The sequence below is a fragment of the Miscanthus floridulus genome, chromosome 6 (assembly GCF_019320115.1).
Source record: "Miscanthus floridulus cultivar M001 chromosome 6, ASM1932011v1, whole genome shotgun sequence".
NCBI lineage: Eukaryota > Viridiplantae > Streptophyta > Magnoliopsida > Poales > Poaceae > Miscanthus > Miscanthus floridulus.
In genome coordinates, this window is record NC_089585.1 from 132,230,699 (window position 1) to 132,302,544 (window position 71,846).

A 71,846-nucleotide genomic window follows, 5' to 3' on the forward strand; every position below is an offset into this window, starting at 1 on the left:
AAGCATGCAATTCTAGATCTGATCAAAGTCAAACTATCTTATAAGTTTAAATAAGTTTATGGAAGGTATTATCGATATGTATGACTCTGAATAGGTATATTATAAAAATTATATTTCTGATGAATCTAACGAGATTTATTTAGTCTGATAAATATTAGCATATTTTTTATATAAATTTGGTAAAACTAACAATTGTTTAACTTAGTACATTTTAAAACTGTATTCTATTTTCTGACAGAGAGAATGTGCATGGTAACGTAGGTAGTACGGAGAAGCTTTATTCAGGTCACAAGCTTATTGTCGTAATCCGTACAGAAGCTGAGTGCGTGCACGCCAGCCAAGTACGATGACCCTGCACAATCTTATACGCACATACATACATAAGGCACGCACGCACGGACGGACGGGCGTGCATGGTACGGTGGTGCGGCCGGCGGCTCAGTTAGCCCTGGCGACGAAGCTCTCCTTGCGCTCGTGGAACTCGCCGGTGCAGGTGTTGAAGTCCTCCTCGACCCTGGTCTCGCGCACCACGACGCCGTGGCCGCCGTGGTGACCGTGGTGGTGGTGGTGGCCGCCGGTGCGTGACACCGTGTCGACCTCCTCGAACTTCTCCTTGACGACGTGTTGCTGGACGCCGCAGCCGGTGCGTGACACCGTGTCGACCTCCTCGAACTTCTCCTTGACGACGTGCTGCTGGCCGCCGCCGCCGTAGCGGCCGAAGCCGCCGGCCGGGGCCACCGACCTCACCTCCTCCGAGCTGTAGTCCACTTCCTGGAAGTAAGCCATTGACGATGCTTGGTGTTTGTGTGTGTAGTGCGCTGTGCGTTGAAGTGCTTGTGTGTGGATTGTTGGTGCGATGGATGCATGGTAGCGTTCGTCGGGTGCGCTTTTATAACGTGGAAGCACACAAGTGGAATGAGGAATAATAATTTGTTCATCCTCAACTTGATGAGGGAGAAAGATACCTGTAGTGTGTGCTTGCTTACTCCGCTTTTTAGCATTGATCTAGATGTATTTGGACTATGAACTTGTAACGGCGACCGATTATTACACATAGTTGGGTGGCTAGAGCCCTTTTTAACAGCATTTTTTATCAAGTTGAGATGATGTTTAAATTGTGCTCTAATCACGATGTACTTTCAGAGTTTGAGGATAAAATAGAATAGATAATTTAGATGAGCACGGAGCTGTGAAAAATAAGAAGAAAAAAGTAGATGTCACGATCAATATATTGAAGCTTTTGTATGCTCCATAGCTGCTTTGGTTGTAAAGCGGTGAGTTCAGTTCCAGTGGGAAAAATAGAGGGAAACGAATACCATGCCCGAGTAATAAATTACTCATCTGAGTGGCAATTTGTTCGTTTCTCCTCTCTTGGTACAAAGCCACCTCTCACCGGTCAGGTAAGAAGAATATACTTATCACTAAGGCACTTAGCCAGTGGAATGGAGAATAGATACTTGCGTCTCTGGACTCTCGGCCTGCACCGCATTTCATCTCTTCATTGGCTACTAGGCAGCGTGTCCGTGCGTTGCTACGGGATAACTAACAATTTATATTAAAAATATACGGATCGTACGATAATATAACAATATTGTTAAATTAAATACCAATGTTAAAGTGATATTTAATTCAAAAAGCAAAGTTTATGAATTTAACATAGTCACGGAGTACGCGGCGGCGCAGGCTCACAAACTCTAAAGCTTCTAGAGGTTGGGTCGAATCCAACCTAGAGCTTCGGAACCCTGCAACTTTTCCTGGACGGGCTTCACTTCGGATGTGCCAGTAGCAATATCAACGATCTCTAATCGATAGACCAAGTCGTATGGATACCCATACAATGGCTCAGACATGTAGATTTTGTTCTCCTTATACTTGGATACACTTGTTCCACTGAAGCTTTCATTGAAATGTTTAGACACGAGCAGTGTATGATCACCGATGTTCCTCACCCTAAACCACTTCGGCGTACGGTCGTGGAGGTTTCACTTGTAGATCGCGCTGCTGTAGGTGAAGCTCTGTCTCGTAGAACGTGCTCATCATGGCACACACAATGTGCAGCTCACCATTTGATTCCAGGTAGCTGTGGTGGTAGAGCCCCGCAGGAGTACCATTAACATAATCAACAAAATGAATCAAGCTAAATTAAAAAAATAAAAAGAAACAAAATCATGACTTAAAGATTATACGCACGTCACTCACGGTCACCTAGATTGAGAACGCCTGATGCCTTCATCTCAAGCTACATCTTTTCCTGTCTCCATGCGAAACTAAAACAATCAATATTTTTTCCATCCCTGCCTGCATGCAAATAAAAAAGAGAGATATGTTAGGTACCTAGCCAAATTATGTGTCTTGTGCAAAGATAGTGAGTAGGACTTTAGCGAAGAAAACACTTTGTAGCTTGGTGTTGAGGATCTATCGACCACAACGGTTATCAAGTACGGTATTTGTTAAACTAAACATCAGCTCAACCATTCAAGTGAACATGAGAACAAGATCCTTTTTTATTTCTTTTGAGCAAACCTATGATAGACAAATGTACACTCATTAATTGAAAAAAAATAATAACCTATGATAGACAAATGTACACTCATTAACTGAATAAATAATTAGACAAAGGCATAATCAGTGCCAAAAAGCAAAGTTCATTTCATGAGAGCAGAAGCAAGTCTAGATAGACAACCACATACATCTAAATTAGTACGATGTTTGTTGGATATACATATGTTTGTTACTTTTTTGTGGAGCAATTTTTGCATAAATATATAGCCATGAATCTGGCTAAAGCTTGAGAAGATAGTGATTGTTGTACATAAACCGGATGACCAACCTTGATAAACGTTCCAAAAAATACGGGATATATAGTGTGCCCGTGCGTTGTTACGGGACAACTAAATTTTTATATTAAAAATACACAGATCATATAATAAGATAACAATACTATAAAATTAAATACGCACATTAAAATGACATCAATCCAAAAAGCAAAGTTCATAAAATTAACACGGTCACGAAAAGCACGGCGTTGCAAGCTCACCGACTCTACTATATAGACCTTTTCAAATTTTTGTTGACTCAGATAATTAATAAATAAGCAATGCCCCACCACATTTTTGTTGACTATTCACTGTGTTTTTTTTAAGAAAACATGTGATGGAGAGATATTGTTGGTTTTTAACTTTTTTTTACATCATCACTAATCCAATTGAAGAGAGGACCATAATTTTTTTTAAGAAAACAATGTCTATGAATTGTCACATTCTCATAAAACTGAACTGGTTGTCATCTTCCTATTTTTATCAGTAAAATTATCTGAGCTTTATATGTATAACCTAAAAACTGAACTGCTTGTCATCTTTCTATTTTTGCCAGTAAAATTATCTGAGCTTCATATTTATAACTTGGACTCAACATGGTCATGCCAAGACATAAAAAGTTACCTTAGTTACAATATCATTATATTAAGCTCAATAACATGAAAGCTGATTGTGCTCTGCATCCAGCATCAGTGTATCAGTGCCAACCATTGACTCATCCTCTAGAGTTTACAAATGTAAGCCATGGCAATAAATTACAACAATTCAGGGCAAGTTCAGTGAAAAATCCCTCTTTTTCAAGGTTTAACTTCAGTGAAAAATCATCATTCTTTTTCTTGCCTGCCTACATCAGATTGTTCAAAAATAAACAAAGATCAATCCACAGACATTTTGCAGTGCAGAGATAACTTTATGACCTGGCTTGGTGTTGCTGTTACGGGAACACCAATTCAACGAGCGAGGTCTAGAGGTGCAAAGGCCTGATGCCAAACATCTGAATGCCATCCAGTGTAATAAAAAATTAGCAAGCCAAAAATTCAGTGGCCATAAAAAAGTTGACAAGAGAAAAGTATCTAATATATTTTACTAGTAAAGTATCTAACATTGATACACCAAGCTCATGAATTGAGACTATCAGTAAATAAATAAGGCTCGAGCTACTTGAAACGAGATTGGTACAGACAAAGGGCTAACTATGCTAAAAAACAATGGCATCCAATGTGCAGGCACACAATATCGCAAAAATAGATGATTAGCTATATAACAAGAACGTCTGCAGCATCATGAACTATGGTTGTGTAACATCATGAACGGCGGGCGATGGAGGACGGGCGACGCCAATCGGTCTACATATGCGAAGACGACGGCTTGGGTGCATGACTCAGGTGGCGTCGAGGTAGCGGCGCGGTAGCCAAGGACGACGGCTCGGGTGCATGGCGTGGGAGAACGGCGAGGACTACGGCGCGGATTTCGTGGAGGCGGCGGTGTTTCCAGGTGCACGATGCGGGCGAACGGCGAGGACGACGGCGTGACGTCGTGGAGGCGGCAGTGTACATGGCGCACGGGGAGGATGACGGCGCGGGCGCACAGACCAGACGATGGAGCAAGTCGTGGAGGGGAGATCGCATGGGGAAGGGAGATCGCACGAGGAGGTGATCTTGCGGCGACCATGCGGCGATCAATGATATAGCCACAGGTGCACCCAATGGTAGGCAGACGATGGATGATCCATTGTTGTTGCTTCTCCACTACACGACGAGAAAGAAGTAGGGGCGGCTCGATCGTGCAGGGGCTTGAGGAATGGGGCGCGCGACGATCGTCTCCATGCAGCGACCAGTGACGCGTTTGAGTCCTACCAAGAAGACACGTTCGATCGTGCAGCGACGAGCGACGATGGTCTTCCATGTTTGTAGCGCATGCAAATCAGGGTAAGAATTTCATATTTGTGGCACGAGGGCGGTATGATCGAGCGTGAGACGTGGGTGATCGCTTTCCTTGTTTGAGGCAATTAGGGTCAAGACTTTCCGTGTTTATAGCGCATGCAAATCAGGGTCAAGACTTTCCATATTTGTAGCGCATGCAAATCAGGATCAAGACTTTTAGTGTTTTCTTCGCACCAAAGAAAGTAGCATGCAGAATGTCGTTGGATCATAGACGTGGGCAGACGGACGAACCAAAACAAATGTCGTACAAAAAAAAAATATCCGCACTTTTTTTTTTTTTGCACAGGAGATAGGGAATTGAGATGGAGACGGACGCCGCCTCACCGACGGACAGAAGAACCTGTATAATAAGATTCAAAGAAGAGAGATGCTCAGATGCAAAGCAGCGGCCTGCTCCGGTGCTCGGTGCTCCCGTCTCCTTTCGGGGTTCGGGCAGTCATCCCTGACGAACCCGCCGCTGGTTTCGTCAGGAATCTGCTGAAGGGTTTGCAGTGCATGCAACCATCGAGGTTAAAATTCTGCCGTGGCATTTTTTTTTTTTTTTTGAAACAATAATTCTGCCGTAGCATCCACAAGCTTGCAAAACACAAACAAAAAGCAGAGACTCGGGGAAACAATTTGTAACCATAAATCGATCATCTGGGATACTCTACGATGAACAAAATTTGCTACACCTACCACGTTCAAGCCATATAATTCATACTGTTCCATTAGCTCAGGCTCAGTCGCTCCGATCAAGTTCTATGTTTCAGAAATAATAATCTTCCATTTTGAGGAACCAAAAGCCTTTTCTCTCCTGGTATTTTCTCCAGCTTCAACTTTCCGTGTGGCTTGCTTGAACCGTCTTCTAGGCTTTATCAGTATGTTGAAGTATTACAACAGTGTGGGTCAAGGCTAATGCCTCTTCCTCTTCTTGCTGCTCTTCAGGTGCTTCTTTCGGTTTCCACTCTTGCCATGCAACTTGCTTGAACCGCCATCATCTTCCTTGTCTCCGCCAATTAGCATGTTCATTCCAAGGTCGAAACCATCTGTTAAGCCTCCTAGCCTGTTGCCAGAATCAGATATCAGTTGGGAGCGTAAGTTGGATATTAAGACAAGCTGAAAATCCCAAAGGGCAAACCAAGTGCCGAATAATACTCGTAGCTGACCAAAGTCAATTGTGTATTTACACAGACAATAAGCAGCAGCAAAAGATAAACTATCTGAACATACCCATGAAGTTGTCTCCTTATGCGCTTCTCGATCTGCTTATCACGTTTGGTTACAGGAGCCCGAGTGAACAACTCCTCTTCCTGCTTCTCTTGCTCCTCTCTCTGTCGCATGTACCTCCCAAATTCCCTGCTTTCATCGCCCACTGTTTCCTTCCACTGTAAATTCCAGAAAGATTGTTTAACATGACAATAAACAGCACATAGCTTACTCTGCATCCAAGACAGCCTGCTAATAAATTCAGAGCAAAAGTTAAGCAAACCTCTTCAGGTCTGTCCGCAGCATCATCAATTATTTCTTTAATATAAGGATTTTCTACTGCCACTCGGGCTAGTGCTTTATCTCTCCTTGAATCTTTTTTATGACGCTTCTCTTCATCATCTATGCTAGTAGGCATAAATTTCGGAGGATGGTAAACACCATCAGCATCCTGAAATAAAGTGGTTACACATCAGAACAGCAGAAGGTATAGACTGATAAGCCACATGAACTGAGAAATAAACCTCACTGCTCCAGGAAATGATGAGTTTGAATGACAGGTATTAATGACAATTTTTGCATTTAGCACTTACACAGAATATGCAAAAATCTTAAAGGAACAAAAACAACATTTTAAATGGGACAAATACACAACACAAAAACAATGCTAAAAGTGGATTCCTAAAGGGACAGGAAGAATTCATGTCAGTATCAAATTCAGGACTATAGGGATGCCAACTAAAATTCTTGAGATGAGAAGGGATGTTGATTCATTATTGCCAGTGACAATTATATTACGAAGGACATGCTGTAGTAGCAGGAAAGATGGGAAAAATTATTCATGTGAATGGCATTGCACTTATTGATATTTGGGCAAAGATGGGAAAAATTATTCATGTGAATGGCATTGCACTTATTGATATTTGGGCTAAAACAAACTGATATGTTCCAATATTGTAAGTGCAGACAAGTTATTAATTAATATAGTCCTTTCACAAAGGAATGTTCATGTAGGACGTTCGAGCATGCACAAAAGGAAGCATCTGCGATGTAACAAGTGTATAGAAACAGTAAGGAAGTGAAAAGCATCACCTGCCCATCAGGACCAGCCTTTGTGTCCATCATATCTGGGTTTGGCCTATACTTCAGGGGGTCTTCCTCATCCGAATGCTCGTCCTTCCCCTTTGCCACAGCATTTCCTGTCTTCTCTCGAGCAGTTGCATTGTCAGCAGCGTTGGTGAGCTTCTGGATTTGGTACTCGGCCTTCTTGTCAATCGGACGAATCTACCGCACCAAATTCAAAAGGAAGCCATCACTTAGTTAACCAACTACATCAAGGCTGGAAAATGAACAATCCGAAGGCACAGGCAAACCTTCTCCAGAAACAGCCTGATCTCGACAAGGCTCCGTACGACGGGGTGGCCATCCACCGAGAGCCCCTTGGCCTTGCGGAGCAGGTAGTAGACGATGTCCTGGCAGTAGCCAAGGAGCAGGTGGTTCTTCGCCTCTAGGTACCCGATCCCGTTGGCCGTCGGCAACTGGTTCTCCTTGACCTATCGACACGCGAGGACAGCGAAACCGAATTCATTCTCCCATAGTACCAAATTCGCGGTTTAAGAAATTGGGAGAGGGAACGGAGGCTTGGAAGGGGAAGACATGAGTAGATTACCTTCCGGGTGATGGCCTCGACCTTGCCCCTGACGAGGTCCAATCCATCCTTCATCTCCTTGAGAGCGGCTAGCAGCCCCGGCGCGTCGTCGCTGCAAGCAACAAACGCTCAAGTCAAAATTTGTCTTAGGCGCTAAATCTGGGGAGAGGCATCTAGAGGTTGAGCGTACCGTACGAGGAATTCGTCTTTGCTCTCGCCGTTGGCTTCGGCGGCGGAGGAGGATGCTACCGCCATGGTGGCGAGCTTGTCCGAGAAATAGGCGGCGCCTAGCAACGCGGCTGCGTCACGGGAAGAGCGAGCGTAACGGTGTTTCGCGTGGCGGGGACTGAAGCAAGCTGCCGACGGAGCGGTGACTCGTCCCGAATCGCGGTGGCGGTGGCGGAGGCGGCGCTGGGGTTTAGGGGCATCGAAATCCTCTAACCCGACTCGCCCGCAGCGACGTATGCCTGCAGTCGCGCAGATCAGACCGTCCGTTCCCATCCAACGGTGGGACGCTCCACCCCTCCCAACTAGCAGGCCACACGGCTGCAAAGTCCATTAGCCCATCGAAGCCCACCACCAGACCACACGCATATCTCCATGGTCGACGACTCTGCCGGCGACTCGTCCAGTCGTCCTTTTCCTCCGCCGTCGCCTTCCTCGTCGATCGACCCTTAGGTGCCAGGTGCCGCTATTCGTAAGGTCGTGCGTCCACCTTCCTCGTCTCCCTTTTACCTCGGCACTCAGGTGGCTGGCGGCGGCGGCCCAGGTGCTGCCGCTGCCCAGGGAGTTTACCACATTGCTCGCCACCAGCGCGGCCTCCCGCGCCGTGCTCGGGCATCATCGCTTTGCCTACGCGTACCTAAACCACTATCCAGGTGGAGCCCCTGATTTGCGAGCTTCAGCTGTCTAACCACTTTCAGCAGGCTGCAGGCAGAGCAATTTAGCACAAGTGCTTGAACTGGAAACATCAAGGTGCCGTGCATGAGGTGTTCGCACTTGGATTAGAAGACTTCTGTGTTTTGTAATTGTGCTTGCATTGTGTAGCAATTGTGCAGGACATTAGATAGGAAGCACAAGTCATAGCAATTTGTGCAAATTGTAATTGTGTTGGAACGTTATGATAACTAGGTGAATTCCCCGTGCGTTCCTGGGAAAAAGTAGCACCTGATGGACATACGCAACATAATATAGAGAGATTCATTTTTTTCAGAAACAATATTAGCCTTTATTAACTGAGAACATGGGATAACAAGGAAAACAAAAAGGAAGAGCTGAGAGACTTATCAAATAAAACATGCTTTCACATCCAAATCAATTGAGCCTCTATTATCTCTGTAATTTTTTTTCTGCTAGAAAAGTTACCTAGCATTGACAAATCAAGGAAAAATATAAGTTTATATGAACTCATGTATTCATCAGATAGCAAAGGACGGAGGTAGTTATTGATGAATACCTTCTGATTGTTGGCTGTCGAATATATTTTAGTCAAACATTACAGAAATATACAAGGCATATCATCCGAAGTACAATGCTACGACCAATAATCAGCTAAAAACCTAATGACTAATCAGTTAGAGCGCTAGACACGTAATGATAGAACAAATATGCAGCAGAAATGAAAATAAAAGAACCACGAGGGATGACAAAATAGAGTAGTGACAGTGCCAACAACAAATAAACGCGTAAACTCATAGAGGACAACGTGGTAATTGATGCCTGCGTAGTAATGGATTGCCTCCTTGCAGAAGAGACAGAGGCCTCCTTCCTGTAGAAAAAGCAGAGCAAGCTGAGAACACTGGCAATGGGTGAGAGGGTGGGCGGAGCCGCGGAGGACAGACGTGTCTTGCAGGTAGCGAGACCAAACTGCCGAAATGGTTTCTCCAAACCTTACTGAGTCTGTGAACAATCAAACACCTGCATATGGTGATTTATATGAACAATTAGATTAGGGAACCGTCAGACAATGAATTGATTAGATGGAAACTGAACTTGAAGGAAGGTGTGGGAACAATGTAGAGTAGATTGAGGAGTCGTTTCAGATGCATGAACATTAAGCAATTCTTATATTGTGGGGGAGGGGACTGGACATGCGTGTGGAATTGAATGCTTGCCGGTTTGCCTCCTTGGCAATGTGGAGGTACTGCATGTCTGCACTCTTTGCATGGATGAAAATCAATGGAAAAAATTTATTGCATGGGTGGTTTTAGATGGGCTTCACACAATGCTGTGGACGTAGGTGACTCTTGGCCTGGGCTCAGCGGTGCTGACGGGAAATGCATTAGGGCCTGTTTGGTAGGGCTCTGGCTCCTCTGAAAATGGCTCCGATTCTGGCTTCTCTGAAGGAGCAGCTCCTCTGGAGGAGTTGAAGCCGTTCTGAAAAACGTTTGGCAAAATAGCTCCTTCTGTTTTTGTAGAATGGATGGAAGAGGGTGAATGTCCATAATGCCCTTGCTTTAACTTGGTTTTACATTTTATTTATATTTTGTGATTTATTACATATTTTACAAGTACCTGGCGATTTTGAACATATAATGAGAAGCTAATAGTTGCTTTTTCTATTATTCTTGCTACAGGGTCCTCCTCTTCTTTACGTAAGGCAAAGCATGCGTACGCAAGGAAACCAGTTGGCCTGGCTGCTACGCGGTCAAGCAGAAGGGCCACCGCGTCCTTTCACGCCCCGAGGAAGGAGGAGCCTGGTTTTGTGGCTCCGTCTGCGCAATAGAAAAAGGGCTCCGGCTCTGGCAGGCTTCGGCAGCGGAGCCGTTGTTCCCGTCACCCGTTTGGCAGGGCTTCGGCAGGAGTCGGAGCCGGAGCCGTTCGCGGAGCCCTGCCAAACACGGGTCCTATCCTGCATGCAGCCATGCTAAGGAATCGTTATTGAAAACTGAATGGAGGGAGTAATAAGCGGTGACGTGGTTGGCAGAGAAGACAGGAAAATCTGCTTATGGAGTTTGCTTTATAAGAGTATAAGAGCAACTCCAAGAGAGTTGTTATTCCGAATCAGATTTAGATATTTTGTGCTACAAAATAGACTCCAACAGATGTTGTATCTGGAGTTGTAAAATACCCAATCGTCTATTCCGTGAATCTCGGTGGCCAAAGAAAGCTAGTGAGCGCCGCTTGCTATCTCGCTTTCCCGTGTGGCTTCGCACACACATGGCCTGTTGCCACGCTGTCCTGGCCGATCCCCGTCGCGAGTCACCGACTCGCCGGCTGCCCTTTCCAGAGCGTGTTCCTCTCCACGCTGCTCCGCCCCTTCGAGCTCCTCAAAAAATCATGCCGTGGCACTACGCAAGCTTGTCGCATCCGCCATCTGCAGGAGCTCTGCCCTGCGTTGTACGTACTCGTTCCCCATCCTTGCTAGTCAGACGGCGCCAATCCCTTTTCCAACCAGCTACATTCAATTTTGATAGATTGGGCGACCTTCGAGTGCTAGCCAAGGCCGGCTGCAGCTTGCCATGGCCTGATGCACGGGCGTCAATACGTGGCAGGGTTGCTGCTGTAGCTTGGGTGCAATTAGCCAATGAGCCGAGCTACCACCGTGATGGTTGTGTCTAGGTGGCCGCTGGCCGGTCATGGAGGAAGCAAAGGCCCGGTGACATTCCGGCGGCGGACTACTGCGCCATGGTGCTTCTAAAAAGATGATGTGGCGAGCTATTTAGAAAGGCTGTTGCAGTTCGTTGTTTTTTTAAGAGGTTTTCTATTTTACATAATGGCTAAATCAAATGATTTGACATCTATGTTTAGCACCTCTCTTGGAGATGCTCTAAGATAAGATAGGAAACTGCAAAATTGGCAAGGCTGGTGCCTGGCAGGGCAGAGGGGTGGGTTGGCAGGCTGCCCTGCGATGTTGGGCTGTTCTCAGAGGTGAGGTTTCATTGACATATCATTTTCTTATGGTTTTTTTACAAAGAAATTCGACTGCACTTCTTTCTGAAACTATCGCCGCTTGCAAACTGACGATAGATCAGCCGGTTAGGCTCCGTGCAGTGGAACCTGTCCACCTGGGTTCAAGTTCTCGATTTGGCACGGGTGCTCGTATTTTCCTAAATTTATTCCATGATTTAACGTCACTATGCTTTCAGTGGTATGTGACGTCCCCGTCGACAGCGAGGCGTCTGTGATGATTTCGTGAATTTCAAGATCTGTCGGCGCAGTCCTTTGGAGGTGCTTATAGGGGTAGGATATGCGTACATGTGTTCATAGGGATGAATGTGCATACGTGTTGTGGGCGTCTACGTTGTACTGTATAATTCTCAAAAAAAAAACTATCACCACTTTGATTTTACCCTTCGAATTTCAAAACCAGATATCTTATTTTCATCCCCTGAACTCTCAAAACCATGCATATTTCCTCTTTGACCTGGTTTGGAATGGTTTTGAAGGTCGTTTTATCATCTTTTTAGTTAAAAATCAATTAATACTTGATAAGATTTTTAAACCATAGAACATGTTTCCAAGCTTTTAAAAATCTAGAGATAAAATAAGATGTGGTTTTAAAACGTTATCAAGTATTTATGGTTTTTTATTAACTAAATAATAACTAAACCGCCTTCAAAACCACTCTAAATCTAGACAGGAAGATAATTTGAACATTTTTAGAATTTAACGGGTAAAGTGTCTGGTTATAGGGTCTGAGGAGAAAAAATAGACTAACGGCAATAGTTCAAGGAGGTAGATGGACTTGATTCTTCTCTCCTCTTTTTGGGTTTTCTCAAGAATATGGAGGCTTTTTTCAAGAATGTGGAGGCCGAACTTCCACGTCCAGTTTCTGTATGGTTTTCGTTTTTATTTTGAGAGGCTATTCAATTATTATTACTAGGAAAATCATGTTCATTTAATTGAAGCCGGACCAGATCCTTTAGTGAAGAGCCGTGCGCCTGCCTGTGCATTTATCTAAACATGAAAAACACCGTTTACAAAATTCGCCATGAACTTACAGTCCAAGATGGCGTTAACCTCCCACAAGATCAGAATCGTAAAGAGAAGACCAAGAAATCCATTTTGTTCAATGACACCGCACACCAACCGAGGGCAACCAAAAATCCATTTGCTCAGTAACACCACAAGTTCGGTACAAGGCCACGTTTAGTTCATCCAAATTCCAGAATTTGACACTATGCAAAAAGAAGATTCCCCGTCACATCAAACTTGCGGTACATGTATAGAGTACTAAATGTTGACGAAATCAAAAACTAATTGCACAGTTTAGTTGTACTTTGCGAGACGAACGTTTTGAGCCTAATTAGTCAACGATTGGACAATTATTACCAAATAAAAACAAAACGCTACAGTGCCGTGAATTTGGGCGGCGCCAAATCTGGGGCCGAACTAAACGCGGCCCAAGTATACAGCCGACTTTAAACGCGACCACAGGGACTAAACAAGACAAAGGGTCCTTCCAAAAGAAATATCTGAATTGAATGCATATGCTGTTGCTAGGTAGTTGATAAATTTTGATCTTTCATGTGAGAAGCTTCATAGCTCCAGGTACTGTAGCGAAAATTGACTTTGTTGTCAATCCTAGTAGGGGGAATTTCTCCGAAATTTCCCAAAGAACGCACTTAATGCCTAGTATAGTATACAAATAGAAGTCCCATAGTTCTTTTGCACCCATCAATATGGCCTTCTTCCACCTAAAGGAAAGGTATTTGATCCAGACATATGACCCCGGTTACCAAACCCACCTCTGCCTCTATGCCGGAAATTGCCTGGAAACAAAACCCACACATAAGTTAATAATACAGGTGAAGCCAGATATGAGCCCGGAACATGCAATACTGTTCTCGATGAATAAATAAACTGTAAAGTTCATAATTACCTCCTCCCCCTGAGTTTGATGACTTGGACATGGATTCGAGTGCAGGATTCACAACTTGGCCAGCTTCCCGCAGAATCTTCACTAGATTCCTTGAGAACTTAGCATTTGCATGTGTGAAAAAAGTAAATGCAGTTCCGCTAGCACCAGCACGGCCAGTTCGACCTATCCTGTGAATATAATCTTCAAGAGTTGTTGGAAAATCATAATTTATCACACACTTTATGTCCTTCACATCTGCAAAATCAACAAATATCATTAGTACTTAATCAAAGTTGATGTGTTGTCCTGAATACCATGCTGGACCACACTGGAACATCAACATTGTCGATCTCCATAGAAGGCAGTATATGGTTCAGACAAGCACCAAAAAAATCCACAGTGCTGACTTTCGAATTCTAAAACACAAGTCGAAGGAGCTGAAAAACTGAACCGGGCATCAATCACTGCTGGATGTGGAATTGATGGTGATTAACCTCTCAGCCTTTATCAGAAAATGTTGAAGACTGCAACTGGCATACCTGGGTAACCACTTATATCCAATAATGTAACAGCATCCAATATCCATAACCCAACCAAAATTCTGTAAAACATGCCAGTCCAACATAGGCTGTAATGATTAAGGTGCTGCATCAGAGGTCACTATCGTGAATCCACTGAAAAGAACGCTGATTACAACCATCTTTTGCCCAGTTCGCACTTGGCAGTGATACCAATGATGAGGCACTTGATTGAGAAAGTAGAACGAGCTTCTAAAGGTTCATGTAAAGCTAGGGGAAAGTAAAGGAGATCCGTACATACGTGCTACTTGTGAAGGATGTGCATTGTGCAAAAAAAATATTTGAAATTAGTATTGCCATTTTTATACACAGGTTTTTATGCCTAAAATTTTGCAATACATCTGCAAAGAAAAAAAGCATTGCTCTCATCAATTCTAAACGAATTAAATGTGTATTTATAAAGAAATGTAGAGAGGTAAGCCAAAAAATACTTGCAAGAAAAGCAGACTATTGGATTGGAACGAATTCAATTGCAAGGGCAAAGAAACAATGAAGAGGGCATCAACACAATACCTAAATGTTCCTAAATGGTCAGATATGCATGGATTAAGGAATTCAAATCAAGTTAAGAAATCAGATATAAAGTACCAAATGCATATTCATTTGGCTGCTACCTTTTCAGGATATCCATTTTATCCAAACGTAGGGCTCCCTAAAAGGGCTAACTAGGAAAGTGAACGTTACCATGATAGCTCAAAGTTGAAGTGCCTGGTAACACTGCCAATGCTCCCGCTCAAATGAGGCAAACCACAGGGAAAAATGATCTACCTTTGACATGATGGCACCTTGGTATACACCACCAATCCACAAGTTCAGTTCACTCAACCAAACGCAGCTGAACAGCCCTCCGACTTATCATCCTTGAGCACTTGGAACTACTACCTAATCCTAATATTCAAATAAATCATCATACCAAGACCACGTGCTGCCACATCTGTGGCAGCCATTATGGGACTCTTGCCGCTCTTAAACCCTGCAAGAACATAGTCCCGTTCAGCTTGAGCTTTATCACCATGTATAGATAATGCTGGCCACCCATCCATTCTAAGTTGCCGTGTGATCTTATCGCAGTCCTTTTTTGTTTGGAAGAATATCAAGATACGGCTCCCATCCATTAGATCAGACAAGAGCTTACTGAGTCTGTGGGAAAGAGGTGAAAATCAACTCACACCATGTCCATTTGTAATCAATAGTAGTATAGTGAGGTGAACATAAGAGTTTTTAGTCACAAGAGTGTCAACCATACATACCTTGGATACTTCTCATGATCTGAAATAACTTCAACAATTTGCTGTATGGAATGATTAGCTTTAAGTTCAGGTGATCCTATTATTACCTGCATTACAATATAATGCCAACAGTTAAGAAAAGGGCTGTCAAAATCAATTCAATACAACACTGTCAAAGAACCAGAAAATAACAATAACAGCACCAATCATGCACCTTGTAAGGATTTTGCAGAAACTGTCTTGCTAAGGCTTCAACTTCTTTAGGCCAAGTGGCACTCCAGTACAAGGTTTGCCTATCTGGGCGGATCTATGGATAGCAGAAGTGTTGGACAAGCATTAGAGCCAGGCAAGACGATAGATATTAATAAGTATTCTGCATTTCTAAACCAAACTGTACCTGTGCAACTATTTTTCGAATTTGGGGCTCAAATCCCATATCTAGCATCCGGTCTGCCTCGTCCAGCACAAGGTATGTCACTCTACGTAGGTTTGTGTGGCCGGCTTCCAGCATATCAATCAACCGACCAGGAGTTGCAATGACAATTTCAACTCCTAAAAGTGCAGATGATAGAATGCATTGAGTTTAAAAAGGCATTCATCTAAAAAGAATTGAACTGGACAGAAGTGTGCAGGTACCTCTTCTAAGGTCACGTATTTGTGGACCCTTAGGTGCACCACCATAGACACATGTGCTTCTAGTTCTTGAATATGATCCAAATTTTGTAGATTCTTCCTGTATTTGAACAGCCAGTTCTCTTGTGGGGGCGAGGATTAATACAATTGGGCCATCGCCTTGTTCTACATGCATTACAATCACGAATTATGAGAAGGGGAATGGAGACAGTCAGAAAACACATACAGAAAGCTCATAGCAAGTTTATAGGAAACAAACCTAGCCGAGGCTGGGCACCAACATGAACCGACCCAGGTAGCAGATAAGATAATGTTTTCCCTGAGCCTGTTTGAGCGATACCAATCAGGTCCCTACCCTTCAAAGCCATAGGCCAACCTTGAGATTGAATAGGAGTTGGCTCCACAAATCCAGATTTGGCAATGGCTTGCATGCAGTAATCTGTCAAAGGAATCGTGAAACAGTAGTATAAGGTTAGTATTGCGTTACTAATCAACGGACACACGGACAGGAAACACTGGAACTAGAGTAAACCTGGGAAGTTGGCTTCCTGGAAGTATCGGACCGGCTTGGGCACATCCCGGCCCTCTACGGTGATTATCCCGGAGGCGGCGGTACTGCACCACATCCGCCTCCGACATAGCCTGGACGGAGGGACACTCCACGTAGAAGTTCTTCTCGAACGGTATCAGGCTCCGGAAGTCCGGCTTAGGGAGGGCGAGCGAGTCAAGCACGTCCCTCCCGCGACCTCCTCCTCTGCCGCCACCTCCATACCCACCACCGCCACCTCCATACCCACCGCCACCTCCATAGCCGCCTCCACCTCCTCTGCCGCCTCCACCACGGCCTCTGCCGCCCTGCCCGTAGCGCTGGTAGTCGCCGCCCGCGGGGGCCGCGGGCACGGGCACGGGCGGGTAGGCGGTGGCGTAAGGGTTCGGGTTCACCGCAGCCACGGGAGCCGGCGGAGCGAACGTAGGAGCCACGGCCAGGTCGCTGCACGGGAAATCAAATCGATCGAGTCAAGTTCGAATTCAAATCAGATCCGAAGAGCTAGAATTAGGGTTGGCGTACCTGCGCCTGTCGTGGTAGGATGAGGGGTCGGCGAAGCGGAGGTCGGAGGGGTTCATGGCGCCGGGTAGGAGGAGCTTGGCCGGAAGAGAGAGCAGGGCGAGGGCGCCGCCGTGCTCGAGGGTAAAGGCCAGGGAGGGGATGGATCTGCTGGTGGCGGCGGGCGGAGACGCGGTGGTCTGCTTTTTGTTGCGTGTGTCTTGGTGGCGTGCCGGAACGGAGAGGGTCGGTTCGCGTGACCCACGTGGCTCGGGCCTTGGAGGATGCTGAGCTTCGGCCTTGTTTAGTTACGCCTCAATTTTCAAAAAAGTTGCTACAGTACTTATCACGTTGAATGTTTACGGTTTATGCATGGAGCATTAAATATAGATAAAAAGAAAAACTAATTACACAATTTGGTAGGAAATTACGAGACGAACGTTTTGAGCCTAATTAATCCATGTTTGAACACTATTTACTAAATAAAAACGAACATGCTACGATAGCTCAAAATCCAAATTCCTAAAACTAAACAGGGCGAGTCGTAGCCTGCTTACAAGGAAAGAGGCCCGGCCACCTTCACACTAGTCGGCAAAGGTGACGGGCCAGCTGAGAATTGACCGCGCGGCGCGGAGCTCCTGTTTGTAACGGCCAAGGTCACAAAGGTACAGTTCCACTTCATTTTACAAAAAATTTTAAAATTTTTCATCACATCGAATCTTTAAACGTATACATGAAGCATTAAATATAAATAAAAAATAAAACTAATTATACAGTTTAGACGAAATTCACAAGACGAATCTTTTAAGCCTAATTAGACTATGATTGGACACTAATTGTCAAATAATAACGAAAGTGCTACAGTACCATTTCGCCAAAAAATTTACAAACTAAACAAGCCCAAAGCCTTTTTTGCCTAGCTACTCACCGGAGCGTTAGAGCATCTCCAATAGTTTAAAAAGATTGTTGTAAAAAAAAAGTTCCAAAAGACAATTGATAAACCTAAATTAATGATTTTTTCAAGTGGATAAAAAAATCAAAAGCACGTTTGTTAGATTTCTTCAACCGTTTTCAAAATCTCGCTCCATAACTTTTCACTTCAAACTTCAATTTTGATAATCCTATACTCTATCGAAAGCTCGTTAGAGGATTATCCATCACAACTAAAAATAAGCTTCAATACCACTATGTGCAAGTGTTTCTCATAAGTTAGCACTTAGGTTTGGTTAAATTGAGCACTGAGATGTGTCAATGCACTCAATGTTGCATTCTTATAATAGTATAACATTCATATACTCAAGACCAGAGATAGAATCTATTCCAACCTCTTGAGTTTGCACAACTCTTCGTATACCATTTCTTCACAATATGTCTTCACAAGGGTTGCAATGAACTTTATCTCAATCCTTGAGCAAATCATCCCTGAACTTATGATTTGAACTAACTCTACCGCATAAGAGTTCAATACATAGCTTCAAGACACTATAACTTTTGGTCCAATAGTGATTTGATACTTGATGTTGTATAACTTCTCATGGCTTGATTAGGATCAACACAAGTACTTGCTTATTTGGCCTAGCCATGACACCTCGGGTGCCAAGCCATCTTTTGTCCTTCATTCTCGCTTAGTTCAAACTATTTCCTTTCTACCTTTGCCTTATTTAGCATTCCTCAAGTCAAACCTTGCATGTATCAGCAATACGCCTTTGTTTAAAAAAACATCTTCTTTTTTTATCAGTATGAAATTCATTATCAATATTCTTGATCTAATTGGCAAGCCATATAGTTGAGATCAACTCATATGCAACTAATCATGTCTTTTTCTCTCTCTTTCACTTGTACTTTTCATTTTGATCAATAATGCCATTCTAGTTTTGATATCCTGTAATATAAACAAGTCTCAAATGTAAGATCAAATAAGATGCATCGACCCATGCCTTCTTTTATCTAGCATTGTTTGCTATTTCTTCACTTGTGCACTATTGATTTTATTACTTCAACTAACAATCAACTAGCGGTCTCTTCTCATTCATAGAAACAATCCATAACTAAGACTAAACCATATCCATTTCTTTTGTCTCATTTTGTTTTATCAATTTACTTGGCTTTTATTCGCTTGAAATATGACATGAGTTTGATATGATCATTTACAATGAAACATATACAAAACTCATCAATTCTCTATTTTTGTCATTCAACCACCAAAACTAACTAGAAGGCCTAGATGCACTTTTAAGTAGGGCCAACGACCCCCTTGTGGGACAATTTTACCTAGTTTTTTGTGATAATGATCCTGCATATAAACATTAACAAAAACAAGGTGACGCTTCATTAGTTGAAATAAAATTGTACATATAATTTAGCCTTGTCTCTCCATAATCAAATGTTGATGGTCAAAATGTTACAATAGTGGCCATCAACACTCGCTCAGCTCGTGAGCTTTTTGTAGGTAACTAGCTGAAACTCTAGCTTGGCTTATTAAAAAAAAAGACAATGTACTGAGACAAGTTAGACAAACGAGTTGAGTGGTGAAAGTGCATCAAGCCCTTTAGTGGGTTTTGGATAATTGAATGACAACGTGATTAAAGGTCTAACTCGTTTGCTAAGTGTTAGACAGGAAATTGGTTATCCTACATGTATTTAATGAAAGCCAAAATGATGTGTTGTTGTATAAACAATCTAGTTCAAACGCAAGGCAACAATGCAAACGTAATCCATGTAAGGCTTATTCACCATGGGATATCTATGATTCTTGAGAAAGCAAGCACGTTGAGAGTTGGTTAATGAGACATAAAGGATTGCATATGGAATGGTCTCACATTCTAAAGCTTGCTACATTGAAAGACAATTAAACAATTGAACTGGATGGATGATTCAACACAATGTGTGATTTGATGGGTTGAGATAGTGAAGATAACAAGGAAATGCTTCGAGGTACTAAATAAGGGTGAAGGGCAAGCAATAGTTTAGCGACCGAGGAACCTAGCTAGGGTGAAGAAGAAAGTACTTATATTTAGTCGAAGTACTAATCAAACCATGATGTTCATATTGAAGTGGAAGATCCAATCTTGGATGAATTGTTGAAGTGACTTGATACAATTGAAGTCAACTCACATTTGTTGTTTAGAATAAAGTCACATGCTCAAGATGGCTATGCCCAAGGAAAAAATCAAGATTGATATGATTGACACCCTCACTTGATGAAGATCAAAAGCTATGGCATTCGGTTTGAAGGAAATCAACTCAAGCGGTTCAAATTCTGTTTTCATTTGATCTTGAGTTAATAGGTATGTCGTACTATTAAGAGGGATGCATCATGTTGATAGATACTATTCATAAGTGCTCAAGCCAACCTATGTGAAGTTTGAGTGTTTTGAGAGCCGAAAGGGCTAACTTGTTTTTGCTGAGTCTGGTAAGCCACAACAATCTTCTTGGTGTTCTCGCTTTGGTTCATCGGGAGTTTCGACAAACGTTAGGAGTTTCGAGAGTCGGAAGTTCCGACAATCGTCGAGAGTTCTGACACCTCACACTCGCCACTGTTTTAGTGACCGTTGGTAGTGTGCAGGCAATGTCTGTCCGGTATTCCCCAACGTCTAGTTAACGGCTAGTCTTTCAAAGGGGCTATAAATACCCCTTAGCCTCCACCTTTGGTGGCTGCTGATTCTGCTGACTTCTATACATGTTTTTTAGCCTTGAGAACACTCTCCAACCCTCTCTTAGTGAGTGATTTATCCAAACTTGCAAAATCCATCTTGTGGGTTGAGTGAGATTCAAATTGAGAGCAAGCCACCCTTGAGCACTTGTGCATATTTGTCGATCTCATGATTTACATTTGTTACTCTTAGACTCTTCGGCCCTAGATAGCTAGGCGTCACCGGAGAGCACCCAAGTGCTTGTGGTATGCCTTGGGAAGTTTGTAACGGTTCGATTCCACTGTCGTAAGGGAAGGAATCAACTAGTGAAAGGAGAAAAAGTAGTTGAAAAATACTCCGGCTAGAGTGGCCTTTGTGGTCCTCTAGAGCTGACCTTCGCTGGGTCTCTTGCAGCCCCCTCAATGGAGAGTAGGACTCGACGGAGTTCAAACTTTGGTAAAAGAAATATTGTGTCTCGATCTCTCTTTATATTTGGTATTTGTGATCTTTGTGTGTTGCTTGAGCTTGTCAACAGGTTACCACTAAATGCCAGCAACTTGGTGTGAAAGGAGAAAGTTGGGAGCTGGTCTGCACAACCCGTGTATACTGGACGCGTCTGGTATTGGGGGCCGGTAGCCAGTTTATTTATTACTTGGTCTAATCACTTGTGTTGCAAATTTTTGGCTCATAGTTTTTCTTAGTATAGTTCATAATCTCTGTGGTTGTCTCGTGAGGGGTTTATTTCTCTGACTTAGAATTTCCAAGTCATCAAAAAATTCTATTCTAATCGTTTCCTTATTTTAAAGGGTTGAATTTTTAGAAACGCCTATTCACCCCTCTCTAGGCGGTATCCTCGGTCCTTTCAAGTGAGCTAACGAGCTATGAGATTTTCGTCTAACCATGAAACAACTTAAAAATCTAAATGTTTGCCACAACTTTGACTATAAAAATTTTCTGGGTTGCCTATTTATGCATTTGTTTTTCTTTTCTAAGCCAATGACATTGTCATATTGAATAAAGATACTTACCTCGCTGGTTTTGTTATTTCTTTCAATTTAACACATATATTTAAGTATTTTTTAAATTATATCCAACAATAAATCTTACACATATCTCGGAGCTAAACTTGTGCCAAGTAAGTCGTGGATGAGGTGTTAACCAAGTGTGGCAGAACCGTCCGAAATAACGCAATTACAGAGGCATTTTTCTTCTACTAGACACTAAGCACCCCGAGAGCGAGCTACATCGGACGGATTCCATCGAGCACACCCAAAGAGAGAGCCCGAATAATCCACATTTTTCTCTCAGGATCCAGTAATGAGAACGAGTTTACATGACTTAGTCTATTTCATACATCCAAAGTTCTTTGAAATATATTATTACAGTATCAAATTCAGAGTGCAGAAATTTAACAGTGGAATGAAAAGAAACATCTATCGATAATATACGAAGATCCATCTGTGCCCACCAAAAGAATCTTTCACACAATGGCTACTCCTCAAGCAGTACCTGCAACAGGGGTAAATAAACCCTAAGTACATAATGTACTCGCAAGACTTATCTGACTAGTGGAAATAATTTCCCGACTCTAAGGAATATGATAAGCTTTATGGTTGACTGGGTTTTCTTTTTGCAGAAAGCAATACTAATAGTGCATCTGTGACAGAACCGCCCAATTTATACAAGATCAAGTATGGTTGTCCCCGCTAACACGTTGACACACCCATACTTTCACTCATATAAACCCGGTAGTCCGCCAAGTGTCCCGAAAGACCTCGGTAAATCAACATCACAACCAAGATCGCGTGATTAAGCAAATACACATCACATACATCGGGTTGCAGCGGAAATAATATTACAAAGGGGTTAACAAATAATAGTACAAGTTTGGGTTTCAAAACCGCTTAGTGAAAACAACATAGCTTTCAAATGATTACATTAATATAAGTTCCAAATATATTGCTAGCTTAGTGACATCATCCGACAAAAGCATATAGATGAGAAGTAAGTATAGAATCACCGAGCCCACCGGCGGTTAGCCACCATCATCAACAGGTCGAGAACATCACCTGCAACAAGGTGGGATAAACCCTGAGTACTCGAATGTACTCAGCCAGACTTACCCGTCGGAAACCAAAACAAATGACACCAAGGATCATGTAAGGCTTTCTTTAGTGGGCTAGCTGACTTGTTTGCGAAAAGCATAAGCTATCATGAAGAAACCATTTTAAGTACTTTGCATCATCTTTATTATGGCCTATCCATCTAGGTAAGCACTTGTACTATAGTAATCACTTGATTAACCAATAACATCCAGTTACCAATTTAGATTTAGCATATCCCATACCATCCAGATCACCGAGTCAACTTTCCAGGAATCTCGAGTTTGCTAGGAACCACATTTACCCGGGGGCCGACCGACTGCACTTTGGTCTTATCATCTCGCCCCCGTGTCCTACCACACCTGCTCCGGCACAGTGCGCTGCGGGCAATCTACTTGGCCCGAAAAATCTCCCAGCTTCGCGGTCGGAAGGTACTTTATCCGGCCAGCTAAATGTAAGGCATGCGTTCAACATGACTCGAGGCCCAACAACAGTCGGTCCTTAATCGACACAGATGGAAACTAACAGCACCCCAGAACCATGTCTGGTTGCCTCCAACTTTTTCCGTCCGGTCTCCAATTATCCATCACACATGGTTAATTCCAGGATATCATTCTTTCCATAGCTAAATTCTTCCAGTAACCACCTATAATGTAGGTGACCGGATATCTCCGATCGCTACCGGTCTAAGCAAGGCTAAGCAGTTATTCGATCCTGACCTAACAGGGTAAAAAGGTAATAAGGTAGGCAAGGATAGTAATAAATGCATCAACGGTTTCAATCAACTCCTACAACTTAATGCAACAATATATAACCTGTATATAGAAAGAATTGCTTTTAATAATTAGGAGACTTATAATGCTCCGGGGCTTGCCTGGGATCCGACACAAGTCAGTTCAGTTAGCTGGCACCATCCTGGTGACATCACAGGTCCTAACACTTGCTTAGTCCTTCCATCTTCGGGATAGATCCTGCATACACCGTCTTTGGGTTCGGCTCCAATATCACGTCCTTCACATGGTTCATCTAGCGTACCTAGATGAGATGCAATATGCAAGTGAATAAATATGAAGAATAGTACCATGAGACACATCACAAAATAGCAAGCCAGACAAGCATAGTTTACACTAACACACTTAAATACTTTGCGATGCTTAACTTAAACATCACACAATCTATCATGCTAAGATGGCAAAGAAGACGACAACACCAATTATGACACAAGTTTCCCCAGATCTCAAGTGCTCTAACTCAGTCATCATTCAAGGCATACGTCACACTTAACAATATACAAGCAAGCACTATAATTGGAATCTGCCAATTTCTGGACATGCAAACAGCAGCTCCAAGATTTAGCTATAACTGGAGTTACACAAAAATCAAATGACTTGCAAGAAGACATTATGGAAAGCTTATGAAATTTTCTACAATTCATCTTTAATGATCTTAGCATGATTCTCAAGTTAACTAAGTCAAATATATCCATTTACAAAAACTGGTCCACAATTGACAGAAAACAGCCATTTCTGAAACCCAACTTTAAACAGCTGTAACTCTTAAACTACTTGGACAAATGACACCAAATTTTAATAGAAGCTAGATACATGAATTATCTACAACTTTTGTATAAACAAGTTTCACAACAAAGCACATTATCATGAAGAACTTTGCTAAGTTCCCAGATCTGTCCATAAACCACATCGGCAAGAAAATAATTATTAACTTATGTTGCAAATACATAATTGGGCAAAACCAACTTTACCAACATTTCACACATGACTAAAGAACACCAGAAAACCTAGTGTCCATGACCAAATAAATTCTTTTAATGCATTTCTTAATTTATTTTAGATAACAAGGTGACTTAATGAACATATACCAAAAGTGCACAATAACTTCTACAAAAATTACAGTGGCTCACATATCCTCTCAATAGTCTACTGTACCAATTTCACTCCATTTTGATATGTATAGCAACCTCTATGAAAAAGACAAGTTGCTAAAGCAAGAATTCATGTGAGAGCAAGATAAACCAATAACTCACTCATACTTCATTCAATACTCATAAAATTTTTACCACACATCAACTATCACATGAGTAGCATGCCACAAAAATTTCACTTCATTTGGAGCCCTAGATCTACAGTTATGAAAAATAACAAATTCAACTAGCATTACAACCTTACTGCACAAATCTATTTTTACCGCAAAATATTTAAACTAAAACATGCCATATTATAGATCCACTGCATAGACAATTTCACAAGGATTCCAAAAAGTCCTCATTTACTATTTTACGAATTTTCTACGATTTACTATGAATTTCCAAAGTTCCTACAAAATAATTACAAACCAGTCCTTACGGCACTATTCACATGAGTCTATGACATTGCAGCTAGGCCCTTGACTTTCGTTGAATTATCGCGCAAGGTCCCTGACGCGAATTTGGAGCAGAGGATCGCCGGGGATCGCTGCTCCGGCCGGAGGAGGCCATGCCGTCGGCGGCTGAGGGGCGGGGGAGCACCGGTGGGTCCACGCGCACCCGTAGGTGGCCGCAGCTTGCTCCGAGGAGGCCCGACGCGGCCTGGCCACGCACGCCGATGGCCTGGACGACGGCGGGAGGCGGCAGCTTACCGGCGGCGGTGCTCCGGTGGCCGATGGCTTGGGCGAGCGTGCGCGCGAGGTGCAGCATGACGAGGCAAAGGCGGTGGTGCACGTGGCTGTGGCCATGGGGGCTTGGAGCGGCGAGGACGCTGCGGCGGCCGGAGCTTCCATGGCGGCCATGGTGGACATGCACGGCGTTCGCAAGCTCTAGAGCGAAGGAGGGCGAGCGAGGGCAGTGAGTGAGAGCAGGGAGGAGTGGGGAGCGTCTAGGATAGCTTGACCTCCACTATGAAGCAGTAGGGGCGCGGCAGGGCGGCCATGACACGCGGCGAGGAGGTGGGCGCGTGGTGCTTGCGCCTGGTCGCCACGGAGGCAAAACGTCGAGCACGTGGCGTGCAGCGAAGTGGACAAGGTGGGAGGCCGTTTTGGGCTAGCTCGGGTCCGAATTAGACTTTGGGCCCAAAAGCAAAGTTGTCAATCTCGGCCTACTCTACATTTCATATTAAGAGTGCACAGCCATTAGAGCTACAGATTAGGAAATAATCAAGTGCCAATATGACATTGTCAAAGTATCGGCAACAATTAACAATCTTTCCATATTGATGGGCAAAATGAAGTCCGACAAGTGCCATCTTCTTGCCTGCTCTTCTCCACCACATAAGCTCCAACTTTTGTCTTTGGACCAAGTTGAGTTGCTTAATGAATTTTGGAGAACGTGGAATGCCAACGTCGTTGCTTAGCGAAACTGACTTAGAATAATTCTAAGTGTTGAAATCAGCAGCAGGTTCCAACTTTGAGCCTCTGTTTGACTTATTTCCAAGTTGATCTAGCTCTTGGTCCAAAAACAAAGTTTGTTCTACATGATATGTACTACAACTTTCATTTAAGGTCCAACCTCAAAAATGGTATAGAACCTACTGTTCTACTTTGACCAAAGTAGGATCACGATGAAGCTTAAATTATCCTTTTTGATCCATTGGAGCGTTTTCTTGGCATTTGCTCAACATGAACCTTTCATGACTTTTGTTGTAGAGTTCATCTAGAGTCATTTGGGCATGGTTGCAAGATTTGGTTGACATCTCATGTTCTCATTCACTTAATAGTGCAATTTAAGCACTTAGCAAAGTCAGTCCAATAAGGATATAACTTATTATTTCATGTGACTTTTTGATTCCAAACTTCACGAAACTTTTCCATGGACCAATATAGATGGGTATTGATGTGAGACTCACAAAGATATTCCAATAACACCACCCAAGCATATATCTTGAAAAGGGGTCTATAGGCGAGCAAAGGTGCAATATCCAAGTTTAGGTTGGGGCTCGTTTCTATAGGTTTGACCTTGACATCTTCATCATTACTTAATATGCCATGTTTGAGCTCAAACCCATTGCTTAACTGGTGGCAAACACCTGGGGTATTACAGCCCTTCCCCCTTAAAGGAATCGTGTCCTAAGATTCGATGCGAAAGTCTTTTAAGGGAAGAGAAACATGTCATCCAGTTTCCAACATCAGTGATAGCATTAGGCTACTTAACTTCGGAGCATCAGAGAGGCTAATTTGGTCATGACACTTTCTGATACTTGCTCTTCGTCGTAAGCTGTTGTCTGAAGAATTTCCTTCTTCGGCCTTCATGAAGTATTGTTACTTTGGGAGGAATCCAAGATAGCAATGTCCTACATACTTCGTCCTCGATGTACGAAGAGCGATACAAACGTAGACTAAATACTTGCAGCATCTACTTCCCAAGTGGATATAGCACAGACCATATGGGCTTTGCACTAGACCGTAGTCGGTTGATGGATATTCCTTGCAACGGTGCTATATTTGCTCCCAAGGTTTGAAAAGCAGTTCTCTATTAAAGTGGCTTGAGCACAACTTCTCGTAAAGGATGTGATCATAACGGGTAAACGTCCTTTGAGGGTATGAAAAGCTAGTTAACCAATATCCAAACTGGTTGTAGCGGTGCAATCACTCAAATATCAACTGATGGAAGGCTACATGATGTTCCATGTGCGCAGTGCTCTTTCTTTGATAACAATATTGTATGGTCTGAGTCTGCTGAGTGAGTGGTAAACATAGTAGCTGACTCTATCGGCTCAACGTTCTCGATGATCATTCCTTAGGGAGCCTTCGTATCCAAGTTGCAACAGTGATCTGGGTTGAATCTGATGCAACCTCTTGGGTAAAAACACGTATAAGGTACCAAAGGCATGTCAGCATTGCAGAACCATTGACGCAGAAGGATGTTAGCGAGGCTTGGAGGACAACACAAGTTGCAAGTAATTCACAAAACTAGGGACTAGTTCACTACCAAGCAGGTTGAGTACAATTTGCCTTCGTGGTGCAGTTGCACAGCAAGTTGGGTTGACTTGCATCGTAGCAAAACCAGCTTTCTTGAACTATATTTGACCCCAAGGCTTCCATTCTTAGGCCAATCAATATCTTAAAAACCATAATCTGAAAATCTGCGGTCTGACACCTTTTCAATTGCTTTCGAATTGCAAGGGCACAATTTTGACTTCTAGAACACTTTGACTGCTTACGCATTGCTGATCTAAGAGGGCAAAAGCAAGGCACATAGGGGTGCAATTAGTCTTCTCAAGGGTATGGAGGGTTGTCTAATCAGCAATATACCTACAAGTTGTAATTCCTTGGCATGAATTACAAACACCACCGTCTAATGCAAGTGATGATCGCAGTCACCGCGAAATTGCAGATTATATACCCTTTTGTTTTCTATTCATATCTCACAAACTACTGCTCCAATATGCACAAAATTTGGTGGGCGGGTAGATCCATGGGTCTTCTAACTACTCACCAAAAATCAACTCAACCGGACACCGTTGACCATCCAAACAATTTCATCTACCAAAATTGCTCTGTTCTGAAATGGCAGCAAACCGAGCCTGACAAGATATCTCTCAAATCCGACGTTTTACTCGACCAATACTCAAACCAACTTAAGACATTGAAGGGCCCTAAGCAAGGAATGAGATCACCAAGTTTGGGGTCAATCCAGCTCTGTTTGAGTCACTAACCGCCGGCTTGAAGATAACCGGTTTAGTGCCACAAAATCTAGACAGATTTCGTGTCCTCCCTTTTCTTTGCTCCACACGTTGAGGTGTGTGTTTGGCACTCTCTAACCTTTCTCATAGCAGCAGCAGTCTTTCTCTAGCTGAGGATGGAGGCTAGAGTTTTCCTTACATGCTTCTCTAGTAACACTTCAACCATCGTTCTAGACACCAACTTGACTATGCACAAGCATTGGACTTATGGGCTGTTTTCGCATGGCACAAAACATTATTCCACAGGTAGGGCATTTCTACATTGACAAGGAACCATTCCTATATATCCTTCGGCACTTCATCCAATAGAGTCCGGACACATATGTTAGTGGCACCTTGGGGCATAAAGATGCTGACTAAAGCTAGGGACATGCTTTCGCTAGCTCCTACCTAGCCGACACAACGTCTTGTACTATATACGTGATTGTCCAAGATGGAATTGACTTGATAGCACATTTGGAGAAGAAGTAGCACTTGCATTATGGGGCCAGGTTTGCTATTTCCTTGATCAACATTGTTCTGTGATATCTGGCCTTCATAGTTACCAATTAGTCGTTACCTAACTGAAGACTAACTTTCCTACTAGTAACAAATCAGTTGTCCCTCAACACTAAAAAGGTTCCAAATCTTTACTCTTGACAATAAAAATTTGTAGTCGAAGCCTACAGATGGTCGCCATTGAAGTCAGCAGAAAGGGGTCACACCAAAGAAGGTCGGCTCGTCTACGTGATCCTTATGCACCTAAAGATTGAGAACTTGGATAGGAACTCATATATATCAGGTGACCTATCACAGCACATAATATCCTAGTCCATTTACCTTTCGACTGATAACTTGTTCAACCTTAAGTGTGGTGCACCTTTCTGATCCAATGAAAATGACATAAGTTGCTCACTAGATGATCGACGTCATTACAGGGACAGTCACGTCGAGTAGAGTTACTTGTCTACCCTCTTGCAGTCTGTTTATGTTCCTGTTAGTGACCTATTCTTCAAAGGTTAACCGTTGGACGACTTCACAAGGGAGTCCTATTGCATCTAGTTCGACATATAGATCGCTTGACATGATAAGGAGAGATAACCAAGGAAGAGCTCACGTGAAAATAACATGTCGGTGTAGTTCTGTAATGGATCATGACTAGAAACCTTGATACCAGCGCGTGCCGAGCAGCACAGCCTTGTGTGTGCACCCATAGGGGCTCTCGGTTTCGTCGCGGCACCATAGATCGCTAATCGTGGCACCATTACTGAACATACAATCCACAAGAAATCTCACATGGCATAAATTGGGTTGCATAGGAGCAAGCACTATGCGAAGGAGGGATAGCAAACAAAGGTAGTCACAAGGTTAGGAGTCAACAAGCAGGGGATCTGAAGATTAAAACACAACGCAAGAGAGCATAGCTTAATTGCCAAAGACAACTGAGCAGGGGACTTCTTGCCAAATTTCCATATACGTCTTGTGTCCACCAAGTGATTACCAAAACTTGGACGTGGTTCTAGGATAGCGCTCTTCAACACTCGTATGCTTACCGAGGACAAAAGGGGTGATAACTATGGCACTAATTAGATAACAAGCATACATACCCACCACTTGGCTAAACTAGAGGACATTATAGGTTAAGCATGTAACCACAATTATTTCTAGCAAGGCTAAGCACACACTTTTCTCAAGCACTTCCTATTCAAGCAACATGGAACAAGGCATTCTTGTTTAACTCCACACAAGGAAGATAGTGCAATACATCGATCACAAGTTACTTAGTACTCAGAACAAAGGAAGGGAAGCATATTTATGCACAAGCACAATCATGATGTATGCTCGTCCTATTTGTCCTCACGAAATTGCCAGCCTAAGGTGGCAATCACGTTCTATGTCGATGGCATAACACGTACTCTCTCGATATATAGCTAGTCGTCAGCTACATTCAATCTACGCATTCGTGGTTAGCGTACCTGCAGGCAAATTCATTGCAGCCCATCCCCACAAGAGATAAATAAGCGCACAATGAAAACAGTAAACTAAGATACTCTCCATATATACATCCCCAGATGTATATACTTTGATATCCATAGCTACCCGATAAATATACCCGCAATTAAGTACCTTCATATATACATGTGTGTAACATGTAAATATTCCAGTAGCCACAGCTAACTCTCCCTTAGACCGATAGTTGGACGGTCATGCTCTCACAACTCACACTTACCTGGACGTAGAGGCAATTGATCCATACATTACCATTCAAGCGAATGACATCCATACAATAGCACGCCGTATGGACGACGAAAGAAAAATTGCAATAAAGTACATCCCTTAAAGTTAGTACTTAGATAGCCACCTAATAGTCCTTAACTGGGCATAAAGGAAGATGTTGCTAGCATAGTTTTACAAATAAGTTTTGACAAATTTGCCTGTAGCTAAAGTTTTAGTTAAAATAGACTTTTTAAAACCAAAACTTGGCTTTTAAAACTATGTACCTGACAGTATTATGCTTAATCTCACTCTGATACCAGCTGTGACAGAACCGCCCAATTTATACAAGATCAAGTATGGTTGTCCCCGCTAACACGTTGACACACCCATACTTTCACTCATATAAACCCGGTAGTCCGCCAAGTGTCCCAAAAGACCTCGGTAAATCAACATCACAACCAAGATCATGTGATTAAGCAAATACACATCACATACATCGGGTTGCAGTGGAAATAATATTACAAAGGGGTTAACAAATAATAGTACAAGTTTGGGTTTCAAAACCGCTTAGTGAAAACAACATAGCTTTCAAATGATTACATTAATATAAGTTCCAAATATATTGCTAGCTTAGTGACATCATCCGACAAAAGCATATAGATGAGAAGTAAGTATAGAATCACCGAGCCCACCGGCGGTTAGCCACCATCATCAACAGGTCGAGAACATCACCTGCAACAAGGTGGGATAAACCCTGAGTACTCGAATGTACTCAGCCAGACTTACCCGTCGGAAACCAAAACAAATGACACCAAGGATCATGCAAGGCTTTCTTTAGTGGGCTAGCTGACTTGTTTGCGAAAAGCATAAGCTATCATGAAGAAACCATTTTAAGTACTTTGCATCATCTTTATTATGGCCTATCCATCTAGGTAAGCACCTGTACTATAGCAATCACTTGATTAACCAATAACATCCAGTTACCAATTTAGATTTAGCATATCCCATACCATCCAGATAACAATCATTGTTCCATAATAATTACTACGATGCAGTAACTCGAGTCAAGTGCTCACTATCCAGGAGCGATGGCAATTCGAATCAATTCCTAACTAGCTGGTGATTTATTCCTTACACAAACCTCACTCACCCGCTAAAGTGAGATATTGATCACCGAGTCAACTTTCTAGGAATCTTGAGTTTGCCAGGAACCACATGTACCCGAGGGCCGACCGACTGCACTTTGGTCTTATCATCTCGCCCCCGTGTCCTACCACACCTGCTCCGGCACAGTGCACTGCGGGCAATCTACTCGGCCCGAAAAATCTCCCAGCTTCGCGGTCGGAAGGTACTTTATCCGGCCAGCTAAATATAAGGCATGCGTTCAACATGACTCGAGGCCCAACAATGGTCGGTCCTTAATCGACACAGACGAAAACTAACAGCACCCCAGAACCATGTCTGGTTGCCTCCAACTTTTTCCGTCCGGTCTCCAATTATCTATCACACATGGTTAATTCCAGGATATCATTCTTTCCATAGCTAAATTCTTCCAGTAACCATCTATAATGTAGGTGACCGGATATCTCCGATCGCGACCGGTCTAAGCAAGGCTAAGCAGTTATTCGATCCTGACCTAACAGGGTAAAAAGGTAATAAGGTAGGCAAGGATAGTAATAAATGCATCAACGGTTTCAATCAACTCCTACAACTTAATGCAACAATATATAACCCGTATATAGAAAGAATTGCTTTTAATAATTAGGAGACTTATAATGCTCCGGGGCTTGCCTGGGATCCGACACAAGTCAGTTCAGTTAGCTGGCACCATCCTGGTGACATCACAGGTCCTAACACTTGCTTAGTCCTTCCATCTTCGGGATAGATCCTCCATACACCATCTTTGGGTTCGGCTCCAACATCACGTCCTTCACATGGTTCATCTAGCGTACCTAGATGAGATGCAATATGCAAGTGCATAAATATGAAGAATAGTACCATGAGACACATCACAAAATAGCAAGCAAGACAAGCATAGTTTACACTAACACACTTAAGTACTTTGCGATGCTTAACTTAAACATCACACAATCTATCATGCTAAGATGGCAAAGAAGACGACAACACCAATCATGACACAAGTTTCCCCAGATCTCAAGTGCTCTAACTCAGTCATCATCCAAGGCATATGTCACACTTAACAATATACAAGCAAGCACTATAATTGGAATCTGCCAATTTCTGGACATGCAAACAGCAGCTCCAAGATTTAGCTATAACTAGAGTTACACAAATCCAAATGACTTGCAAGAAGACATTATGGAAAGCTTATGAAATTTTCTACAATTCATCTTTAATCATCTTAGCATGATTCTCAAGTTAACTAAGTCAAATATATCCATTTACAAAAACTGGTCCACAATTGACAGAAAACAGCCATTTCTGAAACCCAACTTTAAACAGCTGTAACTCTTAAACTACTTGGCCAAATGACACCAAATTTTAATAGAAGCTAGATACATGAATTATCTACAACTTTTGTATAAACAAGTTTCACAACAAAGCACATTATCATGAAGAACTTTGCTAAGTTCCCAGATCTGTCCATAAACCACATCGGCAAGAAAATAATTATTAACTTATGTTGCAAATACATAATTGGGCAAAACCAACTTTACCAACATTTCACACATGACTAAAGAACACCAGAAAACCTAGTGTCCATGACCAAATAAATTCTTTTAATGCATTTCTTAATTTATTTTAGATAACAAGGTGACTTAATGAACATATACCAAAAGTGCACAATAACTTCTACAAAAATTACAGTGGCTCACATATCCTCTCAATAGTCTACTGTACCAATTTCACTCCATTTTGATATGTATAGCAGCCTCTATGAAAAAGACAAGTTGCTAAAGCAAGAATTCATGTGAGAGCAAGATAAACCAATAACTCACTCATACTTCATCCAATACTCATGAAATTTTTACCACACATCAACTATCACATGAGTAGCATGCCACAAAAATTTCACTTCATTTGGAGCCCTAGATCTACAGTTATGAAAAATAACAAATTCAACTAGCATTACAACCTTACTGCACAAATCTATTTTTACCGCAAAATAATTTAAACTAAAACATGCCATATTATAGATCCACTGCATAGACAATTTCACAAGGATTCCAAAAAGTCCTCATTTACTATTTTACGAATTTTCTACGATTTACTATGAATTTCCAAAGTTCCTGCAAAATAATTACAAACCAGTCCTTACGGCACTATTCACATGAGTCTATGACATTGCAGCTAGGCCCTTGACTTTCGTCGAATTATCGCGCGAGGTCCCTGACGCGAATTTGGAGCAGAGGATCGCCGGGGATCGCTGCTCCGGCCGGAGGAGGCCATGCCGTCGGCGGCTGAGGGGCGGGGGAGCACCGGTGGGTCCACGCGCACCCGTAGGTGGTCGCAGCTTGCTCCGAGGAGGCTCGACGCGGCCTGGCCACGCACGCCGACGGCCTGGACGACGGCGGGAGGCGGCAGCTTACCGGCGGCGTTGCTCCGGTGGCCAATGGCTTGGGCGAGCGTGCGCGCGAGGTGCAGCACGACAAGGGAAAGGCGGTGGTGCACGTGGCTGTGGCCATGGGGGCTTGGAGCGGCGAGGACGCTGCGGTGGCCGGAGCTTCCACGGTGGCCATGGTGGACATGCACGGTGTTCGCAAGCTCTAGAGCGAAGGAGGGCGAGCGAGGGCAGCGAGTGAGAGCAGGGAGGAGTGGGGAGCGTCTGGGATAGCTCGGCCTCCACTATGGAGCGGCAGGGGCGCGGCAGGGCGGCCATGACACGCGGCGAGGAGGTGGGCGCGTGGTGCTTGCGCCTGGTCGCCACGGAGGCAAAACGTCGAGCACGTGGTGTGCAGCGAAGTGGACAAGGTGGGACACCGTTTTGGGCTAGCTCGGGTCCGAATTAGACTTTGGGCCCAAAAGCAAAGTTGTCAATCTCGGCCTACTCTACATTTCATATTAAGAGTGCACAGCCATTAGAGCTACAGATTAGGAAATAATCAAGTGCCAATATGACATTGTCAAAGTATCGGCAACAATTAACAATCTTTCCATATTGATGGGCAAAATGAAGTCCGACAAGTGCCATCTTCTTGCCTGCTCTTCTCCACCACATAAGCTCCAACTTTTGTCTTTGGACCAAGTTGAGTTGCTTAATGAATTTTGGAGAACGTGGAATGCCAACGTCGTTGCTTAGCGAAACTGACTTAGAATAATTCTAAGTGTTGAAATCAGCAGCAGGTTCCAACTTCGAGCCTCTGTTTGACTTATTTCCAAGTTGATCTAGCTCTTGGTCCAAAAACAAAGTTTGTTCTACATGATATGTACTACAACTTTCATTTAAGGTCCAACCTCAAAAATGGTATAGAACCTACTGTTCTACTTTGACCAAAGTAGGATCACGATGAAGCTTAAATTATCCTTTTTGATCCATTGGAGCGTTTTCTTGGCATTTGCTCAACATGAACCTTTCATGACTTTTGTTGTAGAGTTCATCTAGAGTCATTTGGGCATGGTTGCAAGATTTGGTTGACATCTCATGTTCTCATTCACTTAATAGTGCAATTTAAGCACTTAGCAAAGTCAGTCCAATAAGGATATAACTTATCATTTCATGTGACTTTTTTATTCCAAACTTCACGAAACTTTTCCATGGACCAATATAGATGGGTATTGATATGAGACTCACAAAGATATTCTAATAACACCACCCAAGTATATATCTTGAAAAGGGGTCTATAGGCGAGCAAAGGTGCAATATCCAAGTTTAGGTTGGGGCTCGTTTCTATAGGTTTGACCTTGTCATCTTCATCATTACTTAATATGCCATGTTTGAGCTCAAACCCATTGCTTAACTAGTGGCAAACACCTGGGGTGTTACAGCATCCTTATGTATGTTTATTATTAGCAGTCATGATTATTTCATTACTTAGTCAGTCTATGTAAGCACTTGTTCTACTTTCAAGCAGAGTTGAGCAAATAGTTCCATTTCACCATCTTTCATCTTTTAGTTCTTACTACGGTGCTAGAGTGTAGATAAGCCGTACCGGATCACCGGCAATTCATGAATCAATGTGTCCAGCTGGGTACCCTGAAACACACGCCCCCGCTTGTACCCTAGGCACAAGCAGGACTAACCCACCCTCCCGTCACGGGGTCCAGGTCCCCGTCCAAACTTGGACTCTAAGCCCCCGCTCCTAAGTCCCGAACTTAGTGCGGTGCTTAGACCTCCACCATCCCCGCCTCCAATCAATCGATCTGGAAAGAACCAGAACCCATGACAAGAGAGTAACAAGCCTTTCATGTGCCCATACACAAATATATGCTCGAGATAATAAGTCTGTGACTTACCTAGAGTCCATTGCAACGGCCGGTCATTAATCGACACAAACAGGGAAACAGTGTAACCAGGCTACGTCCCATTAGCCGCAGGACACAACCTCTTACACCCACCAATACCCAAACTGTATCCCTGCCCGGTCTTCATTTTTCCTTTCACCATTTTTATTATGAGTGATAATAATAATCACCTATTATGAATAACGGCAGGTTACTCACGCTACCTAAATCCTGGGCATAACAACATGACCTATGCTAGTAGGACTCATAGGTAGGTATATCTATGCATGTAGTTTCCATAAAATGCATGTGATGTAAATGCACATCATATATATATTCCATGATCATTCAAAATAAGGATTATGCACCGGGGCTTGCCTTAGACAGGCGGGGTATCAACAAAGTCAGCAACTGATGTCTCCAGGGCTCCCTCCTAAACGAAAATCTCCTCCTCGTACTCTTCAATGATCTCCTCGTACTCCTGTTCGCCCACAAGTATGAACTCTACCAACTTATTATCTACATGCATAAAATGATGATGCAACACTTAGTAATACGGCAACAACAACTCTTAAAATAAAATACATCTATCAAGCTACTAAGCTAGCTCTATCGACTAAGATGCTAAATTACCTATTATTACCACTAACGGGTATGAAACATTGCATGCATTACCTTAGCAACTAAAGGCGTCCCTATTCTTAATATCAATTTACTCTATATATGATAAAACAAGGAGTACTAGCTACTCTATTTATCAACCTACTCTAGGGCTATAAAAATTACAGTGAGCACATAATAATCTAATGAACGTACTGTAAAAATTTCATGGCTAAAGTTATCACCAATTTACCACAAAAATTCCTACAAATATTAAGCTAAATAATACTAAGTTTTCCTAAATGAATTAATGAATCTATCATTATCATAGCTAACTGTAAACTAACTACACCAACAGATAAATAACATTTTTGTGAACCTAACAAATTTTGTTTCACTATTTTTGGATACCTACAACATTTACTATAATTTTTCAAAGATCAGCTCAAAACTAAATTGAATAACATTTACTAATTCCCTAGAAAAAGGAAAACCAAAATCCATCTGCGCGGTCCATGAGCGAGCGACGCGGCCCACGCAAGCACAGCGCGCGCGCGACCCACCGGCGTGGCCCAACCGCGCGACGACGACCCACAACGGGAAGGCCCGCGCGTTTCGGCACATTTGCGAAAACGTCCCCGTGGTACTACCGAATCAACCCGCAGTCCACATCACTATTCCTACAGTCAGCGTTTAAGCAAACTAGCCCTCGAAACAAACTGTCTTTACCACGGCTAGGTCCTCGGGCACCCGCACACGCACCAACGCTGTGGCGACGGCACTGGGAGGTGACGCCGGCCAACCTAGCCCCTTCCTACCCCCAATAGCGAACCAATGCTCACCTAGATGCGAACGCGAGGCGATGGGCGGTGAAGCGATGAACAGAGACATGGTCCCGAGCTCCCTTCACGGCGGCGGCGGCCATGTTCCCGTGAGCTCAGGCACAACTGAGATGAAAGGACTAGAGGATGGGCATTAACAACTCACCCAGAACCTACCGGACGTGATGACTTGACTGGGGATGGGCTGAGTGAGTCCGGCCACGTGCGCACGGCAAGCATGGCAACGGCTGCGGTGGTGCGACTACGTCAGCGGCGTTGGGCAGGTAGTTGCAGTGCAAATTGGGATGCGCGTGGGGTGGAGGTCTGCGAGGCGAGGCTGGGGGTGCAACAAATTGGACTCGGGAGGACTAGGCGGGTAATGCCCATGGCAACGGCGTCTAAGCATTTAATGGCGCGACGGTGGGCACCGGCTCTAAATTGGAGCTTGTCTAAGCACGATTGGACACAGTGCGGGGTCGGTTGGCCAGAAGACTTGAAGATGGAGTCGGACACGCGCTGAATTGAATGGACACGACCTCACCGTGCCGGATTGAAGGCGTGGCCTGGCTGGCCCGGTAGCAGAGGAGGGAGGGAAAAAGAAGGGAATGGGGTCTGGCTGCTTGCTCGAGCCATGGCGGGACATGACGACCGTACCCGAGCAATCATTGCGAGCCAACGTAGCCAGGAGAAGGGGCATACCCGCGTGCGGGCGGTGGCAGCGCAACAGCGCATCCGTGGCACCATTAATGGTGAACGACAAGCGATGGCCTCGGCAAGGCCAGGTGCACTAAATCAAGACGGCAGCGACGTAGAGGCATAGGCGGACGCGATGCAATGCTGTGGCATGGCGGTGACAGCGTGGGGCAGAACGGTGATGGAACGGCGGCGCAGCGACGCAGGCGGACGCGACGCAAGCATTGTGGGCACACGCAGGTGACCCAGCACTCACGACCACGGCTAGCAGCAGCGCGATGACATAGCGAGGCAGGCAGCAGTGGACCGGCCAGGGCATCTGGCCCACGATGACAGCAGCGGAGCAGAGCGGCTAGGCCTACCGGCCCCCAGCGTCCCGCTGAGCGTGGCTGTGCGCGTGAGTGCGTGCGTGCGTGAGTCACGTGCTTGGGCGCGGCAGCGGCGATGCGGGGCCTGCGCGGCTGTGTGCGCGAGTTGGGCGTGCCGGCGCGGCGACGCCGAGAGCCGAAGCATGGTGACCGCGCCCAGTCGCTGAAACCGACCGGCAACGTGCCATGCACTCTTTTTAAAGCGTCCGAATAAACTTAAAATATTGATCTAATTGACAAACTACCTATGCAATTCTTAAGAGGGCATATTAGGCTATCAAAACCAACCATGAAACCATACCACTAATTAATCCAATTCTCCTAAAAAAATTGCCAAACTTGACCTTGTCAAACCAATTTTCAAACTTACAAAATTGACTAAGTCTTGATTGGATTCGCGTCAAATTCGATTTCCAAGCTATTATGTATGCTAGCCAGTGAATTCCTTTCTCGACCATATGTATTTCATCGCCATCTATAAAGTTCATACTTCCAACTCTACTAAAGTTCCGTATATACATTCTATCGTGTTTTCGTTCAATAAAAATTCGCGAACATCCGTACTTGATAATTTTATATGTCACGAACGACCTTTCGTTGAGCATTTCCGTTGGTCGTTTTAAGTTACGTACATTGATTTACACCCTACATTACATACATTTACACATAAATATAATGCTATGCAGTATTTTAGCAAAAGATTGTATAGTGTAACACCGAGGGTGTTACACCAAAGTGTGGTGATCAAAGTTCACCATATAAAAGTGTATGTGCATATTCTACACATCACATGTTTGTTCGGTTTTTCATAAAACCATTATGAAAGTATATAATTACAAAAAAAGATGTGTGTCTAGCAGAAAATGATGTTATGGAAGACAATTGTTCGTCATGTATCAGTCTAACAACAATACAAACACCGCTAAAAAAGTAATACACATAACAATAAGATGAGATTGATGGACTATGAAAACGCTCTATATTCTAATTTGTTTTGAGATTGGACCCATCATCATGTTTGGACACACTACTATAGGTCGTATGACACTAGTGTTTGCATGCACTGCTCTAACTTGTATATGCAAGTGAGAGATTAGATATGTCGAATTCACATGGAATGGTTAGTGGCTAAAGGGCTGTTTGGTTTCTGCAGGACCTCCTAAAATTTCTATCGCATCGAATGTTTGGACACATGCATGGAGTGTTAAATATAGACTAATTACGAAACTAATTACACAACTTGCGACTAATTTACGAAATGAATCTTTTAAGCCTAATTAGTCCATGATTTGATAACGTGGTGCTACAGTACATATGCTAATGACGGATTAATTAGGCTTAAAAATTTGTCTCACAAATTAGCCTCCATCTATGTAATTGGTTTTGTAATTAATCTATATTCAATGCTCCTTACTAGTATCTAAATATTCGATGTGACATGAATTTTAGGAGCGACTAAAGAACCAAACACCCTCTAAGAAATCTCTCTCTATTCAATATTAGGTAGGAAAGACAAGAGACAAAGACAAGCACCATGTTCGATTGATCGTATCAACCATGCTTATCAGCCATGATATGGTGTTTTTCTCTCACAACAAAACAGCATTAGCCGGCTTATAAGCCACAGAAGCGATCAAGCAAACAGGGTAAAGGCTCGTTGAAAAACACTAGTAATAAGTACATTTTTTTCTACCTTTCAAAATTTAAGGCCTCTTTAGACTAAATGATTTATATCATTTTCTATAATCCCTGTAAAAGTTCTACAAGATTCTGGTGAAACTACTAGGGTGCAAAGAGTTTCCTTGGTGAAAGCCCTACCAGAACCACCACCAATCTCAAAGCAGCCAATTCTCCTCCGTAGCGCAGACGTCGAGACGGCAGGCCGATCTGGCGAAATATTTCAGTCGGCCCCCCTCCTTCAACCTCCAGATACTTGGATTTGGATGTGTTTTTGAAATGGTTTATGATTCTCTGTGTGGGATTTCTGGAACATAGGATTATTTTTATTTTACACATACAAACTTTGACATATCCTTTACCTAAACCAAATATTGATCTTTGACTTCTGACATCGTTTAGACATGCAAGATCACATAGCACAAGTAGACTTTGATACATCCTTAGCTAAACCAATGTTCAATATGAAGCTTCAATGCCTGATCCACTCAAAGACTGTTCTGCATGATAAGCGCAAGTTATTGTGGGATGATGAATTATGTCAGGTACATTGTTTCCCATTGCTTCTTGAGGAATTAGAAGTTCTACAAACAGAAGGGCAAGGTGTACTCAACTTTTGGGCCAACTTACACCTCATTCATTGCTAATCCCTTGCAGATGCAGCGACTGGCTTGTACGTAGAATTGTTGTCTAGGTGGTAGCGATGTGAGGCGGGGCAGCAGGGACCCGGGGATCTGCCCGTCAGGTGGTTGCTGGAGAGGACGAGGACGGTGGCGCGATGTAGCAGGCCCAGGCTAGGCGGGACAGCGGCCATCTAGGCGGTTGTCCGCCAGGTAGGGCAGCTTGAGGTTCGGGAGCGCTCGCTTGAGGTCCGGGATGGGGCCTGGGAGGGGAGGAGGAGGAAGTAGCAGGATGGCCAGGCGGAGGCGGCCCTTCTTATCTTAAAACAGTTTGGGGATTACCAGAGCTGTAGCGACAGGCTGAGACATATGTAATAACCATTAATCAAGTATAATAGATTGCTTTAGATTTACCAAGTTTGATGAATGCTTGTATAATGTGTGTTACCCACTTATCCTAGATGTCGCCGTAGCGTTAGCATGAGCAACATACTAGTTTTCTATAATCCGTGTAAAAGTTCTACATGATTCTGGGGAAACTACTGGGGTGCAAAGAGTTTCCTTGGTGAAAGTCCTACCAGCACCACCACCGCCACCAATCTCAAAGCAGCCACCCCCCCCCCCCCCCCCCCCCCCCCCCCCCCTACCTCCAGATCTGGCCAACTCCCACACGCGCCGTCTCCTAAACCCTACACATCTCCTCTCTCGGCCACGGCAACTGCCATCGCCATGGCCGGGAGGCGCCCGGCACCGGCGGCCCTCCTCCTCCTCCTCCTAGCCGCAGCCTTCGCCCACATCTCCTCCGCCGTCCGCCCAGTCTCCGACGCGCACAGATCCGCTGCCGCGGAGCTCTTCGCCCCCTTGGCCGACGGATCCTTCGGCGAGTAAGTACACTACCAACTCTCCAACGCCTTACGTCTTCCCGATCTCGGCCACCCCGCCCCGCGGACACAGTAGCCATCCCAGCTGGGCGCAGATCGATCTGCCTGATTGAAATTCATGCTTATGTGTGTTTACCTGGTGGTTTGATCTGCGTGACTGTGCAGTTTGGAGAGTACGTATGAGGCGGTGAGGACTTTCCAGATACTCGGGTTGGAGAACTATAAGAGTCTGTCTGGGAAGGCGTGCAAGTTTGCCGCGGACAACCTGGCTTCCCCCGGTTCCACCGCGAAAGATCTGTTCCACGCAGTCCGGATCAGTGGCGTGCTCAGATGCGGCGTTGATGCCGGCGTGTACGATGTGGGTGTTGGCTTTAGAGATCTCGATGTTGCTACCTGTATTGTGATGTTTGATGGGGTTTTGAGTATTGTTCATTTTGGCAGGGTGTTGTGGCGACCCTCAAGGCAGTGATTAAGGATACCAATTCCCTGTTGGAATTCTACTATTCTGTGGGAGGTTTGCTTAGCATCAAGGTCACTCCCTCTAATGCACTTTACTTTGATACTTCTCTGTTACTCTTACTCATGGGCTCATGGCTACTCCTATATGTACTTAACTGAATATTATGTGGTAATTGATAATTTTTTGTTGTTCCTTTCCTTTCATTTTGCAGGAACAAGGCCATAATGTTGTTCTGTCTGATGCAGAAAGTACATTTCATGCCATTAAGGTGATCACAATTTGATACGACAGTGGATTTTTCCATATCTACTTTTTTGCAAGTGTGTATTTTCCTCTCCAATTCAGTGTTGTCTTATGTTTATATTTATCATTGTTATTGTAGGCACTTAGCCAAAGTGACGGGAGATGGCGTTATGACACTAACAGTGCTGAATCTAGCACATTTGCTGCTGGTAAGTGTTCTTGCCTTCTTGGTGACCTCCTCTGTTGGAAAATTGGGAAAAAAAAGATTATTACTTGTAGATTGGCAATATGACACAATATAAAAGCCTAGTTGCAGGCAAGTCAGAGTAGGCTAGAGATGCAACCCAACATGAGCTACCAGCAAATAACGAAAAACTTATATAATATAAGTAAAAGGCATTGATATTTTGCTTGCATTCTGCACATTCCTAGTTAGTCCATCTCTTTCTGTAGCTCGTTTCAGCTCCAAGAGAATTCGACTGCAAAATCAATGCACGCCACTGATGTTTATTTAATAATAATGTACTATCACAGGTATTGCACTAGAAGCATTGGCAGGCATTGTTTCACTGGCAGATGCAGAGGTTGATCCATCCATGGTGCGTATACGCTCTTTGGTTGTTAATAATGTAGAGCTTGCACCTCATGTTGATGCCCCATTTATCCGAAATACCTATGCGGCCCCCGCCGCCCCCCCCCCCCCCCCCCCCCCCCCCCCCCCCCCCCCCCCCCCACACACACACACACACACACACAAATCTATTGCAATATCTGGTACATGATGACCTGGCATGATTTATGACTCTGTTAAAAGAGGCGCATCCCTGCATTCTCTGTGTACAATGCTATTTTGCTCTTTTGATGATCCCAGGATATTTAGGTAATTAGGTGCATGTTTGTGCTGGATGCTCAGTTTTCCTTTTTTTTTTGGCTTCTAAAAATTTGTGGGTGAAAGGTCCTGATAGGATATATGTAATATAGATATTTATGCTTTGTATTTTTTTCTGCCACTGTCCATCAGTGTGTAAGTTTTGCTGATTGTTGGTCTTGATATATTCCATCAGGTGGGAGTGGTTAAAAATGACATCGTGAAGCTGTTTGACACCATCAAGAGCTACAGTAAGTTTCTAGCTTTCCTTATTGATGATGAAAACTTACAGCAGAAGAGCTTCAGAAAATGCACATAAAATGAGTGGGATTTGTCCAACCTTTTGTGAAGTTTGCCACTTCATAGGAACATAGGATCCCCCCTCCTCTCCTCACCACCCAATTCTGGTGCTGATACTTTGGCTATGTCACGAAATTGCTGAATATATGGGAGGACTGAATTACAGATTTATGTGATTAGTACTCAACAGAAGGATTTTTTTGGTCTTTTCTTTTTGGGTAGGATGGGGTTGGGGAGGTGGACTAGTGAAGTCATGTTCAGATGAATGTTGTATGGTTACTTGGTGTACTAGTTTCTTACGCTATCTGTACTCAGATGATGGGACCTTCTACTTTGATGAAAAGCATGTTGACGCTACTGAATACAAGGGTCCTATAACGACTTCTGCTTCAGTGGTACGGGGTGTCACCTCTTTTGCAGCTGTTGTTTCTGGAAAATTGAATGTGAGTATTTTTTTTTTACCCCTGGCACTTGTTACGTGTTCACTAAATTTATGTGTAAGCACCTTTCATATGTAACTATACTCAAATGTACAGATCCCTGCTGAGAAAATACTTGGCCTGGCAAAATTCTTCCTTGGTATTGGGCTCCCAGGTAGCGCAAGGGATTGCTTTAATCAGATTGAGTCTTTGTCATTCCTGGAGAACAATAGGCAAGTCTTCTTTATTGTTCTTGAGGAATATGCATATTTGTTCTGCTTCTATTTGATATTGGTGAATTAACATGTCATTTTTTGGTCCTGCTGTAAGTTTTTTTTTTTTTGCTTATCTATTTTCTGCATTTTGCAGGGTCTTCGTTCCGTTGATACTGTCACTTCCTTCCAAAGTATTTTCATTGACTTCAAAAGATCAGCTTAAGGTGATTATAAAATGCCTATCTTGTATTCTGTAGCTGAAAGGATAACATTCAGTGTGAAAATGACATACTGGGCCTGGGACCATAATCCACTGACACCAGATGCTAATTTCTGACTACTACACTTGTCTGGTAGTACCGAGCAATTTGCCCAATGCTAGAATTAGTATGCAGTGAGTAAAACTGTACAGTATCTTGATGCAGTGTCCCTACTCATTGCTTTTGAGATCGTTGTGTTTAACAAAGTGTTAGTTAGCCCCAATTTTTGTTGTCCTCATTACATGATCTTTTCAGGTTGAAGTTACGACAGTTTTTGGATCTGCTGCACCTTCACTCAAAGTGAATCTTGTGCAAGTGTTGGGATCTGACTCTAAAGTCATCACCAGTGAGAACAAGGTATATAGCTGAATCAATGGTTTCCTCTGGCAACTTCCTTGTCATTGTTTTTGTGTGTTGCAGCTCCAATTCCCTAACGTTATTCTCCTTTTTGTCTCAGGAACTTCAATATGACCTTGACAACAATGTCCATTACTTGGACATTGCTCCACTGAAAATAGATGTTGGGAAATACTCAATAGTTTTTGAGGTAGTTGCACTTTACATCTTATTTATATGTTAGTAGTTGGCATTCTTTATAATGGTGGTTACCTCTTGTACTCCAGATTTCACTTCAGGAACCAGAGCATGAGACTGTTTATGTTACTGGAGGGAGAAACACTGAAAGTATAATTGTCACAGGACTGATCAAAGTCAACAAGGCAGAAATAGGAATCTCTGACAATGATGCTGGGACCGTGGAGTCTGTCCAAAAGTTAGGATTTAGAAGTTAATTGAGTTCATGCTATTTCATTTAAAATGAGTTAGCTAAACCTTTGAAGCACACTTTTTATTCTTGAATGAATGAGTAATTTCTTCAATATCATATCGTTTATCTTTGTAGTGTTTTGATGGCTGGTCTTATCTAATTGAGTCATAAGAACGATTTGGATATATAATATATTCTGCATTTTATTCTTCCTATAGAAGAACTTAGCCTTTACCATTTTCTAATTGCTTGATTTCAGGTTAGATCTTCTGAAAGATACAAAAGTATCTCTTTCTGCAAACCACCTGCAGAAGCTGCGTTTATCTTTTCAACTAACCACACCGCTCGGGCACACATTTAAACCTCACCAGGTTGCCACTCACTTTGATACTCTGATACCATGATGGGGATATTTTTCCTTACATCATTTAGCAAATGTGTTCAGGTGTTCTTGAAGTTGAAGCATGAGAGTAAGGTTGAACACTTATTTGTGGTACCCGGCTCTGCAAGGCAGTTCAAAATTGTTCTTGTGAGTATCTCCACACTGGAATTTGCTTTGTTAGTTCTTTGGATGCTCTTAATTCATTGTGGCAATGTCGCCAATAGTTTAGACCAGGCACTTAACTATCTCAAAAAGTTGCACCTATATACCAACTCAATTTTTCAACAGTGATGTTTAGGCAATGAAGCCTGTTTTCAAGTTCTTTACTCTATAGTCATGCTTATGGGAAGCAGCACTGGGGGTATGTACTATGTAGGTGCAACTGACAAATTGAGGTTTAAAACTTCTAGTTGCATTTTTGTGATGATAGATTTTGTTCAATATGGTATATTGATGTAGTGGTATGCGTAGAATAATTTTGCTTGGTGTAATCCATCTTCCAAGTCCTTGAAATTTTCTGAAGGGTTTAAAGGCTATTTTGTGACATGGTTCCTTATATGCTATTTTGACTTCTTGTAGGACTTCCTAGGTTTGGTGGAGAAATTTTACTACCTTTCTGGAAGATATGACCTTGAGCTTGCCGTTGGTGATGCTGCAATGGTAAGCAACCATATAATTTTGTCCTACTACTATATATGGTCTGGAAGGGCAGGCCTGGTGCAGTGGTGAGAGCTGTCTCACTGAGTCACCAGGTCGTGGGTTTCGAAGCAGCCTCTCCGCAGATTTTGCGGGGGGAAGGCTTGCCTCGTTTTTTCCCTTCCCCAGACCCCACTCATGTGGGAGCCTCTGACACTGGGTCTGCCCTTTTTACTATATATGGTCCCCATTTGTTTGCTTTGCTGATTTTCTTTGTGTTCAGGAAAATTCATTTCTACGACCTCTTGGCCATTTGGAGTTGGACCTACCAGAAGCTCCAGAAAAAGCCCCACGTCCTCCTGCACAAGCTGTTGACCCATTCTCAAAATTTGGGCCAAAGGCAGAGATATCACATATATTCCGCGCACCAGAGAAGAGGCCACCCAAGGAACTCTCGCTTGCATTCACGGGTCTCACGCTTCTGCCTTTTATGGGATTCTTGATAGGGGTGAGTAAAATAGTCATTCTAGTCATGTATATTTCTTACATTTGCTTCGAATCAAAGTTTCTGCCTGCTCTAGTGCAACTGATCGAGGGCCTTCTCTTGCAGCTCGTGCGTCTTGGAGTGAACTTGAAGAACTTCCCGTCCTTGCCAGGACCTGCTGCATTTGCCTCACTTTTCCATGCTGGAATAGGAGCAGTCCTGCTGCTCTACGTTCTCTTCTGGCTCAAGGTTTGCCTTGTTCCTTGTGATAAATGTTACTTGTTAAACCTGGCGCTGATGTTCACTTCCATTTTGGTGCAGTTGGACCTTTTCACAACTCTGAAGTACCTTGGCTTCCTCGGCATCTTCCTTGTGTTTGTGGGCCATAGGACCCTATCCTACCTTTCCTCGGTGTCGACAAAACAGAAGACGGCATGAGTGGACAATGCAAACAGAGTTTTCCCGATCATCAATTTTTGAGGTGGCCATTGCAGGCCCTTGGGTGTCTTTGCTTGGTACTCTGACCGCACCCAAGATTTTCTTGAGCTACATGCATTTTGAGGGAGGACTCGGCTTATTTCAGTTGGCTTCGTAGAATACCGATACTAGGAAAAGTAGGACCTCACCATCGTGTACTATGATGATGTACTGACAATTTCTGAATAGAATTGCATGTTTAATCATAGAACTCATAATCTAATCTTCATAGCGTGCTGAAGTGTTACAGTAACAGGACCCACATGATTTAGGATTCTATTTTTTTTTTTATCTTTATTAGTTTTCTTTCCTTCCGTTCTGAAGGAGGCCCTAATCTAATCTTCATAGCCGCCCTAAACACGCCCTAAACCTGGAGCTACTTAAGAGTACATACGTCCAGTAGTGCCAGGGAAAAGCTACGGGAGAGAGTAATTAGAGGTTAGCATCAATACCGGAGTGTACTACTGGTGCTAAGACTACTTTTAGTTATAAAACTAAATATTTTAATTCATCTTATCACCTAATAAGGGTGTTCTAACGAATAAAGTTCGATTTGCACCTAAATGAAGGAATAATAGGTGCCCATACTCATAGTTATACATATATATATATATATATATATATATATATATATATATATATATATATATATATATATATATTATATATATCATCTTATCATCTACTTCCTTCGTCCCAAAATAATAGGTACCGAAGCTCATATGTCTCTACATATTCATGGCTTAAAAGTCGCTAATTTTGGGACGGAGTACTAATAAAGGCGTTAAAGGAATGAAGTTCGATTTGCACCTAAATGAAGGAATAATATTTGCACCTAAATCAGGGAATAATAAATGTATCTCTAATGTACGCCACGGGCGTCCGTCCCGTCCGGATGGATCGCTTTGCGCGCCTCGCCCACGCCGTGCGCCCCTCACCCGCCCGCGAGCCGTTGCTCGCCCCCCGCCCGCACCCTCATTCACCTCGCCCATCGTGGAAGGGGAGGCCTGTGCCCCCATCCACCTCGCACCGTTGGCAGGAAGGGGAGGTCTGCGCCACCACAATTCCCCACCAGGTAGGCCATGACCGCCGGCGACGCTATGTTTTCAAGTATTTCAGGCGTTTTCAAACATGTTGCAAGCCTACGTTTCAAGTGTTTCAGTTGTTTCAGACGTATATTTCAAATGTTTATCTAGATGTTGCGTATGTTGCTATGGCTATACATGCATGTTTCAAGCGTGTGTTTCAAATGTTTCAGATGTTTTCAGGCTTATGTTGCAGGTGTTTAATCTGGATGTTGCAAAAGTAGATCTGGATGTTGCATATGTTGCTATGGCTATACACGCATGTTTGAAGTGTTTCATTTTTTTTTCAAATATATATTGCAAGTCTATTATTTGGATGTTGCATATGTTGTAAATGACTATGTTGCAAATGTATGTTCCAAATGTTTCATCTGTTTCAGATGTATATTGCAATTCTTTCATATGAGCGTTGCAAAAATATATTTTGATGTAGGTGTGGAGGAAGCCTAAGCTCTCGGTGGTCCAGCTACTGTGGCTCCCTGGTGTGGCGAAGATGGAGGCCGTGGACACATGAGCGGCGGGGACGGGATGCCGTGGCGGATTGGTCGGGATGTGGAGCGGGATGGGCGCTGGATGCGGCGCATTGGGCGGGATGGGATGCAGGCCTCCATGCTGTGTGTGTCGGGTGCGGGCGCGGGAAGCTCTGTCCGGACCGACGCTGCCTCCATAGCGGGGATGGACGCAGGGCATGCGTCAGGCGCGGGACGTGCGTTGGGCATGGGTCTGGGCGTGCGTCGGAAGCATTGTACGGACGGACGCCGCGTACGGACGTTCAGGCGCTAGTCGCTCCGTAGATGTATATGGTCTTAATTACATTTGGTTTCAAGAACACAATAAAAAATGAGATCTAAAACATGAGAAACTAAAATGTTTTTAATAAGAAAATAATTGACATTTAAATTCAAGTTGAAATACTCAAAACTATGTCGATTTTTCATTAAGAAACTACATGATGATTAGTTATGGAGTAGGGTACTAGGGTGGGGTGGAAATCACTCTCACCAACACAGATATAATGATCTATCATTACATGTTGCAACAATCCCCAAGCATATGTGACCCGAAACCATCTCCGTTTTGCGTAAACCATAATAATCACTGTTGCTGTACAGTTGCACTAGACAACAAGGTACGGATGGAGCCCCACCCCCGACTTTGTTGTAGCCAACTAGGCATGGAAGAGGGGAAGAAGAAGCTGAGCGAAGAAACGTGAATAAGAAAAGAATCTGCATAGAAAGGGGATGCATAGAAAAGACAACCAAGAAGGGCTACTTGCAAAAATTGAGTCGAAAGATAGATGCATACAAAAGTAAACACAGAAAGGCTACTTGCAAAAATTGAGTCGAAAGATAGACGCTCCATAGGTGGATGAACGTGCCTAGCCCCATTTTGTGGTGCTTTAGGGTTTTGGTGATTAATAAGCACACGTGATTGTAGAATAATGTGTGTTTTTAGCGGCATCGTCTGTACTTAAATATTATATGTGTGGAATTTGTGAATGAACGGTGCACCATCCTTTCTAATCGTTGGGATTCCAGCACCGTATGATCTAGTGAAGGCAGCGGTGGCCGATGGATCATCCGATGGTTTGGTGGTATCTGAGTCTGTTAGTATTTTTTTTTCCAACGACTAGGGCTAGCAACCTCTTCAGTCTCTATGCAACCTCTGGTTCATTTGGAGTTGCCCTGTCGCTAGCACTTATAGAAAGGATAGTGAAGCAATTGGAGAGCCGTCCATGGCAAGAAGTGAAGATTGAGAGTTAGCCTTGAGTGCTGCTGGTGTTCTTGACTGGATTTTTGTAGTTGAAGATGGGGACTTATTACTCTTGGTGATTGACATAACCTAGACGGTCTGGTGGAGGATTCGGTGACCTTCTCAGTGGAGTTTGTTAGCTTATGCTGATGCCTATGCTGATTTGTTGTGAGAGGAAAAATACCGTTCGTTCGCTGAAAAAGTACTACTGAAGTAAACGTCATTGAGGAAGCTCCAAAAAATGTACATGGTTTATAACCCACCGTTCTGAAGTGGAGAAGGGGTATTCACTAGTAGATGGGAATGCATTCTTGGCTAGATTTTTATAGTTGAAGATGAAAACTTATTATTCTTGGTGATTGTCATAACCTAGACGACCCGGTGTAGGATTTGGTGACCTTCCTCGGTGGAGTTCTCATTGAGAAAGCTCCAAAAGATGTACATAGTTTATAACCCGCCATTCTGCAGTGGAGAAGGGGTATTCACTAGTGGATGGGAATGTACATGGTTTATAACCCGCCATTCTACAGTGGAGAAGGGTATAGTGACTCTTTGTGCTCCAACCGTGTATTAGGGGAGGGATTATAAAAAAGAAGTAATAATACAAGAACAAGAGAAAGGCAACAAATTTTATTGTCGTATAAAATACAGGCTAGCAGCCTAACACGATTCTACGTGAATTGCATATACATTTTTTTTACACTAAAATTCAGAAATGAGGTACAAAGTGCTCGTAACAAAACTATAGCATTTCCTCCGTGTGTAAAATAAGTTTCAGAGTTCCCGATAACAAGATAAAAACGCCTATACACTTTTGTAGTTACATGCATGCTGGATCTGACGGGATGCGGTGGAAGCTATCTTTACAAACTACTGGACTCTTAGATGTCTGCTCTCCATACTGCCGCTCTCGATACCTAATGTGCTCGTCCTCGTGGGGGAAAACCGTTTTGGTTTAGTTTGATTAGTCGTAAACCGTTTCTGGTTCATGCTAAAAACAATGCCTATTAGAGCTCCTGGGTCCAGGTCAGTCCTTGCAAAGAATACAACAATGACAGACGACTCTCACTTCTGCCATTCCACTGAAAAAAAGGCGTGGAGTAAACCACATTCTGTGATTTCAGGGCTACTTGAGATCGTCATTTTGTCGCCTGGCTAATCTTGAATATAAACCACCCTTCTCAATAAGATCAATGTGTTTACCATCCTGCATAACCATACAAAGAAACTTGGACGTAAGAAACCAAATGATGGTGAAAGCGTATAAGATATTGTATAAGTTGGTGCCAACAATCATGAGATCATGTATCTCTAAACGATCACAACAGCACTAGAGTTTGCGCAATGAAATAATGAGGCAGCAACAGTCGAAAACATACCTCCACAATATTACCATTTTCCATCACAATAATTCTGTCAGCTGTTTGAATTGTAGATAGCCTAAACAAGAAAAAAAAAATCCCAAATCCCAAATTATCAGGCATGCTCAAAAATCAAGATAGCAAACACCTGTGTGCCTAGTATACATTACCTGTGTGCTATGATTACCACAGTTCTTTGAGCCTTCGAATCTCGACTAACTTTTGTGATGACGCTCTAGTTTGACAGAGAGAAGATGTCAATAGATTTTTCCTAGGAACATTTGGATTGTATATACACCATTTGAACTCATAGGATATTCAAATTCTTCATTAATGATTTACCTTCACATAATGTTCACTCTCAGCATCAAGCGCACTTGTGGCTTCATCAAGCAGTAAGATAGATGGGTCCCTCAGAAGGGCCCTGGCAATAGCAACACGTTGTTTCTGACCTCCACTGAGAAGAGCATCATCAACAATGGTGTTATAACCATCAGGCAAAGCCATTATGAAATCATGAGCATAGGCCTGCTTTGCAGCCCAGACCACTTCTTCATGACTGACTTCTCTTGGGCAACCATATTTAATATTAGAGCTAATATCCATTCGGAATAGGCGTGGTTCCTGCATACACCAAAACATGATTGTTCAGTAAAACACAAGTCTCAAGCGGTACTTAATGTATGTGGAGTTGATTAATCCTCAACCTGTCCGACGAAACCAATTTTTTCCCTGAACCATCTGATATCAAGCTCAGTGAGTGGGACACCATCAATTAGTATCTGCATCAGCACACAAGTGTGAGATATACAATCAAAGGATGACTCTGGAAGTGTGAAAAGCTGAGACCACAGTTAGGAACAACTTACTTGCCCATTTGTAGGTTCATATAGTCTTAGTAGTAAATTGATTATAGTACTCTTGCCACTTCCACTAAGACCAACCTACCAAATTCCATCCATAAAGGTAGTAAGACATCCAATATCAGTCTGTGAGAATTAACTGCCAAAGAAAAATTAAGACCCCTATGTCTTACAATTGCAACTACTTCATTTGGATTCAGTGTTAGATTCAATCTTCCCAAAACTAGTACCTGTTACAAATAAAAAAAAGGGTAAATGAAGGGCCACATAAACCCTTGCCAACATTTATAATTACAAAATATCCATACTTTAGAGTTCATCCTTACATTTTGTTAAATTTTTCCAGGATATTAAATGTTAAGATCAGAAGTTCCTTAACAGTCTTGTAAACATAAAAGTATAAAAAACTGTGGTGTAAGTAATACCGTAGGTCTTGATGGATATGAAAATGATACATCAGCATACTGAATTTGCCCTTTCAACTTCTCTAACTTGAGGCCTGCAATGATGAAAAGCTTTATATTACTGAATTGCTATGCCTCCAAATAATTAGTCTTACAGTCATGCACACATTTTCTTGCCTTCAGAGCTAAGCTGCTTGCTAGGAAGGAGATCCATCAAACAAAAAACTTTTTCACTTGCTCCGACAGACTGCATGAGGGAGGACCAGTTGTCTCCAATCCACCATGTGGACAAAATTAGCCATTCAGCATAGAGTGTGAATTTTGTCAACTGCTCAGCAGTTAGCTTCCCAGACATGATTGCTAGACCTCCAATCACCACTCCAATGACCTACGCGAAGCTTATTTGCAAGAGTACTTCATCAGTAGTGTAAAGACTTTAACACCACCAGATAATATTACAAATTACTCTGATGGTTAATTATTAAAAAAACAATAGCAGAGGAGATACCTGAGTAGAATGGTATAGATAGTTCAAGCTCAGGCTCCAGCCTCCATAAGCCACTGTCTGCCGAAAGCTTACATCATACAGCTTATCAAGCCACTTTGCATACCTATGGAAGACTCAAAGGTATTACGACACTTGACAGCTACAAAGTGTTTACTGCAATGGACATAATAAGAGAGAAAAAAAATGAGAGGGAAGCATAGAAATTGCCTTTTAAACTCCTGCTTTTCTGTTCCATACACTCGCACTGTCCTAACCAAAGTTATCACCTCTTGAGCAACCTGATTTACATCCGTGTAAAATATTAAGGCATACGAAGAAAATGAAATTGACTTTAGCAAATGGCTTATTTGTCTGATTACAAAATCTTACATTATTGGCGCTTGCGGTGAACTCCTGTGCAAATTTAGCTGCCCTTTTCTGAAACCTACCAATCAAGTAGTAATGTGATGGGTTGATTTCTCTCACATACACCAAAAATGCAAGAAAACAAATATATTTCTATCATAAGCCTTTAAAAAAAACGCAAAGCACTAGCAATCGAATGGCATAAAATGGCACTAGAGTTTATGAACAGACATCTGGAAGAGACAAAGGAGTAATCTTTTACCGTCCATGAACTAGCATAATTGTTGATAGAGTTGCACAAACAAACATTGTACACAATCCAAGAGGCCAAGATAAAACTAGCAGATAAATTAATGCACCTGCACCCTGAGATAAATTAATGAAATAGCACATGAGCTTTTCAAACGCTGAATGATGTTCAATTGAAGAATTGCAAAGAAATTTTCACCTGAAGTAAATTGCGTGAAATCAGGTTAAGGTCATTGCCTATAACACGAGACACTTGTTGGCAGTCCGAACCAAGTCTACTTGTCAAATCACCGACTGTTTCTTCATCAAAAAAGGAAATATCCTAGCACAATGTAACTACAGTAAAAATCCTAGTGGTATTGTTGAGGGAAAAAAATGCTTAATAAATTTTCTTTCAGCTTCCATATTTCTGCATTCTTTCTTACCTGTGAAAGAATGGAATCAAATAGCTCCTCTCTCATCCGTTTGACCTAAGAAAAATTCAGATGAGTGTTAGGACAGATCATATGGAAGGAGTATGGACAGACAAACTTGTTGCTTTGTTAGGACATGAGGAATCTGACATGGTTTTACCAATATCATGTTTGCAACACCAAAACAGCAGCTTCGTACGCCACTGCAAGTTAGGGATACCACTACATAAGCAACCTCATTTGTTTCACAAAACCATGCAGAATGCAACAATCAATTATGATAATTCTGTACAGAGTATCATGAAAAGTTCCTTGTTTCCGTTTGTGCAAATTTGTATATGTGCATTTTTCATAATGTTCTGTAGCAAGCATGATTTTCCCTATGATCCCGCCTTTTGTATTCATCATTATATTTCACATACATCAAAACTTCATGCTCAAAACCCCCCAAATGTTTCAGAGTATACTTCCAAACTTTGCTGATCACATAGAGCTTTCAGAACCCTACATTACAAACTACAGTCTGCAGAAAACCACATTTTATTTTACTGATATAAACAGCAGAGCCTATGGTCAGCTGCTTCCATTGACTGAGCAAACCGGTGAGTTGAATAGCAAAATGTGTGTCGTTTTATACCAAGGACAATATGAGCAAAATATAACTAACCTGAACACCCCGGAAACCAGACATAGGACAACCAGAAGCTTGGCATTTCGGTAGAACACTGCGCCTCCATTCTGCGCAGAGAAAATGGACGCTGCAAGGAGATGTGGTATGGCGATCTCCGCAAGCTGCAATGGCAACCAAAGCACATCACTACGCTCACCAACAAACACTGTAAACTAGATAAATCACTAGTCAACCATAGCACACTGTCGTGTCATGGCTGGGCAAGCGTTACCGCAGCGCCGACGAGGGACGCGAAGCCGGCGTAGATGACCCATCTGTCGCCGGCGACAAGGGACCACATCCGCCTGAGCGCGGAGACGGCGGTGGTCCCGCTCCCCTCGGCGCGGCCGGCCCCATTCCCGGTCTCGTCGCCGTCCTCGAGGCGCCACCAGCTGCCCCCGGGCAGCACGTTGCGCAGGCGCTCGATGAACTCCCCCACGACGGCGCGGCGCCGGCCGAGGCCGCCGAACTCTCCGCCGATCGCCGCGGCGGCGCGGATCCTCGCCGGCCGCAGCGCCCGCAGCCGCCGCTGCCTTGGGGCCCGGAGCGGCGCCGGCCTCGCGGCCAGGGTCAGCGACAGCGTGGGAGACCCCGGGGCCGTCGTGTGGAGCAGCATCGCAGCCGGAGGCGGCATTTCGCGGTGTCGAAACCCCTCACCGGGGCGCGCGAGACTCGATCTGGACTCCGGCTCGCGGCCGCGCGACTTCAAATAGCGAGACGAGGACAAGGGCGACGCCGACGGTTGCGTCCTCGCCGGAGCTGGGCTGGTTGGGTTGCCGTGCGCGGCACTGGCACCGCGAGTGCGCGACGCCTCTCTCCTCCTCCTTCGTCCGGCTGCGCTGCCTCGGTGTGTTTTTTTTTCTTCCTCGCTGTCTTTTTCCGTTTTCTGTCTGGAATCGAAAAAGAAATAGAAAAAGAAAATGTGTACCGTTTTGTTTTCCACGCGCGTGTTTGCGTTGCGAAAGTGCTGGGAATTTTTTGGATTTTGGAAATTGTATGGCTATGATTGATTTGCGAGGTTTTTGGATTGGCTTTGGTTTACGCGGCGAGGGAAGGGAACGGACTTGTCTGTGGTCGTGGTTCGTGAACCTCGTGTTGCTGCTGGCCAGACGACAAGGATCATGGGCCATAGCTGGTAGTTGCGCGCTCGAAATGAAAAAAAGAAGAATAATTGTTCCGAGAAATATGTAATAGCCACATTGCTGTTCAGCTGGTTAGGACACATGTGTTCTAACATGCAATGATTTCATTGTAGTCCAGTTGATTTAAATGCACGGGTCTTAACCCATAGACCTGGGCTCGAACTCAAGAAGCAAATATTTTTTTATTAAATTTTTATTTTTATAAGCAATTACAACAAGAAATATTATTCCTTTATTATTAGTGTCCTAGGTTTCACCGCACACTATATATTATTGTTCTATTGTTCCATCGTACACTGTATATTTAATTTGTTTTTTATTTGATTTTGAAACATTACGTACCTCGATCAAGTTGAGTTGAGTGACGTGTTTATATATATCTTGTTGCTTGGCCGTCCTTTTACTTACATGCATATGGCTTTTGTCATCATATATAAGTTGAAGGCTTCCGAGACAAGAGTAAATAAATAAAAGAATTTATTTTACATTAAGTAAGCGTAATTTTCTTTGCCTCCCTATTTTAGTGTTGAGCTCTTTAATTTGCATACCTCCCTATTTTACATGAAATAGAATTAACAAGAAGAATGAGCTTAATGTATTAACTAAGAGCTCCATATTATCATTATTTGGACTGTTCAACTAAGTTTGGTGAGGAATGGAGGAGGATCTCCCGAGGTATATAAACTAGTAAATAAATAAATACATCCATGATTATGATAATATAAGGAGGATTTGATTTAGATAATATATAAATAAATGCACCTTGAGATGTATCCTTCATCCAAAACAAATTACAAATTAGTGAATAGTGTTCTCTCATGTGTTCAAACCCAGGCCCGTGCGATCAAACCAACTGAACCATAATGGGATCATTGCATGTTTCTCGAAATAATTTTTCTTGTTCTACTACTTATAAAAATATAGCAAAAAAAGATTTAGCGCTGAGGTTCGAACTCAGGCCTTTGAGCTAAGTCACGCGTGTCCTTACCAGCTGAACCGCAATGGCATTGTTGCATATTCCCCGTAACAATTATACTTGTTTCATTTTAAATGTCAAGATCTGTAGGGTAACAGCTCGGCGCCGAGCTCTACGACGCCGAGGTCTTGTCCATGTCGACGCCAGGTCACCGCCACGTCCGACGCCTCGCCAAGACCTCGGCGCCATTAGCCATGGCGCCGAGACGTGTCTCCTCGGCGCCAAGGTCAGAGTCCATAAATAAAAATCAAACTACCAGGGATCTATTTGTGAATATTTTTCAAAAAAAGAACTAAAAAATAAAAATTTGGTGGACTGTGGTAGTTCCGCGGGTTTTATTATTATTTTTTAAAAAAAGTTCATTTTACTTCATGAATTAGTTATAATCTTCTTTTTTCCCTCACCAAACTCTAAAACTAGACATATATAATCTCTGAACTTTTAAAACTATTCAAGTTACCATTCTGCTCTAGTTTAGAGTGGTTTTGAAGACACTTTTGTCATTTTTAGTTAAAAATCCTTAAATATTTGATAAGGTTTTTAAATCAAATCAGCTGTCTCTAAGCTTCTCAAAATTTAAAGAAAAACCTAGAGATAGATTAGGATGCGACAAATCTAAATAACCCAAAAATATATCTAGAAGCTTTGAAACATTAGAATTTAGCTCTTGGAAAATAGAAAAATAACCCAAAAATCTATAAAATACAAAAGCATTCTAATCGATGTCCAAACGTGTTTTAAAAACTTTTTCACAATAAATGCTAAATGCATTCATGCTATATATTTGTGTTGGTGTCATCTTATGTTTGTGGAAAGTTTCCAAACGTGTTTAGACATCAATCAGAATGTTTTATTTTCTAGATTTTTAGATATTTTTCGTGAGCATTGCACATTTTATTTGGATTTGTTGTATCTCTAGGATCTTTTGGTACTTTTAGAAGTTTAGAGACATTTCCCATGATTTAAAAACCAACTATTTATCAGATTTTTAATTAAAATGGAAAGATAAACCGCCCTCAAAACCACCTCAAACCAAGATAAGGAGGTAATTTGAACAATTGTTCAAAGGGGTTACGATGTCTGGTGTTATTAGAGTTTGAGAAGGAAAATCAGCGATTCAAGAAGATGAAATAGACCTTTTCTTTTCTCTATTGGCCCATGTAGTGTAGCCTAGCAGCGCCGCAGTGCTAACTATAAGTATTACGAGAGCTACATTCTTATCTAACCTTGATCAAATTTATAGAATAATACATAGTACCATCTATAATATCAAATTTGTTTAATTCATTGTATCATAAAATATGTCTTATCATTGTATTTATCAGGTCATGTACGTATTTATATGACTTATAGCAAAATTATCAAGTTCACTTATTCGAAACAATTAGTTTTGTTTTGGAGTCTATGAATGTATATTCATAGTCGTTTCCTCACACACGGAGAGAACAGAGAACACGCTTATAACTTATTTAATTCCACCACAAAATTGTCGAAAGCTTTGTACGTAGCTTCACAGAAATTCACCATCAAAATTATGCTATTACTACTTTCATACTATACTTGTCCAATGCATATCCCATATATATATTTCAAGACGTAATTACATCCATACTTTTAATTATGAGACGTCAGACAAAATAGGGCATAACTTCTGTAGTGACCTGGCCAAAAGTTAGTTGGCCGCTGATTTCGGTATGTAAAAGGTGTTACTATTTTGCAAAATTTAGTAGTAGATTTCCGCTGAAAAAAAAATGCTCTTCCTATGGTCCCCGTAGACAAGCTATAAACACTAAACAGAGATGCAATTGCTTTGTTAGAAACAAAGATCTGCTACAAACAAACAAATAGCACTCACGCACTCAGAGTTTATAGTAAGATGTTCATGTCTTCATGATGTTGCACGATTCTAGACTGATGATACACATACGCTCCGTGAGTACACGCATAGACTTTGCTGAAATAGTTTCTCATGACGCAATGCAAACTGAATGCTCCTAACGTGTAACGTTGAGCTATGTTCGTCTTTATCTTCAGACAAAGTTTCAAACGGTTCTTTCGAAGACAAAATAGTATTACTTAGCACCAATAATCATCACATTTATAATTAACGAACTATTCTTCTAACAGTAGGCATTATATATGTGCGTGATAATCGCAGCGAAACACACATATCGTGACTTCGCATTTCAAAAGATCTCCAGCCTGTTCGGGAGGCCGTAAACGATCGTGGATTATTTACTGCTGGCTGGTTTGGTGTGAGAGAAAAATACTGTTCCTGACTGGAAATTTACGATCGTTTACGAGCAAGTGAACAGGCTGCTAGAGTATCGGTTAGTTTCTCCTCAGGTTAATATGTGCTCACAGGAGTTATAAATGCTGGGCGTACGCTTGATCACAGTGGAAAAGTGAGTGTAAAGTGGTTGCATTGCTACGTACTATCTCTGTCCCTAAAAAGATGCAACTATGATATACGTGTCAGTTTAAGCACTTTATATTTGATCAAGTTTCTAGTAAATAGTATTCACATTTATGGCTTCAAATTAATTTATTATAAAAATACATTTTGTAATTAATCTAATGGTATTTATTTGATATTATAAATATTTATACTTTTTATCTATAATTGGTCAAACTTGATATACTAAAACATGATACTGTTCCAAAATTGCATTCTTTTCGGAACAGAGGGGGTATCTGTCGATGCGGGACCCATGGGGTTTCGCACGGAGAAGAGAGAAGAAGACCTAGTCCAACTAGGATTCCCTACATGTAATCCTACTAGGACTAGTTACACGTAATCCTACTAGGATCTCTACTTTGTAACCGACTAGGACTCCCGCCTCTCCTGGACTATATAAAGGAGGGCAGGGGTCCCTAGATCGAGACAGACATAACCGATAGAACTCACAACCACAACATACCTCGCAACACAACAAATAGCGCAGGGCGCAATATACTATCCACACCAGACTGGACGTAGGGCGCCGTGACTTTCCGACGCGCCGAACCAGTATAAATCGTTCTCCCTGCGTTTACCATCGAGTTCCTGCAAACGCCGATACCCCTCCGAACAAATCACCGTCCCGGGTACCCCGTGACGGGTTGCCGGTGGTAAAACATCAATAGCTCCCAAAATTTTTTTAAAGACAAGAATCTGGACCCTCCAACTTTTGCAAGCAAAAACAAGAGGCTCGGGGGCTACACTCAGTGAGTGCAATTTTTACGAAAAATTGCACCCACCAAAAAAGAACTCGGAGCAACCAAGAAGACTAAAGGGACCCTCTGGCTTCTTGTCCCAACAAGCAAGAGGCTCGGGGGCTACACTCACTGAGTGCACTTTTGTCCAAAAGTGCACATCAGCCGAAGAAAAGACAAAGAAGACCATCTCAAGGTTTCACTTCAGAAGAACCTGGAACGGATTTACAACAACTCAACAAAGACCAAAAAGAACAAGAAGGCTTCTGAAGCTCATCCATGAAATGCTCGGGGGCTTGTGGATGCGGGACCCATAGGGTTTCACACGGAGAAGAGAGAAGAAGACCTAGTCCAACTAGGATTCCCTACATGTAATCCTACTAGGACTAGTTACACGTAATCCTACTAGGATCTCTACTTTGTAACCGACTAGGACTCCCGCCTTCTGACTATATAAAGGAGGGCAGGGCTCCTTAGATCAGGAGTTTAGAAGGGAGTTTAGAGAACAATTATACAACACAACACTTTACGATCAATCTAACGCAAAGGCTAACACCGACTAGACGTAGGGCTATTACTCGATCAAAGATCGAGGGTCCAAACCAGGATAAATCGACTGTCTCTTGCGTTAACCGTCGAGTTCTGCATACGCTGAAGCCCGAACATATCGTCCCGGGTACCCCGTGACGGGTTGCCGGTGGTAAAACATCGACAGCTGGCGCGTCAGGTAGGGGTTCTCGGCGTTTTGCGTTCGAGAGCTCGGTGGACCTCAAGATCATCAGACGAACATGTTCTCAGCGACAGCTTGTGCACTCAACCTCGTATAAGCTGCCACCAAGAGCACATACACCAACAAGCTCGCTACAACAACCGATTGAGATGTTACACCACCTCGGATGCGTTCGAGAGCTCGGTGGACCTCAAGATCATTAGACGAACACGTTCTCAGCGATGGCTTGTGCACTCAACCTCGTACAAGCTGCCACCGAGAGCACATACACCAACAAGCTCGCTACAACAACTGATTGAGATGCTACACCACCTCGGATCGAGTCAAAATCCGATCAGGATCATCCGCTCATATCGATCCATCAAGGCACATGAGACGAGGCTCGACAAGTTTTCTATCAACGAATCAGCGGCTCAGTATGCAACCGCATCCAAGACCAAAGCAGGACTCATGTACAGGGTTGTTCGACGTAGCGTATTTTACCACGTCTATTTTGTCAAGATGGAATTTTGGAGCAAAGAAAAGCAACTTATGCTTGCCATTGGTTGAAACGGAATCTACATCGGATTAAATAAAGTTCTCGGCTGCATCAAATCAGAGTCCGACTAGAATTTGACTTCTCCTCAAATCTGGGCGGAACAGAAGCTCAAACCAAAACCTATCCTTAGTTCCTCGTGTTGCCAAAACGTGCGGCTTTGGAAGGGACTGGTGACTTCGGCAACACCAACACGGAGTCCGACTTCCAGACCTTGGCAGCATTACCAAAAAAATGCAAAGAACTCTACGTACATCAACAACCTGGAAGTGACTATCTACTCGGACATCATACGGTATTGGTGTCCGACTACTTGGACACGTTGATCAACTACTCGACCGCGCCAGCTGTCGAGTTGAAAGCAAGGAAGCAAGTTCGACTACATCAAGCTAAATCAAGTCAGATTACATCAAGCTGAATCAAGTCCGGCTACACCAAGCAAGTCTGACTGAATTAAAATGTCCGAGTCTGAAGCAAAACAATTTGAACCACATCCGACCACTCGGATGCTACGCCAACTACTCGGCTGCACACCGCGCCGTCCAACTACTCGGCTACGGCGATCGACAACTCGGCCATGAACCAAGCTAAGTGATGCTTTAATTTTTTACATTCCGGATATTATTCGTATGCCTCTGTGGCCATATCATCTTCCCTTAACGGTTGTTAATTTCCTCGGATAGTAAGCCTTAATTCGTGAAGCTTGTTTTCTCGAATGGATGGTCACATCAATGAACCTCTGAACCATACGGATGGTCACGTCAAAGAACCTCTGAACCATACGGGTGGTCACGTCAATGGACCTCTAAACCATACGCGAGATTCAAGTGCTTAAACGTAACAAGCTACTACCCAGGAAATTAACCGACCTAGCAAGGGAAGACACAAAAAATCATCATACGAGCAAACATAGTGCTCTAAGTCTTCTCTTAACGGTCGCTAAAGTCCTCAGGTAGAACATGCCTTAATCCGTGAAGCTTGTCTACTCACATGGATGGTCACGTCAATGAACCTCTGAACCATACGCCAGAGATTCAAGTGCTTAAACGTAACAGGACACTACCTGAGGAATTTACATGGCCTAGCAAGAGCAAGACACGAAAAAAGTTTATATGCATTTTATGATGCCGGGGCCCGCCCCTGATTAATTATTCAAATATGGGACATGTTTCGGACTTCATATCCGGAATGTCATTTACAACATATTTTTATGTTTAACATGCAGGGGAGCTACATCTGTACCATGAGATCAGGAAAAACACGCTCCTGAGAGCTAGTCCAGAAACAACCTGGTTTGATAAAAAAAGAACCCCGATAAGGTGCGGCAAGAACCAAGACAGGCGCTCAGAAAGAACCCGGATCGATCAGAAAACAACCCCGAAGAGGTGCTGCAAGTACCAAGACAAATTCAGAAAAAAACCCGGATTGATCAGAAAACAACACGGATAAGGGGAGCTACATCTGTACCATGAGATTAGGAAAAACACGCTCCTGAGAGCTAGCCCAGAAACAACCTGGTTTGATCAAAAAAGAACCCCGACAAGGTACGGTAAGAACCAAGACAAACGCTTAGAAAGAACCCGGATCGATCAGAAAACAACCCCGAAGAGGTGCTGCAAGTACCAAGACAAATTCAGAAAGAACCCGGATTAATCAGAAAACAACCCGGATAAGGTACATACAAGTTCAGAAAGAACCCGGACGAAGTGCAAACAACCTGGAAGAGGTACATCAAGAACCAGAGAAGTCTAGAAACGACCTGGATGAATAAAAACAACTTGGAAGAGCATCACGGCTTAGTCAAACACTAAGCTTGGGGGCTCGGCATTCGCTTCAACTACGCCCGGGGGCTCGAATTAAAGGATGAAAGACCAAGAATACAAGTACTCAAGACTACAACAAAGACAACACATCAAGACCCTTCATCCGATTTCTATTCTAAAGAAAAGTACTCGGAGAAGGCTCGGGGGCTGCGGGATACATAACCCCAAAATTTTTTTGAAGACAAGAATCTGGACCCTCTAACTTTTGCAAGCAAAAGCAAGAGGCTCGGGGGCTACACTCGGTGAGTGTAATTTTTACGAAAAATTGCACCCACCAAAAAAGAACTCTGAGCAACCAAGAAGACTAAAGGAACCCTCTGGCTTCTTGTCCCAACAAGCAAGAGGCTCGGGGGCTACACTCACTGAGTGCACTTTTGTCCAAAAGTGCACATCAGCCGAAGAAAAGACAAAGAAGACCATCTCAAGGTTTCACTTCAGAAGAACCTGGAACGGATTTACAACAACTCAACGAAGACCAAGAAGAACAAGAAGGCTTCTGAAGCTCATCCATGAAATGCTCGGGGGCTTGTCGATGCAGGACCCATGGGGTTTCACACGGAGAAGAGAGAAGAAGACCTAGTCCAACTAGAATTCCCTACATGTAATCCTACTAGGACTAGTTACACGTAATCCTACTAGGATCTCTACTTTGTAACCGACTAGGACTCCCGCCTCTCCTGGACTATATAAAGGAGGGCAGGGGTCCCTACATCGAGACAGACATTACCGATAGAACTCACAACCACAACATACCTCGCAACACAACAAATAGCGCAGGGCGCAATATACTATCCATACCAGACTGGACGTAGGGCGCCGTGACTTTCCGGCGTGCCAAACCAGTATAAATCGTTGTCTCCCTGCGTTTACCATCGAGTTCCTACAAACGCCGATACCCCTCCGAACAAATCACCGTCCCAGGTACCCCGTGATGGGTTGCCGGTGGTAAAACATCGTGCACTTTTTCTTCGAAAAAACACACGTCACCAAGAAGACTTCTTCAAGACAAACCACTTCAAGACCTTATGACAAAAAGAACCCGGACCAAGCTATAACTGAGTTCTTTTTGATAAAGAACCTAGGTATATGCTCGGGAGCCCTTCAACGAAGAATCAGACCAATTTCAAGACAAGACCCTCCAGCTCCTTATTCCAAATAGCAAGAGGCTCGGGGGCTACACCCAGATGGATGTACTTTTTCTTCAAAAAGCACTCACCACTCGAAGATCCCAAGAAGCGCTACATGGTTTCACTCAAGAAAGCACTCAGACGACGCTTGTTCCTACTCGACAAGACCTGAAGGAACAAGACGAGGCTTCCAGAGCTCAACCATGAAGTGCTCGGGGGCTTGTCGACGCGGGACCCACAGGATACCCCACAAGGAAGAGAGGAGATCTAGTTTGATTAGGATTCCTCCCATGTAATCCTAGTAGTAATACTACCCTATAATCCTACTAAGACTCTATATTGTAAACCGACTAGGACTCTGGCCTCCTAACTATATAAAGGAGGGTAGGGCTCCTTAGATCGGGAGTTTAGAAGGGAGTTCGGAGAACAATTATACAACACAACACTTTACGATCAATCTAACGCAAAGGCTAACACCGACTAGACGTAGGGCTATTACTTGATCAAAGATCGAGGGTCCGAACCAGGATAAATCGACTGTCTCTTGCATTAACTGTCGAGTTCCGCATATGCTGAAGCCCGAACATACTGCCCTAGGGACCCCCGTGGCAGGCTATCGGTGGTCAAATATCGACAGTATCATATACTCTATCTATTCTAAATTATAAGATATTTTGAGTTTTTTAACCTTTCTAAGTACATAGCTTTTGTATAGATATATAACTAAAGCAATTTAAGCAAAAACATCTTATGATTCGAAACGGATAGAGTATATATATGGATTCTATCTTGAAATCAGTCTGAAATATACATTGACTCTTTTGAGTGATGTGTTATCTTAGCCGATCTCTACGCAAGACCATGGATTCACTAAGTGGAACTAGCTATAGTTCACACATGGTACGGTGCACACATACAACACTTTATGACTTTACACTACTACAGAAAACTTAACCGAGTCGGGCGAAATGGCTTAGGCGGTTGCAATGCCCACCTCAGATAATCGAATAAAGAAAAACAAAAAAAAGTGGATAAGCCCAGCGAGCCCATCCATGGGCCCACCGAGCCCATCCAGGCGCTGCCGCTCCGCTCGCCGGATCTGCACCTCCACCATGCCCGCTCGCTGGAGGAGTCACCTGCTCGCCGGATCCGGCCGCTACTCGCCAGATCTGGCACTACTAATTTTTGACCCTGTTTCAACGCCCCAAAAAGTGTTGCAATAGGCCTGAAATAGTTGCAATATCAGAAAATAGCAACACTTTTTCCGTTGGGAGGCGTTGCAGGGGCTTGTGTGGGTAAAGCTTTGGACAACGCTTTTCTGCTTAGCATTGCAAAATGTGTTTTGGATTTGCAACACCTAGGCGTTGCAGCATAAACTTTTACTATGGTTGTAGGTGTGGCAACAACAACTATTACAATGCCTTAGGCGTTGCTAGACCATGCAATGGCAACTTGCCCATGTCGTAGCAAATGGTGCATTAGCAACAACGAGCGTTTGATGCAAGACCATGTATTGCTACGCATAATGCGTGTGGCAACAAGGATTATGTCGCAACACCAAGAAATGGTGACAACATGTGCAATTGCCACGCCCAAGGTTTGGTTGTTATAAGGTGTAGCCTCTATTGCAACGCATATTGAGTGTGGCAACACCAAGAAGTGGTGGCAACATGTGCAATTGCCACATTCGCATTGTCGTTGCTATAAGGTGCACCCTCTATTGCATCACATTATGAGTATGGCAACAAGACCTTTGTATCAACACTAATAAGTGGATGCAACATGTGCAATTACCATGTTCACATTGTCGTTGCTATAAGATGCAACCTCTATTGCTATGCAATTGTTCATTGCTATAGAATATATTGCCATAGAAAATGTGGTTGCCAATAGCCACTTTTACAACGCTTTTGGTTTGGTGCCACTGAACAATATTGTAGCACCACTAATTAATTAGAAACTCAATAAACATCAACAAAGCATTTGAATAAAGCCATAAAACCAAATTACACAATCATTCATTAAGCATGCAATTCACTGAAATAGTATGTACACTGAGAACTTTATGATATCTCATAACATGCAGCACTACAGCATTTTCTAACATCTCAACAACACTTGCAGCCTTCCTGACCGTGCATTTGTTTGGCATTTTTATAATGGCTTCACCTGTGGTCATGTCATGACTCCGAGCACTCCACTAAGTTGCATCTTCCTGTTGAATAAAAACATTAGCATTAGCATATGGATTAGCAAATTTAACAACTTAGGTGCACATAGAAAAGGTCAACTAAATTGTGTAACATACTGGCTAAAATTGATTGCATGACATGATCAGGCAAGTCCAATTCTTGTTTATATAACAAACATAGATATTTAGGAAAATAGTGATAGTTCTACATTATGAAAAATCAAGTGCTAAGATAGACACCAGTCTAGAGCATCCAAAAGTAATATTACTATGCTGATGACTATACATCAGAACAGTTATTCAATACAACAGAATAGTTATTCATCTTTTTCAGACAGTGAAGAATGGAGATTACAACACATTGATAGCTAATATTTCTTCTCTATAAAATGCAATGATGTTGCATGAAAAACAAATTTGACGACAGCTGCAAAAGGTACAAGCATGGGATACCACCTTCTACTCATGGATAGGGCCGAACACTAAAATTCATTCTGCAAACATAAAAAGAAAACTCAAATAATTAGAATGGTTGTGGCAAAACACTAAGTTATGCATTTAGTAAGTGATGGAACAATTGTCACCGAGTAAGCAAATAAAGATGACCTTGCATGTCCAATCCAAAGAGCTATATAAGAATAACAGCACCAACCTAAGATGTAGCCATGAAGATAAGGAATTCTGCTCATCCTAAAAAACAAAGAATACAAAAAGACATTTTTTTCAATCAATTACAAATATATAGTAAAATACAGGGCCCAAGAGGTTTACACAATAATACAACACTATAATATGGTGCAATCAAGAATAGGATATTGAATTTACCTGGAATTGTCACTCTCACATTCCATCATCTCATACCAGAAAGTTGGGCAACATAAATCAATAGAACATGATGTGAGCTGCATACTTCATAGTAATATGATACAACACATCATAATTGTGAGCTAGAAGTAATCAAGCCCAAAAATAAAAATAGTTCTCATGAGAACTTGTTTGAGTTCAGAAAAAAATAGCTATCATGAGAACTTGTTTGAGTTCAGAATTCAATTAGTAATAACAAGCAGAGCTCTCATAGCTCTCACATCAGAAGGTTAGATTCAATAAGTCAATGACATATACGATTGATCTATTCAACATCAAAGGCCATATTTTCAAAGAGTAACTCCAGGTTAACAATTTCTCTAATTTTGTCGCTCGGTCTCACATCAGCACAAGCCATAGGGAAAAGAAGAGCAAAGATCAGAGGGCAAAACTAATCCTTAAAAATACTCTAAAGTATCATGGGAACTACAAATCAATGCAAACTCAGAACAAACTGGCACACGAGAACAAGGATTAGGCAATGCAGATTGATGCAGAGAAAAATATTTAACTAACAGCAAAATGTAGCCCTAGATTAGCTAAAATACTGGCCGAACATCAGTCAACACTATAGAAGGAAAAAACATTAGGGAAAATCTACGGGCTGGGCAGATAAGGAGTCCCATTGACAACACTGGCATAGCAGAGAAATATTGATTATCAAATAGATGGAAACAATTGAATGTGGAGTTATCCAAAATAAACAAATCTTGCAAAACTTGAGTTAAGTTCATCTAGAATAGTACACATCATATAGAGGTAGCAGATAATATTATGCGACTCTATGTGGCTCTGGAAAACAACTGTGGTCCAGAGCAATATAACAACAACAACAACAAAACCTTTAAGTCCCAAACAAATTGGGGTAGGCTAGAGTTGAAACCCAACAGAAGCAATCACAGAATACAATGATGCAAAATTTCCCGTACTGAATACTAGTTCATCTGGCTAAAAAAGAACTATAGCTCAAACAACCATGAACTGCCATGAGATTTGTCACTTAAATTACAGAAAACACAAAACACGTTGACTAGGTACTCACATCCCTTTCTTGAGAGCACTCAAGCCCTTTCCTGGAGCAGAAATTTGTAACCTCTTCATCTATCTAGTCAATAAAGGGGGAATTTACCACAAACTCACAACGGCTTTGGCATGTGCTTACCTTTTAGTACGTGAAGGAGGTGGAGGTGATCATGGCCATGTCTGACCAACGACTGAATATGCAGCGTACGACCTGATCTTTCACGCGGCTGACCAGATCTGCAGCGCCATCGACAGGCCAAGCCACCTCGCCAGGGGCCTCGAGACGGCGCCGGGTACCGCCATCTGACTACTCGAGCCGCTCTTGGAACTGCCGACCGTGGGGAAGTCTGCCATGATCGGGGGTGCCTGCTTAAAGGGGCTCGTGGGTGGCGCAAGAGACGTGGTATAGGCCGTCAAGGGAGCTGTGGGAGCACCCAACAGCGTCGCGGAGGCCAACACTGAATCCTCCCATGGCAAGATCGGGAGTCCTCGAGACCTGCCCGTACCTCGAGCCGTCACCCACCCAAAACCGCACCGCGAAGTGAGGGTCGTGTCCGCGGTGCTGTTTGACGGTGCAGTGGGGGCAGGGGGCGGTGCTGGAGTGGCAGAGAGGATGCACGGAGTGGTGGCAGGGTGGGGATTTGGATTCGATTTAGTTCCGGAGGACTCACGGCACATAGGTTCGTGGGCGGAATTTACAAATTTATCCTCGATGCAGGTTAATTATTTTCCACAAATGTTTGGACAAGAATGTCATTTTAGCTTAAATTTTGGTTCCTTCGCACCTAATTGGCCAAATCTTGGCACCTAAGTGTATTACCTTTTCTATATAGACAATTATTTATATGTAACTATATTAATATATACTAACAAATATGTTCGTACATTATAAGGGGTGTAGAATTTAACTTGAGGTAAGCATTCCTCATAATTCATCAACTTGTGATAAATTTATGTTTTGTCAAAATTTTAGATGGGTATGAGTTCAAAGATGATATGAGGTGTGCAAACTTCAAGGTTTGACTTGAGTTACATTGAACTATGTTTGAGGTGTATTCATTTTGTGAATGATGTATAGGCTCTCTCTATTGAAGTCATTTTGAAAATTTTATGTTATGCACATACACCCAAAATATGATTCTAAAAATTTCTAGATTTTCCATACCACTTTTAGGTTTTACTAAAATTATTTTGTGCTCAAAATTTGAGATCTCGAAAATTTGGGCGGCACACACTGCGATTCGGAATTTGGGAGGGATGCACTATGATTCAGATTTTGGGGATGATGGCGTGCTGCATTTTGGGTCCATCTTTATTTTAGCAGAAGTTTATCTGCAAAATTTTTCAATGACTGAAGTAGGTACATTTTGAAAATAATTATTTAGCATTCAGTGATTTTATAATTATTTCACTTCAATATTTACATCTGCACGGAGCCAGGCCATCCAAGGTTCTTGACAGTGGCGGCGCTAAAGCTAAAACGAGAGGGGTACTTCAGTAGTACACAACCTTGATATGCAAATATTTAAGAGTCAAATGCATCAAGAGTCTCTAAACTTGTCAAAGGCTGCCACATAGGTCTTAATGGTGCATTGTGGTGCGTTGCTTAACAACTTGTCAAAGGCTGCCACATAGGTCTAAATGGTCCATTGTGGTGCGTTGCTTAACAAGTTGAAGGATCTAGAAATGTGTTTTTAAATTTTATGACCTAGATGACACTCCTTGATAAGTTTATGGGTCGCTCAAGCATTTAACTCTTTTTTTAAAGTTTGACTCAAGTATATAGGCAACCAATAGTCCCCTTTGTATATGGCTTGGATGCTACATGAGGAATGTTATTCCCTTAGGCAAAACGGAGCATGTGTAGCGAATGTACTCCTCCGTCCTAAAATAAGTGTCAATCTCACTTTCTGATAAGTCAAATGCTTTAAACTTTGACCAAATATATAAAAAAAATCATTAATGTTTAAGATGCATCGTATGTATCATTAGATTAATTGTTGAATACATTTTCAAAGTAAATTAATTTGAAGATACAAATGTTGCTAATATCTTATATAAATCTAATCAAAGTTAAAAATGTTTGATCTGCACGGAACCCAAAATGATACTTATTTTTTGGATAGAGGGAGTACACCTTAGACCATAACTTTTTGTTGTTGTTAGTGATTAAGTGATAACATGTTCATTGGTACTAATACGGTTACCAAGATCCTAGGATGTGATCTTGGGATCTTTATTTGTCTTTACCACCCGTGAATATCATCGGCTTCACTAGAACACTAACAATCGAATGATACAAATTGAATTTTTCTATGTAAGTTTAATAGTTCGGAAAGGATAAGTAATTTTAGTGCATTGGAAAAAATAACTTTAGTGAATTAATATGGAAAAATCATATTAAAATTCATGTCGCCCATCATCAACACGCTCACCGCCATCCTCGTTACGGGTGCGAGGGACACCATCCTCGTTGATCTCAAACTCCTGTTAGCCTGAGGGAGACGTGGATCCCAACAGAGGAGAGGTGGATCTGACGAAGGAGCGGCAAAGGAGGGAGACAAGGATCCAAGGGCTTTCGCCTGCTCTATCTGCAAATACATTTGATTTCTAATAAGAATGTGGTTTGGTCTAGGATGCACCCATACTTCACCCATGTGTACCGGTATCGGATACTCGTATTGGAGAAGTATCGGAAAATTTATATGAATAAATAAATAAAATTAATCTCGATACTTCCCGATACACCTCCAATATTCTTGAGCCGTACCATCTCTATCGAGGAAAATCGAAGAAGATAGATGGATACAACAGATGGCGACGACGGTAGCTAGTCGGCTTGGGCAAAATACCCGAAACCTATTACCCGTATCCGAATTATCCAAACCCGAGGTACCCGATCTCAAATTCGGATAGCGATTTTGATTACCCGATATTAGTTTGGGTAATTCTGGTAATATCCCCCAGTACCAAAACTACTCAAAGATTTGTTTTTATTTTTGTATTTATCATGTGTTGCTAGTTGAACACTTTAACTTATTACTTTATTAGAATATAATTCTCTCTGTTTGAACAAAGGACTGTAATATACTATTCTCTACAAATTGCTTTTGAAATACAAATTAGTTGTTGAAATTATGTATAGATCGCTACTGAAATTTAGTGTAGTCTACTGTTTTTTTTGTAAATTCGGGTATATCGGGTAATACCCGAACCCAAATTATCAGGTAACCGAATTTGCGGGTAGTGTTTTTTGGGACTAATATCAGGTAGCAGTTTTCATTACCCGATTTTTAAATTACCCGACCCGAAAAAACGGGTAACCTGAACGCCCAGGCCTAGTAGCTAGAACTCGAGCAACACATGCGCCAATCAACTTTTCTTCTCCTTTAACCTTTTGCAGAAAGTATATTAGCATTTTTAAGAAAAGTCTCAAAATGTATTTTTTTGGACTTCTAGATGTTTCTCTACAAATTGCTTTTAAAATACAAATTGTTGTTGAAATTATGTATAGATCGCTACTGAAATTTAG

The 71,846-nt window shown here is 42.7% G+C and overlaps 4 protein-coding genes and 1 pseudogene across 6 annotated transcripts; 1 reads left to right on the forward strand and 4 right to left on the reverse strand.

Moving 5' to 3' along the window:
* Positions 1 to 246: 246 nt before the first annotated feature.
* Positions 247 to 870, reverse strand: LOC136459674 (uncharacterized). Its single transcript, XM_066459514.1, has one exon. It carries the CDS (start codon positions 784 to 786, stop codon positions 439 to 441), a length of 348 nt encoding a protein of 115 aa, XP_066315611.1. The 5' UTR covers positions 787 to 870; the 3' UTR covers positions 247 to 438.
* A 4,494-nt stretch (positions 871 to 5,364) lies between these two features.
* LOC136459675 (uncharacterized) lies at positions 5,365 to 8,722 on the reverse strand. Its single transcript, XM_066459515.1, has 7 exons — positions 7,786 to 8,722; positions 7,617 to 7,707; positions 7,321 to 7,500; positions 7,040 to 7,231; positions 6,231 to 6,398; positions 5,972 to 6,126; positions 5,365 to 5,804 (listed from the first exon to the last, which is right to left on the reverse strand). Exons 1-7 carry the CDS (start codon positions 8,094 to 8,096, stop codon positions 5,654 to 5,656), a joined length of 1,248 nt encoding a protein of 415 aa, XP_066315612.1. The 5' UTR covers positions 8,097 to 8,722; the 3' UTR covers positions 5,365 to 5,653.
* Positions 8,723 to 13,044: 4,322 nt separating this feature from the next.
* Positions 13,045 to 17,170, reverse strand: LOC136457007 (DEAD-box ATP-dependent RNA helicase 30-like; annotated as a pseudogene).
* A 24,134-nt stretch (positions 17,171 to 41,304) lies between these two features.
* LOC136459676 (dolichyl-diphosphooligosaccharide--protein glycosyltransferase subunit 2) lies at positions 41,305 to 47,313 on the forward strand. The gene is made up of 19 exons (XM_066459516.1): positions 41,305 to 41,551; positions 41,714 to 41,906; positions 41,990 to 42,079; positions 42,220 to 42,276; positions 42,391 to 42,460; positions 42,786 to 42,850; positions 43,316 to 43,370; positions 43,735 to 43,862; positions 43,956 to 44,071; positions 44,208 to 44,277; positions 44,569 to 44,670; positions 44,771 to 44,860; positions 44,937 to 45,085; positions 45,339 to 45,450; positions 45,525 to 45,608; positions 46,041 to 46,121; positions 46,381 to 46,605; positions 46,708 to 46,830; positions 46,903 to 47,313. Exons 1-19 carry the CDS (start codon positions 41,397 to 41,399, stop codon positions 47,017 to 47,019), a joined length of 2,082 nt encoding a protein of 693 aa, XP_066315613.1. The 5' UTR covers positions 41,305 to 41,396; the 3' UTR covers positions 47,020 to 47,313.
* Positions 47,314 to 50,510: 3,197 nt separating this feature from the next.
* On the reverse strand, positions 50,511 to 55,592 carry LOC136457008 (ABC transporter B family member 26, chloroplastic-like). Of its 3 annotated transcripts, XM_066457045.1 has the most exons (18): positions 54,941 to 55,592; positions 54,706 to 54,830; positions 54,199 to 54,241; positions 54,051 to 54,095; positions 53,825 to 53,947; positions 53,639 to 53,742; positions 53,401 to 53,455; positions 53,239 to 53,309; positions 53,032 to 53,134; positions 52,701 to 52,911; positions 52,545 to 52,618; positions 52,293 to 52,349; positions 52,126 to 52,200; positions 51,964 to 52,038; positions 51,599 to 51,880; positions 51,427 to 51,491; positions 51,275 to 51,335; positions 50,511 to 51,102 (listed from the first exon to the last, which is right to left on the reverse strand). In XM_066457045.1, the coding sequence occupies exons 1-18, from the start codon at positions 55,340 to 55,342 to the stop codon at positions 51,022 to 51,024; spliced, it is 2,052 nt and encodes a 683-aa protein (XP_066313142.1). In that variant the 5' UTR covers positions 55,343 to 55,592; the 3' UTR covers positions 50,511 to 51,021. The 3 variants fall into 3 exon arrangements, with proteins under 3 accessions (XP_066313142.1, XP_066313144.1, XP_066313145.1); XM_066457047.1 differs by lacking the exon at positions 53,639 to 53,742 and having other exon boundaries at positions 53,401 to 53,448; XM_066457048.1 differs by lacking the exon at positions 54,199 to 54,241 and having other exon boundaries at positions 54,941 to 55,126.
* Positions 55,593 to 71,846: the final 16,254 nt, after the last annotated feature.

Excerpts from the sequence above, each read along its gene's own strand:
- LOC136457008 (XM_066457045.1), bottom strand. The coding sequence starts at position 55,342 with ATGCCGCCTCCGGCTGCGATGCTGCTCCACACGACGGCCCCGGGGTCT. Across the intron at positions 54,096-54,198 it reads GTGTTGCAAACATGATATTG|GTCAAACGGATGAGAGAGGA; the intron begins GTAAAACCATGT and ends AATTTTTCTTAG. Across the intron at positions 52,912-53,031 it reads ATCTATACCATTCTACTCAG|GTCATTGGAGTGGTGATTGG; the intron begins GTATCTCCTCTG and ends AGCTTCGCGTAG.
- LOC136459675 (XM_066459515.1), bottom strand. The coding sequence starts at position 8,096 with ATGGGAACGGACGGTCTGATCTGCGCGACTGCAGGCATACGTCGCTGC. Across the intron at positions 7,708-7,785 it reads AAAGACGAATTCCTCGTACG|CGACGACGCGCCGGGGCTGC; the intron begins GTACGCTCAACC and ends TGTTGCTTGCAG. Across the intron at positions 6,399-7,039 it reads AGGCTGGTCCTGATGGGCAG|GATGCTGATGGTGTTTACCA; the intron begins GTGATGCTTTTC and ends ACTTTATTTCAG.
- LOC136459676 (XM_066459516.1), top strand. The coding sequence starts at position 41,397 with ATGGCCGGGAGGCGCCCGGCACCGGCGGCCCTCCTCCTCCTCCTCCTA. Across the intron at positions 42,461-42,785 it reads ATCTAGCACATTTGCTGCTG|GTATTGCACTAGAAGCATTG; the intron begins GTAAGTGTTCTT and ends GTACTATCACAG. Across the intron at positions 45,609-46,040 it reads GGCAGTTCAAAATTGTTCTT|GACTTCCTAGGTTTGGTGGA; the intron begins GTGAGTATCTCC and ends GACTTCTTGTAG.
- LOC136459674 (XM_066459514.1), bottom strand. The coding sequence starts at position 786 with ATGGCTTACTTCCAGGAAGTGGACTACAGCTCGGAGGAGGTGAGGTCG.